Source organism: Sebastes fasciatus, chromosome 17 (assembly GCF_043250625.1).
Source record: "Sebastes fasciatus isolate fSebFas1 chromosome 17, fSebFas1.pri, whole genome shotgun sequence".
Taxonomy (NCBI): domain Eukaryota; kingdom Metazoa; phylum Chordata; class Actinopteri; order Perciformes; family Sebastidae; genus Sebastes; species Sebastes fasciatus.
Window position 1 is genome coordinate 28,300,523 of NC_133811.1, and position 72,089 is coordinate 28,372,611.

The 72,089-nt window shown below is 43.0% G+C and overlaps 2 protein-coding genes and 1 long non-coding RNA gene across 3 annotated transcripts in view; 1 reads left to right on the forward strand and 2 right to left on the reverse strand.

The window, feature by feature from the left end:
- The window catches only part of LOC141753821 (uncharacterized), a 443,535-nt gene extending 433,879 nt beyond the window's left edge, over positions 1-9,656 (forward strand). The window contains exon 2 of the transcript XR_012590506.1: positions 9,646-9,656. The gene's annotated coding sequence lies outside the window, so the exon portion shown is untranslated. The remainder of the gene's footprint in view (positions 1-9,645) is intronic.
- Positions 9,657-43,514: 33,858 nt separating this feature from the next.
- LOC141754796 (uncharacterized) lies at positions 43,515-44,992 on the reverse strand. Its single transcript, XR_012590723.1, has 3 exons — positions 44,928-44,992; positions 43,860-43,932; positions 43,515-43,759 (listed from the first exon to the last, which is right to left on the reverse strand). It is a non-coding gene; the product is annotated as an uncharacterized LOC141754796 (long non-coding RNA).
- A 5,837-nt stretch (positions 44,993-50,829) lies between these two features.
- Positions 50,830-53,998, reverse strand: LOC141754925 (uncharacterized). The gene is made up of 4 exons (XM_074614355.1): positions 53,982-53,998; positions 52,892-52,948; positions 51,527-52,797; positions 50,830-50,855 (listed from the first exon to the last, which is right to left on the reverse strand). Exons 1-4 carry the CDS (start codon positions 53,996-53,998, stop codon positions 50,830-50,832), a joined length of 1,371 nt encoding a protein of 456 aa, XP_074470456.1.
- Between the last annotated feature and the right edge of the window lie 18,091 nt (positions 53,999-72,089).

Here is a 72,089-nt window from a genome sequence, read left to right on the forward strand (position 1 = left end):
CAACTACAGTAAACAGCGGTCAACACCGGTGTCGAACACCAGTCTCCTGGTTGAAAGTCCTGTGTTTGTTGGACCCATCCTCCCATCATAACTGGTCTTTCTCACTTTTGATATTGTCACTAACTCTTACCGTAGCGTACAAATGATACATGGAAATCAAGAAAGGCGTACTTATTGTACGCTAAACGCCTTGCGCATTATCGTGACATTTATACGCCTTTTCTTGCAAACAGGCTGTATTACCAGGGAGAGTTGTCACAATACTGGAATTTCAAACTGCGATATAATACCTTGAAAATATCGACGTCTGATTCCGTTTTTGGTACCACGAGGATAAATCGACACAACATTGAGGCCTTCAAATTATAGGTTTTTATTAAAAGATAAAGAGCAGAGTGTATCAGTATGTCTCTTTATATACTTTGATATTTTTGACAACACTAATTACCAGTACTAGTTTTATTTCCATGTATGAAATAAATCATCATCCAATCCAAATGTATTTATAGAGCACATTTAAAAACAACAAAAGTTGACCAAAGTGCTGTACAATTAAACATTAAAAAACAACACAATAAAACACTACGGCCATTTTAAAACCAACAGGACATTAAATTAATAAAAGCGTTAAGACCAATAGGAAAGGAATGAGGATTATAAAAGGAAAACTGTCATGCCGAGCCAAAAGCCAAGGGGATAAAAGTGCGTTTTGAGGTTTGGTTTAAAAACAGGCAATGTGGGGGACAGCCGAGAAATATAAATTTCACACCAGTTTTTGATAAATACGGGCATAATATACGTTCACAGGTGAATTTAGTGGTTTAGAGAAGCGTGCTGTAGTCAAGGATTCCAGCAGTCTCACGTCCAGAGGACGTTGCTACGGCAGGTTTCTCAGGCAGCTGCAGAGAACGAGAACAGAGCTGCAGCCGCTGGACATCACCAGAAAATAAAAGGTCAACTCTGTATCAACGTCTATATTTACCAGCTGTGATAGAGACGCTGGGATTGTTTTCACCTTGTGAGTCACGACGGCTAAATGTGGTCCTGGAGGCGCCGACTGTGGCAGGAACTACCAGAGGAGGTTTGAGTACTTTGCCAGGTGTTATACTGTCGGTCTGTCTGTAGTATAATTTGACATTCACAAAGAATGATTTGCGACCGCTGATGGCACCGTGATTTGTACATCATTTGCAACCGCTATCTGCCCCGTCTCAAGGTCCCATTCACAAAAGATATTGCACTAATGATGTAATGCCCATAAAGTTTTGCAGCTGAGTGCAATTTGCCTTTTTTTTGCCGGAGGGAGAAGGAAGAGATGATTTGTTTTTTTATTTTTTATATAAAACCTTATTTTTCATTAATTTCTTTCAATTTTTTCTGTCATGTATTTTCATAAATGACCTGTACGGGAGATTTATTCATCTATTATTCATGACAAAACTGTCACCGCATCCCAAAATACTGTTAAATGAGTTTGAGTGGAGTGGAGTTGTGTTGTGACGAGTTGTTGTTTTTGTCATATTTATTTTGCAACCAGTGAGCTGCTGCCTCGGTGATGTATTTCTTTGGTTTTGATTTAACTGTTAGTTCTGTCCACCCCGTGCCGTTGTGGTCCGGCACGTTGTCTGCAACAGTAAGCGCCCCGGCGCAACACTCATATTTTGTTTCTGGTCGGGATGCTCGGAGTAAAAGATCCACTGTCTGCTAGCTAAGGCTGTATTTGAAACCGCCTACTACATACTACTGACGAACGCAGTATACAATACATACTGTATACTGCGTTCCTCAGTAGTATGGAACGGTTAAAGCGATGTATTTTGTAGTACGCTAGACCAGGCTTTAGTCTTAAACCAGCTCTTAAAGCACTGGACAAAAAAAACAAACTTGCAATATTATGGAAAAATACAAATTAGATTTTTTTGTTTATGTTATGTTTGTTTACTTTATAAGATACTGCAGCAAATGGACATTTGTGTTGTGATATTTAAACAAACTATCCGTCAACAAGGATATAAAAGCCCCTCGTCTACGAGACCGGTCTCTAGAGAGAGCTACAGCCAGCTCATAGCAGTTTGTGGAGCTTCTAAACTCCAAAAACGTTGTTCGATTCGTCATCTACATCGTAAAAAACGAGCCGTTTTTGGCTGTTGTTGTTGTTGTTGTTGTTGTTGTAACCGTAGCCTGTAGGGGTCCAGCGCTTTGCATTGTGGGATACAGTAGGCGAGGTGGACTGGTCCGATGGATACTGGAGATTTTGCTTTTGTTCGCATACTGCGTATTACATGCTACATTTTTACCAAATCAGTACATTCTACTAGTATAGTATGAGGTTTCGGATACAGCCCAGCCGTCACTGACGTGAGGACGCGCTAATTCAACGGAAATTTGCTATTTAGCCAAGATTTTGTGGAATGCCTGAAAACGGTACAAGGCGATGCATGCGAGGCTCGGCGTATTTTCGAACTTGGCACGGTTATTGGAAAATTTGGTCTTCTAATTAATTCCGAGTGGCATTAAAAATATCTTAAATCTAACTTGATTTAAGCTGGAGGAACCTTGCACCTAATTTAAATATGTGCAAATATATATATATATATATATAAGGAGCACCGAGATGCTACTGGGGTGCATTTCACTCTTTTCTTGTCTTGTAAGCCGCGCAATCCTGTTGTCCTCTTTTTTTCCAGTGGATCGCCATGGCAACATTAATTGGAGCTGCAACCTTCAAGCCTCTACACAGCGCTGGCAGCGACTCAAGAATCACCATGTGAATATAAGATTTCTGTAATTTGTAGTCTAAATTGAGTAAATTGACCCCAATTGAGACGAAACCCTTCAAAGTCAAAGTTAACATGCGCCGCTCTGCCGAGATCTCTCACAGTGGCAGAGGTCAACGGCACCGCCGGCTCGTACATGCTTAAACAAGTCCTCCACTCCCTCCTATCTGATCTTCTACCTCTTATCTGCTAATGGAGGCTTGTCGAGGAGCGCGAAGTGAATACCTCATTAACACAATTATGCCAAAATAACGAACTGCTGACTGTGTGTGTATGTGTGTGTGTGTGTGTGTGTGTGTGTGTGGGCAGCAGCAGCAGAGCGGAGGGCAGACCGCGGACGCAAGCTGGCACCGAACATATGGCCCGCAGTAGACGGCCGTATGGATACATATGCATGGAAATAGGCAAACTGCCAACAGATGCAATAAAGAGTCGAGCAGACAGCAGCCGGCCGCACACGCACACACACACTCATAAACACACATCATGCAGCACATCCATGATGCATCCAGATGCTTCGAACGAGAAAACACACTTAAACATGATTACTGGATGGAGATCCATCCGTACACGTGACCGTGACCACACCACAAGAAGGTCGATTGTGTTTACATTATCATCCTCCGTTTAATTAATGTGTTTCTTTCCAATTAACCACGAAACAGCCACAGAAAAACAACTTATCATTTCCCTGTACGTTTTTTTTTTTTTTTTTTGCATTGAATACACAAGGATTTAAAGGTCGGTTTAATTTGACTTTTATTTATTTATGTATTTATTTTTATCCATTTTATAATTTTTATTTAATTTTTATTTATTTATACATTTATTTTTTTATTTTTAACTGTATGTATTTAAAAAAAATATATTTCTCTATTTATTTATATATGCACAATTTTGCCTTCGCATTTCACCCCTTATTTATTTCCCCAAACTTGTTGATTCCTGTACTTCTTTTCTTTACACATTTCTTTATGCATATCTGCCTCATCAAATTACATATTTATTTATTTATTTTAATCATTTTTTAAATGTATTAATCTTTGCATTTGCTATTTATTCAGTTATTGTTGCATTTATTTTAAAATGTATATATTTTTGTACTTATTTTTAATACATTTTATATTTATTTTCAAATATATTTATTTATTTATGCACAATTTTGCTTTTGCATTTCACCCCTTATTTATTTCCCCAAACGTATTTATTTCTGTATTCTTTTCTTTTACATTTCTTTATGCATTTCTGCCTCATTTAATGACATATTTATTTATTATTTTCTTAATAATTTTTTTTAATTCGGCAGGTTTCATGACAGCCACGGATACCAGATTTTTTTTCTTTTTTTTTGTCATAACATTTGATTGATTGCCATCTTAATGAGAATTTCAACTAATATTAAAAAACATGTATTTGAACGGCACTACCAACCCTTACCTTTAACTACCTGGTGGTGGGTAAAAAGAAAAACATCTGCAGGTTCCATTAATCATACAGCTGGTTCAAACCTTGCGTACCTGTCCTGCTGAAGTGCCCTTTAGCAACACAACGGCTCTGTAGCCGGCCCTGACCTCTATATGTACCTTCTAAGAGGGAGATTTTAAAGGCAATGACAAACATGTTGCAGCTTCAATAAACCACAGGAGCGAGTTGCATTAACAGCGACGCCGGGTCGGGACCTGCAGTAAAAACTGGAATCGACCTGCACTATAAAACTCTGACAGCACACACACATAAACACACACACACACACACACACGCTAGCAGGTTGATGGGCATCGAAGACACAAATGGCTCACAGGTTTTTATGATCTGAGAAATAAACTTGCTCTCTCGGATTTTGACACGACCTCACAGAAAGTATAAAACACGATAAACATGATGTTTACTGTCTCTGACAGGATGGAGGATGACGTCAGGCTAATCAACACGGACTGAAGGGAGGTTATATCGGAACAGAAACAACAGGAGACATGTGTTTGTGTATGTAGGCTACATAGGATGTGAGGTAACAAAGTAGTTCTTTTAACCCAAACCGCGATCTTGGCTGCGGTCGAATAGGTCAAAAAATGACGTCCTCGTGTCTTTCCCTAACCACTTGTCCTTGACCTCGATGGAAAACGCCATGAGGTCAAATCCGACTGCTCTTACACTAGGCTCCGTAATGATGATGCGACGGCGGCGGATGTTACTGACAATAAGGGGGTTTCTGAGCAGTTTACACAACAGAAGTGTTCGCCATCCAATCGCCGAAAAATGCAATTCTTGCAGAAAATCTCCAAAATATCAAAAGTTTTTTAATCCCAAATCACAGCATGTCTTTTTCTATGGTGTTCCTCAAGGTCTCGGTGTCTTTATGTGGTATTTTGGAGGGATTATTGATCATTTTTATCAATGCTCGAGTGGTAAAATTTTTTTAAATTTAGCACCAAATCTGTGTAACAAATGGTATCAACACAAAATTGCTGCAACAACTTGGGAGTCATAAATGAGCATGGGGATGACCATCATATACTGCTATCATAATGTTCTAACCTCTTACACACTTTTACAATCTGCATCTCAAATTAATCTTCAGGTTTCCTGTTTTCAGATGATGTTCACCACTTCTATGTGACATCTACTGTTGACCTGCTATCTCCCCCTAAAGACCCCCTGTAGCCCCTAAAAAAGACCAAAATGGGTCTAATGTGGGTCTCACAGGGTTAAAAAAATCCATCCCAGCCACGGGGACAACAGTTTGTTTTATGTATGTTTGTGTTTCCTAATTTGCAGATTGGTTGTTAGTGCGAATGTGTGTGGAAGGAGGACGGGACTAATAACAGTGATTCGACTCATTACCTTTCATTGGGGGGGACCTCTCATTGTATTACCCTCTGAGTGCATCAGCTCGTTAATACACACACACACACACACACACACACACACACACAGCTGCTCATTGTGCTCGGGCAGTCTCACGGACAGCCGTGTGTTATCAGCGTTGGTGATGAGGACCGTTGGTGATGAGGACCTCATCACCACCACCACCACCACCGTGCTGATGGAGCAGCTGGGTGGGGAACCATCACACTGATGCACGAGCCGCAAAGACCAAACAGGAAGTGGATGATAAAACAACACAACCCGTCTGTTAAACAGTGTTGGCCGCGGTCGGTGGACACGGAGGAGACCGTAACTTTGGTCTCCAGGACTGGAGTCTCTGCTGTACTCTGCTCCTCTGCCTGCTTGCCTTCACCCACAGCTCGCTCCTCTCTCACGTGCATGCTGCTCACTCCACACTGCAGAAGAGTTAGTTTAGCTCTGAGAATATCTAGTGAATGTACAGTGGACGTTTGTGCAGAAATAACTGCTGCAGCTCCTCCAGACCAACAGAGGTTTCCCGTGTCTTGTGAAGTGACGGGGCTCCGCAGAGAGAAATGTTATCATCTCCGACCAAAACTCTGTTGTGTCTTTCAACTTTCAAAACAAAACACTAACACGTCACTAACTCTTACTGTAGCATTTATACGCGGATGCGTTTACGTCGCAGTCAGTACAGGATACACGTCGTACAAATGACACGTCGTACAAATGACACGCAGAAATCAAGAAAGGCGTACTTATTGCACGCTAAACGCCTTGCACATTATCGTGGCATTCGTACGCCTTTTCCTGCAAATGGGCTGCACACATACGTGGCATTAGTTAAGTTGTCTAACAACAATTCTATTTGTGTTATATTCTCTTTGTTTACTTCCTGCTGAATTGTGTTACGTTTGCTGACAGAGATCTTATTCCCCTGCTGGTATTGATGATGTTCTTATTTTAGATGAAAACTCATCTCTGGATAGTGTTAAAGTTATGAAAATGAGATTTAATTACATATTTTAAACTAAAATATATTACACACTGTCTTTCTTTTTCTTCAGAAGTGGCCTTTCAGCTGTTATTGGAAAATAAATCACAGATTGGCTGAATTTCAGCAGGTGTGACTCGTGCGGGTTGATTTCACTTCTCGTTTCATATCTGTGACACATTGTAAGTCGCTCTGCCTCAGGAGTTTTTTTTTATCATAAAAACATTGGTTCTGTCCATAAATCTGCCGGCTGTATTTTCATGTGGAACGAATGCAACAAGATTAAACTGGTCACACAACTTTTATCAGCGGTTGTGTAATGGCCGTCACCTCTGCACCTCCTGATTCTAATAGAAAGATGAGCTTCAAAGGGAGGATTACTGAGCAGCTGGATCCGCGGAGAGTCACCACCTTCTAAACGGAAAAAAACCCTTCTATACTGGTGAAGCTAAAAAATATATATCTGAGAAACAAAATGTGTCCTTTCTTTTCTTCTTTCTCTTCTCCTCATTCAAACATGAAAGCTGTGAAACTAAATGGAAGCAGGAGTCAGAATCTGTGCCGATGTGCAACCTCACGTCTTAATGACTTCATCACCTGTTGCTGCAGAGAGCCGACGGTCTCAAGGAGTTACTTCACAGATTGAGAATGAAATTGTTCTTTTGTTAATACTCTTTCATACAATACTCAGCTTTAAGGTTAACGTCCGCAGTTAGGTTCAGGCAAGAAAACCACTTAGTTAGGGTAAGGGAAAACATCATGGTTGGGCTTAAAATAAGTAAGTAAACTAAGTAAAATATGTACGGAAACAACTACGGAAAACACGTCACAAACGTCGATAAAAAATACGTCAGATGACAAACGACACTAACATAACTTAAAAAACAAAACAAGTACTAAGTCACCAAATCTTACTGTGGTATTTATACGCAGATATGTTTACATTTTATATCTAGACAGGATGTTCATTACAGATATCTGCAACGTCATTTCGACTAGTCAAAACTCTACTTATGACTTGTCGTAATTCCAGTTTCAGATATCTACAATTTAATTCTGGCTAGTCATAATTCCAGTTCAAGATATCTGTAATTCCCCTCAATTGTAGATATCTACATTGTCCTTTTTAGAGATCTTAAATTAAATGTTGACTAGTGAGAATGACGTTGTAGATATCTCTAACTGGAGTTAGGGATAGTCTAATGTAATAACAGATATCTAGAAATAGAGTTGTGACTAGGTTAAAATGACGTTGCAGGTGAAGCTATTCAACCGTACTATGGCCGTGTGGGTTTATAAAGTGTGTCTAAGAGACAATAAATCTACAATACGCTGTTAAATTCTACCACAACTCTCTAGAGAACAAAGCTCTCGTTGGCCACAGATTCCTCGATGATGAGCTCTTTTTGTATTTCATGTAATTTTCTAACTATCTGACCCACAGCGGTCCCTGAACTACTCGTCGTCTCACAGCCGGCTGCACACAGAGACCGATGTTATGTGTCCGGCTCGGAGGACTAAAGGCTCGTAGTGATTAAAATGAGCTCGTAGCTCGTTGTCTATACCTCACTACGGTTAGAAAGAGCCCTCGTTGGTGTTTTAACAATGTTTGAATCTGTGAATATCTTTCAATGAACTATCCAAGTTAGCAGAAGCTTCTGCTGACACTGTTCAGATGCTTTGTTGGGCCGATATCCAATGGGAAACCTTGATGAGCAACGTCATGAAAACGACTCTGACTAGTCATAATGAGGTTTGAGATATCTGTAACTGTTATTTAGGATAGTCAGGACTGAATTACAGATATCTCTAACTGTCGTTTTGACTTGTCACAATGACCTTATAGATACCTGGAATAAGAATTCTGACCAATCACAATGTAATTGTGGAGATCTGTAATGTTAATTCTGGATAGTCAAGCTTAGATATTAAATGTTAAAACTACTTGCCATAAAGGCGTACTTATTGCACGCTAAACATAGTTTCTGCACTCTTTCCATCCAACACGGTCTCACGGGAAGGCGTATAAATACCAAAATGCATACGTATAACATTACACGTATGCATTTTAGTCTTTTCACGTGTCATTTATATGCCATGCAAACGTCCGCAGTTAGAAATCACTTAGTTAGGGTAAGGGAAAACATCATGGTTTTGGCTTAAAATAAGTAAGTAAACTAAGTAAAACACGTACGAAAACAACTACAGAAAACATGTCACTAACAGCTCTAAGTGTAGCATATTCACGCAGATGCATTTACATTGCAGTCAGTACAGGATGCATGGCGTACAAATGACATGCGGAAATAAAGAAAGGCGTACTTATTGCACGCTAAACGCCTTGCGCATCATCGTGGCATTTAAACGTCTTTTCATGCGAACGGGCCGGGAGCAGCAGATCCTCCTGCTACAATCACTTTTTATAGCAACCCCCTGAGTGAATTTATCTTTCCAACAAGGACTTAAAGCTCACCCTGAACTGAGCAAACTGAAATGATATCATCATGCTCAATCATCTGTAGAGGATGAATATTCAATAGACAAACAATTCCTAATAATCTAATTAACACGTTGCTTCGACCGCTGCTGGCAGCAGCTTCACCGCGTCTCCTACATCTGATGATGAACTTTATTTACACTAATGTTAACTGTTGCTGCATCCTGGCAACGGCTGCGAGGAAGCTCCACCTGGCGTGCCCTCCAGCTCGGGCCGGTTCTGGTCGACTGCCAGCTCCTCTGCAGGGTTGAAGCTGCTGGACCTCCGCCTGTTTTATTTTAACCCTCTTCCTGTTAGCTATTTTACAGAATACACTGTCACAAAAATGTCAGTAATGAGGTAGAACATACAGGAGCTTTATGTTACTGAACTCCAGAATAAAGATCAAAACTAAACGCTATAATGAGCAGACTAACCTACACAGTCTATTAGACTTAGACACAGAGCTGAGAGCTAATAAATAAAATCCAATCAACCTTTAAAAACTGGGCCTCCGGCTCTGGAGCAGCTTTAAATAATGCTTCAGTGTACAGGATGATTGATGGCCGCGTTAGGCCGAAGGATTTATTAAATCTATAATAGAGTTGATGTTGCGTCCATAATGAGCTTTCCCTGCTTTTAAAATAACAACATCACAATGGGAGGGGGGGGGGCACTCTGATTCATCTTTGCCATCTGACCTTCTACAGTTCTCTACCCACTCTAATCTTTTCATTTAACCTTTATTAGCTGCAGCTGAAGCCGGCGTGGATGAAAGCTTGTTGCCCTGCTGCTCAGCAGAATTACAATCTGCTAAATTAATGCAGCAGAAACAACAGAAACAAACACTTTCAGTCAAGCTTCCCTTCCCACTGGACAAAAAAAACACGAACACCCACTAACATCTGGCTTTTGTCTTCAGTGTGAAAGGTTACAATCTGCATTCATTCCCAGGACAAATGTCTCTGCAGTAGTCACGGGTATTTATCAGCAACACGACACCCCAAACAAAAATAAGTTTATTCAAATGTGCTATTAGTATACTTCTTTTAAACAAACTTAAAATAAGAGTATGCTTTCAGTTTACTTTTTATGTACTTATCAGAGATATACTTAACAAAATGATACTAAAGTATATTTGGCTTATGCTTACTTGTTGATAGAGTAGCCTATTAAAGTGTGTGAAAGTTTGTAAAATGTGTGTTTTGATATGAATGTACTTCAATTCATCAAGAATTTTTTACGTTTTTGCATTCTCCATTCACCGTGGAGGCATGAGGGAAAAAAAATATTTTACCTTATTTTTTACTTTATTTAAAAAAAAAAAATGTATTTACTTTTTCAAAATCTCATCACAAAACATCAAGTGAAATAGCAAAAGTCTCTTTATGTAATGCATAAATCATTGGCTTAGTACTATAAGTTAAAGGGACTGTTGTAACTTCTTACACGTATAAATCATTGCGGGTCGGTGTCCCAATGCGCACTCACGCATGGCTAAGCTGTTCAGACGAGACTCCAACACAAACTATATGGAAGCACCAAAACCGCAGTTCTATCTAGTGAAGCCCGTCTGTTAAACAGTGTTGGTCGCGGTCGGAGGATGCAGGGGAGACCGTAGCTTTGGTCTCCAGGGCCGGAGTATCTGCTCCTCTGCTCCTCTGCCTGCCTTCACTCACACACCGCGCTCGTTCTCGCTCTTTTGCTCCACTCTCACGTGCATGCTGCTCACTCCACACTGCAGAAGAGTTAGTTTAGCTCTGAGAATATCTAGTGAATGTTCAGTGGACGTTTGTGCAGAAATAAATGCTGCAGCTCCTCCAGACCAACAGAGGTTTCCCGTGTCTTGTGAAGTGACGGGGCTCCACAGAGAGAAACGTTATCGTCTCCGACCAAAACTCCGGCGTCTCCCCTGTTTCCTCCGGCCGCGGTCGGGAGGCTGAGGCAGGAAAAGCCAACTCTAGGATCAGCACTGATTCATCGAGAGACCTTCATCTGGTCAGCTAACATTACTGCCAAGCAGCTGAAATATCGAGTGATATTGTGCTTTAGCTGACGTGTGTCTCCTCACTGTGTTGAGCGATGCTCGTTCATGTCTATGTAGAGCCAGCACAAGCGCGAGCAACAGGACGCTGACTTTCGTTGACTTAACGGCCACAGGGGTCGCTGTTAACAAGCATTTCTGATTCTTACAAACAGTCTCTTTAAAGTAAACTTACAAGTATATTTGCAGTAAAAAACGATTAAACTAGTAGTTTACTTAGAGTATACTTCAAAGTGTACTTTCATAATCTAAAAAGTGGGCTACAAGTATTACAACTAGTAAACTCAAGTTTCAAGTTTATTCGGCACATACACTATTATACAAGTATAATGCACAGTGAAATGCTTATGTACCTCTCTGGCTGTACACAAAGACCACAGGCTGTGCTGATAGATTAAATATAACAGTTAACAGTAGACAAGCGACCGGAGCAGGTACGACAGCAGCCATCCTTACTGGCACCATCTAACAGTATACCTATAAGTTCACCTCATAGTATAGTTGCAGTACAAAATACAACTTAGATGTAAACTAGTTATGTACTCAAAGTTTGCTACTCTTACATTTAAAGTTTACTTTTATAAATTAAAAAGTGGGCCAATTTAGTCCCAAGAAGTGTTGAAGTAGTACCTTTACAAGTATACTGCTAGTACATTGATATTAGTATTCTTATTACATAAAGTATACTTGGGAAATAAACTAAGCTTAATCAAGTCAATCTATTCCTAAACCTAACCTTAAGTAGTTTTATTTTGAAAAGACCGGGGTGGAAATTGACACGTGCATCACGTGTTGCTGGACATTCGTAGGAAAAAGCACGAAAAATACGTCGTTGAATGTCGTGGTGAGCGTCACGAAAAAATAAGGGAAATTTGTTTCTGATGTACACGAATCAGATAGATTACATTTACCCTGAACAACAACATCCATCACTTTACTTTTCAGCCTACCATCCATCTATTCATGCTTTCATATTGTATTTATTAATCCATCTATCCATCTTTCCATACATCTCTTCATCTTTCCATTCTTCAACTTGTCCATGGAGCTGGCTTTTAATCTCTCCATCCATCTATTTATCCGTTCATCTGTTCATTCATGCAATCATCCATTTATTCATCCATGCAGTAATGTGACCATCCAATCATCTATCCTTCAGTCGTCCATACTCTCTCTCTCTCTCTCGCTCTCTCTCTCGCTCTCTCTCTCTCTCTCTCTCTCTCCCTCTCTCTCTCAGTGTGAGTCTGAGGTTCCCATCGATGAAGCAGATGGCCGTTCACTGTTTGGCGAACCTTCCTTTATAACACTCACGCACAGTGACGTGTAGACAACAATCTGTGCTGTGTGTTAATAGGTCACACAGACACATGCTGCACCATTTGTGTTTGTATACGTGGATCTGTATATATTCTGTATGTGTTGTGTTGAGCTGGAAGTCTGACCTCCATCAGTGGATCTCCTCCTGCAGCGTTCAGTAACCTTGATGTGACCGGACTCGTCCTGCAGCTACTCTGCAAAATCCTGAGCAGCTAAACATCCGACAGAATCACAGACACACGACCACAACAACCAGAAAAACGAGTACAAGCTCAGTGTTTGTTCACCTCAAAAAACGGTCTCAAGCACACACAGGTCTCCTGGTTAAAAGTCCCGTGATTGTTGGGTTTGATGGGTTTACATTGCAGTCAGTACAGGATACATGGCGTACAAATGTACAACGCTAAATGCCTTGCGAATTATCGTGGCATTTATACGCCTCTTTGTGCGAACAAGCTGCAACAAACACAGGATTTTCACCCGGGAGGTCGCTGTTCGTGTTCGTGCACTTCAAAAAAAAAAAAAGCCACTTCAAAATGAGTTAAAAAAACAATGAATACAAGATTTGCTTGTAATAAAGTGATAAATCTGCTTGGTAAGATTTCTTGAAATAAGTAATATGTATGTATGTAATATTAAGGCCTTTCAAGATGAAATCAGATCTTGAAAGTAACCGTGAAAACTAATTTTGAGCTGTATTTCACTAGTATTAGAAAGTGTTGTGTGTCATAATAAGCCTGTAATGCTCACTAAACAACATATTCAAGATGCATTGTCTGAAAACAAGTCCCTATATCTCACTGAAACGTTATTGTTAAGTGACTGTGTTTTAATTTAAATCCGTAACTTAAATGACGTAACAAACATACTTATTTTAAGACGAACCATGATGTTTTACTAAAAAGCCGTCGGTAACACATTTATAGGTGGTAATTAGCAAGTAACTTATTTGAAATTTCTTTGGAATTACTGCCAAATTAACCCAATATTTACTTCAAAATGACTGTATTATAAACATGATTTAATCATTTCAATGCTGAAATAGCATATAATTGTTAAAATGGGGCCCTTAGGCTTGAGAAGTGGCTGCTCTACCGAAACCAAAGCTAATAGAAGACACTTCTGATCAGACACAAATCTCACCATTATTGTCTACACATATGTAACCTGGTAGCTGATGTCATGATTCAGGGAGTTTTTTAAAGACATTTCAAAGAAGTTATTTGCAAATTATTATCTATTTACCAGCAGACATGGAAATAAAGCAAACGTATTAACGTTGTATTCTTTTCCTGGAAATATATTAAATAAATTACCAATTATTGGGGAAATAGCAGAATATAATTAATAAATAATGTTTATAATAAAGTAATTTTCGATCCATTTTTAGGTAAACATTGAGGTAATTCCAAAGAAATTTCAAATAGATTACTTGCTAATTATCACCTAATTACCATGAAATTTGCAGACCTGTAAAATGAAGTGTTACCAAGTAGTTTTGTTGCATTTTTGTTTTGAATTGTTAAAATTGACAACGTTAATCACAGGTTTAAAACTGCCACCGTAATCTGGGAGAAAACATGTTTCCCTCGGAACATATTTGAGAGTTTAGTTGTACGGGAACATCATTTTGTAGGATACTCTCTCCTCCTCCTCATCCGTCCCATCTCTACTCCAGACTGTCGAGGAAACTGGAATATAAACGCAGATACAATGATGATGAAGCTTCAACCGAAACCCTCCTCCTCGTCTTGAACTTTGAGTTCATTATACTGCTGATAAACTGGCCGTGGACTGAATGTTGTGACCGCTGGCAGTCCTCATGTACAAAAATGTCACTTTTCATTATGTAAAACTGTTTATCATCCATCTGATACTGCCTCTGGTCACCCTGAGGTCCAGTTGCTGTTCTCTTACTGTAACTTCAACCTTCAACTCATCTCAGAAAAAACAAAGGAAATCAAGAAAAAAAAACACATTTGTTGTTTTCTAACAGTAGATCAGTGTTTTCCAGCCTCTTGTAAACGCTGCGTGTAATTTCCTGTCCAGTCAGCGGCAGAGCGGCGGCGGCAGGTGAAGCAGAGTGACCCTCTAAGGAGATAACGGAGAGAGAGATCAGATCTGAGTGTGTTTGGACGCTTCACTGCTGCCGGCTCTTGTTTCTGCGTTGTCAGACATGTTGGTCTCTGTTGTTCCTGCTGCTGCAACCGACAACACAACTCATTAGAAATAACCTTGGAAGGAGATACACTCTGTGTGTATGTGTGTGCGTGTGCGTGTGCGTGTGCGTGCGTGTGCGTGTGTGTTCTTGTATTTGCTACATAGTGAGGATCGAAACAAATTTCTAACCAACAAAGTGAGGACATGTTTCTTCAAAGGCCTGTGTTTAGGTTCAGGCTTGGTTTTAAAGCCCCCCCTCCAGCCAGTTTTACTTCCTGTTTCTTGATTAATGTTCTTTCTCAAACACAGAACGGGGGTGTGGTTAATAGCCAGGTGTAATTCACTACCATGGCAAGCACATTGCATCGTTTTTCAACCCAGTTTAGATGAATTTACTGTTTATTAGACCACACATGAGACCAGAATTATCTCAACAAACCGAGTCTCTCTCTCTTCTTCACCGTCTGCCGGCAAGGCGGCCGTCTGGCTGCTGCTGCACCGAGGAGCCGCACCGCCGCACGCCGGCCACAGCGCACCGGAGGACGGATAGACATGTTGCCGAGGTCCGCCGTTTGAAATGCAGTTTTGGGACGTTTTGGAGGTGCACCGTCCACCAGCACCGCTCGCTTTCGCCTCAGCTCCAGCACCGACACCGCACCGGGCTGCATTATGATTCGTTTATTTCTCAAAAGGGACTTGTTTTCTTGTTTTCTTTTGGGTTGAAAGTTGTGCTCCCCGTCGTCCAGACCTGTTAGAGGCCTGCAAACCTCCGCTATTGGCTGCTTTCTGTTAATTAATCTCCAGCAGGAGGAGACGGTGAAGAAGAGAGCGAGTGAGAGAGACAGTCAGTGTGTTGTGTTAATTTAATAAACACACTAAAGTACTGCAAGGTGGAGAAAACTAAAAATAACCCTCAGTTTGCTAATGCAACAAGTTGGGCTAGCTAACTACACCTAACTAGCTAACTAACTAGAAAGACAAACTGACAGATAAACAGATTTATCGGTTTTATCATGAGTGTGCCTGCAGCTTGGAGGATGACCTTTGACCTGCAGCTTCTATTATAGTCATACGTCATATTCACATTTTAACAACAACCTTCTTTTTTTGACTTTGAGCACAAAATTAAGTTGTCAAAAACATTTTGGCAAATGGTGTGGCTAATAAACATCATCAAAGATGAAATATCATAGAAATGACAAAATACACTGGGGGGGGGGGGGCTTTAAGGTTCGGGTTAGAATTAGGTTTAGGTAGGGGTAAGGGGCTCGGGAATACATTCTGTCAACGAGGGTCCCCACAGAGATAGAAGTACAGGGATGTGTGTGTACAGTATTTCTGCCTTTTCCACACCACAGAATCAAACCTCCCTCACTGATTTGAATACATTATGATGTTAACTGCCTCCCGCCTCCCCGCCGGCTCTGCCCACATCTTCCTTAAAACCACAACTCTCCTCTCTTCGGTGACAGGAAACATCAAAGCAGCCGGTTTGATGATTTTTGCCTTTTCTCTCAACTCGGCAGCGACTGAAGCAAAGACCGGAGACCTCAAAAGAAAACAGGCCTGAAGCTGTTGGCACGGCAACCGACGGGCAAAGCAAACGTACGAGAAGGCGGTGAGATGAAGACCTCGTACTTCCAAGAGAGAAAAACACTTTAAAAAGCTGCAGGTTTAACTGATTTCCACACTCAAACAAAAATAAAAAAAGGAAGCAGAGAAAAAAAAGGAATGTGCAAGTGGAGATAAAGAAGGTTTTATCAAAGAGCACAAAAGATGGAAACATCAAGGTGAAGCCAAAGTGGCTTTTCTAGGAATAGAGACAAACAGAGCTCCACAGAGGTCAAAGTGGAGTAATAAAAATACACCCTGTAGGATGGATCTACAGGTTTCATGTTCAGGTGGAAAGAAATGCGAAGAAGCAGAGACGTCTCAGCTGCTGAATAATGCTGCATTCACATAGAATCAAGGCAGACGGTAGACAGACCAAATATCATTTTAGGATAACTTCAGACTACACGACTTCCAAAGTCGTCAGATCACAGTACTTACTGTAATCGGAAGTCTTTAAGTCGTCGTGGTTTTCACACTACATGACTGACCGGTGACAGGAAGTCACAATACAAGATCTTTCACCGGAGAATCCCCGATGAGGTCAACAAACTACTTTTAGTCACGAAAACACACACAAGAAATACACGATAAATGACGTGATACCATTCATGAGACACATTGCTGATGTTGTTGGCATGTGTTCACAAAATAGCCACCGGTGTCCATCAGCTTCCACACTCTTTTTACTCTTTATTCCTCTAGGTGCAACAACAGCTTTGGTCCGTGTTGCAAATGCAAAACATACATTAAGACGTACTATACTATGACTTGTTTGTGACTTTTTTCGAAGTCATACCTAGTCCTACCAATGTTACTGTCCTGACAGGTAAAACAATACATTCATTAAAAAGCAGCTATTTAAATTACAAAACAGCAGCTGGAAGATTTTTTTAGTTTTTAATTGAATTTATTCATTAAATCTAACAATTTCTGCTGAGAGTAAAAAATGCTAATGACAAGAGCTGCACCAGATTACATTTGTTTTACGAATTTCCATGTGCAAAATGTTTCGGATAGATGTTACGATAGTACTTTTTGTCAGAATGTACTGATTTATAAAGTTGTTTCGTAAAGTTGTTTTAGAAAATTGTTAAGTTGTTTTAGACGATTGTTAAGTTGTTTTAGACGATTGTTAAGTTGTTTTAGAAAACTGTTAAGTAAAGTTGTCTTAGAAAATTGTTAAGTAAAGTTGTCTTAGAAAATTGTTAAGTAAAGTTGTTTTGGAGTCAAACTATGCTATGACTTTTTAGACATACTATACCATGACTTTAATATGACTAGTAGGTCGCGGCCGGAGTCCCCGACAGGTCCAGATATTAAGCACGCTAGATATCTGGAATGTGTCGCCAAATTTGCCTCCAATCCGGGAAAAGATTGCGGTTTGGGTTAAAATAACACCGGAAGTGGCGTAACCTTGACTTCTGACTTCACACGGGACATGAACAGCGGTCTCCTGGGTGAAAGTCCTCTGTTTTTTGACCTTCCCATCCACCCCAACGTCCGAAATTTGTGTCTATGTACACGAATCAATACATTCAATTTTGTGATTATTTCACGAACTGCTGTGCGACTCGTCTGTAATGCAGCATAAGGGGTCAAGGTGCTAGGTAAAATAGTCCATGGGACAGATTGTAGCCTGAGGTAGTCCTACACAAAATGATGAACTTCTCTTCCACATATTTACCGTAGTCTGATATTTTCATAAGAAATAAAAGATACCCACCGGCTGTGATTGGTTGTTCCTCGTCACATGACGTGCGGTGAACGTTGCTGCGTTCCACAAGTCTACACTGAAAAAAACGCAGCATGTGAGCGGTCCCTAAAGCAGCATCTGATGGAGGAGGCGGTGCAGTCTGACACTGAACAGCCTCTAATGTACAAAACGTGAAAGGATGATTTTCCTTTTTGATCTTAATCCTCTAAAAGCTTCTGGAAGAGCAGCCAAGTTGGCTTCTCCTACTCTCTCTATCTTCACATTAACATTTTGATCAAAGGATATGTTGCCAAAACCCATACTGTACATAAACAGAGCCAAGTAAATATGCAGAATATATATGTAAATGTTTGCTGGTCAGTACGTTGAACCGGAACCAGATGCTCCAGTGGTTCTAAATTCATTCAGCAATAGTTACACAGGAGAATCTGGTTTATCTTAGCCAAATATACTGAGACTTTTCTGTAAACTTTTCAGTAAAAGCCAAGTAGACTTGGACTTTTTTGTATACTTGCCAAATACACTTGGACTTTTCTGTATACTTGCCAAGTATACTTAGACTGTATACTTGCCAAGTACACTTAGACATTTCTATATACTTGTCGGTATAAGCCAAGTACACTTATACATTTCTTTATACTTGCCAAGTACACTTAGACTTTTCTGTATACTTGTCGTATAAGCCAAGTACACTTAGACTTTTCTGTATACTTGCCAAGTACACTTAGACATTTCTATATACTTGTCGGTATAAGCCAAGTACACTTAGACATTTCTGTATACTTGCCAAGTACACTTAGACTTTTCTGTATACTTGTCGTATAAGCCAAGTACACTTAGACTTTTCTGTATACTTGCCAAGTACACTTAGACATTTCTATATACTTGTCGGTATAAGCCAAGTACACTTAGACATTTCTGTATACTTGCCAAGTACACTTAGACTTTTCTGTATACTTGTCGTATAAGCCAAGTACACTTAGACTTTTTTGGAAACTTGCCTAGTGCACTTTGACCTTTCTGTATACTTGTCAGTATAAGCCAAGTATACTTAAGTATATCTCTGATAAGGACATACAAAGTAAACTGAAAGCATACTATCTTATTTTAAGTTTAAAAGAAGTATACAAATAGCACATTTGAATAAACTTCTGTTATGTAAGGGTTTCTTCTTCTTCTTCCTACCTTTGTTTCACCTGCTGCAATATTAACACTGTGAAGTCTCTCTGAGTTTTATTGTTTGTCATGATCAAAGAATTTATCTGCAGATTATATATTTTTTAAAAGTTTAAAATACTGCATGTGCTTCCTTTTGTACTAACAGGAGATAATACATGTAGCAAAGGACGTCCGTCAAACAGTTTTTCAGCCGTGTGTAGATCATTCATGTCATATTTGCATTGCATTGTGGGACAACAGTGTTCACAAAACTCAAAAATCAAGCAGATTTATCCTGACATGTTTGAGTAAATGTTATTTTGTCACTTCTCCTGCTCCTCAGAGTGTCGTCTCATTGTGATTTGAAGTGAATCGTGTGAAGCCCATCCTGGCAGCGTCTCTCACAACTCCCCCCTTTGTTTTTTCTTCAGTCCTGACAAGTTGACATTTTGGAGATTTCCATTCAGCTGCAGCTATAAATTATTTCTTTGTTCCATCACTTGTTCGTAAAAGAATGATGAAGCATGTAAAACACACAGAGCAGCGTGAACGAGGCTTTGAAGTGAATGACGTCACTGCTCTACATGAGCTTGAGATAACAAAGTCTACAGCTACTTCTCCGTAGGACTCAAACGTTCTGCAGCTACTTTACAACTTATTCATCAAACAAAAACAAACTTTTCATTACAGACTTTTTTGAGGGCCCTCCTCCTCCTATTTCAGGTGTCAGAGCAGAGATCAGTCATTTGTGTTGTTCTGGAGCGCTATAATAACTAATGTATTTTATTGTTTGATTCGGACTTGCAGTCTGACTATGCTTTGGGCGTGAAGGGAAGTATACGCAGCTTGTTTTTACATTTTATTGGGTTCATTAATGAGCTCACTGTAGACAGTTGTTGTTCGTTTTTTACTCTTGGAAGAAAGTTCCTGATGAAAACGAGCAACCCGTTCTCACTCCCAATTCGCCAAATACCGCCGATTGGGCAGCGTCCCTATGCATCGGGAAAAACATCTTAACATACCTAACACCGTAGGAATATCTGAAAAGATAATCTTTAGAACCATCACAAAGTCGGGGCTTTGCTGACAATCGTCGGAAGGAATCATGCCCAAAATCGGTTTGATTCTCGTGTAGTGTGTACTCGGCTTTAGTCATTTCTGCTTGTTGTTGTGTTTTTCCATTCATTAACCTCTCCTGTCATTTCAGATATTCCCCTATCATATTTGCTAACCCTCCTGATTTTCCCGGGAGACTCACGTTTTTCATCGCCCTCTCCCGGTTTCCTCCCGGGGTCACGATTATCTCAACCTGTTTCTGGAACTGAACAGTGTGTATAATCTCTACTGTTTCCACCCGGACGACAATAGAGCTACACCAACTGTTGTTTCCCAGCAGAGGAAGAGAGCAGTCTATGCTCGCGACACAGCGTGGTTTGAGCTCATGTTTAAGCTGTTCTCGCCACAGCGTGCAGCGTCCCAAGTTGGGGCTTTGCTCGATGCAGCAAAAAGCCGTTGGAAAAAAACGGGTTTCAGAGGTCAGTGGTGGTATAATAAATAAAAACAGATGAATATTAGTTTATGCCAGAGATTCATACGCCAAGCTCACACCAGAGGGACGAATTATTCAGTTTTCTTTCCTGGGAGTTAAAGGTCAAATAAAAAGTTTAACATAAAAATGCTGTTGTAGTGTTCTTATTATTTTGTTATTTTCACTCTTTTAAAGCCACCAGAATGCAGGAAAGGTTTTGAAATCCTCCCTATTTGTAGGGTCTCAAAGTGGACAACTATGTCCCCAGCTGCCCTGTAGTCTTCCTCAGTGTTTTCCCATCATTCCCAGTCACCTGATCCCCTCACTCACCATCACACCTGTTCCCCATTCCCTCATTAGTCTTCCTACCTGTTTCTTTGCACCTCACTGATTGATCACCTGTTGCTGAACTTCTCACCAAGTAAACGACTGATTGCTTTCAGCGGCTCCGCCTCGGAGTCCTGCTTCTACATTTTGAGAGCGACAAGCCAGACGTCATCAGCTTCCAGTGTGTTGAGATGAAGTCTCAGATAAATTAGCAGTTACATGTTGATTTCCCTTACTGAAAAAAAAGAATGTAAAATATTATTTTGCACATGTGAAATGTCTGAAAACCACATGTGTTTAAATGAGTGAGTGAAGTCTCATGTAGAATCTGTATCACGTGAACACTTTTTCTCCATTTTTCTCGTGCAAAATGACACAAACATTACCTGGAACATGTTCTGTATAACACTTCTTTTGAAGAAAATGATCCGAGAGCTAAACCTGTAAAATAAAGTCACAATATCAGCTCAAACACTGATTAATAATTAGACTATAATGGTCCTTTTAATAATAAAAGATACACCAGACTGCTCACTGTTCACACAGAATGTGAAACTGCCGCAGCAGAGTTCAAACATGCAGGGAACTCTGGGTAATGCTGCCCTCTGTTGCGCTTCACATCAAACTACAGCCCATCAGTCATGTGACTCATCTGGCTGCATTGTGTTTGTGATGCGTGAGAGCAATGTGTGCTATGTAAACTGTGGATCGCCTGCAGACGACATCGTTTAACGCTCGGGTGGCTCACCTGAACCGTATCAGTCATCTCTCCGGCTCAGTTCTTCTTTTCATAATAATAAACAAGCCTGTAAGCTGATCGTCGAGGCTCACGGCTCCTGTTATCGACACTAAACCACAGAGAATGACAAAGACTCTAAGAAGGTGAAAGTTGTTTGTTTTTGACTCATCCTCCTTTAGTAACGTTTAGACAGGTTACAGCGTTCACAGGAGAAACAAAGAGACACTTCACCGTCCCTGAGATAAAGCCCCTTTTACACAGACATCTTTAAAAATGGATGTTTTATCAGTGGAGGCTGGTCCATCGAGGCAGAGGAGGTTGCTCCTCCTCTATTTTGGAGAGGCAAGAAGGAGATGAAAATATGAAAATATGAAAAAAGAGTAACGAACTATGACCAAATCTCAGTAACATTTATAAAATACATTTTCTATACATTTTTCTCTCGTCTCTGGAAAAAGTCCATGCTTATTTTTTCGTTTTACATAAGAAAGTAGAGATAAGTAGCCGAGGCAAATAGTGTATTAACGATAATAATAATAATAATAATAATAATAATAATAATAATAATAATAATAATAATTTGTACAGCACTTGTCGTCAAGCTTAAACGCAAAGTGCTTTCCAGGTTAAAAAGATTTACAGAATAAAAATGTTAATATCAAATTCTCATGTTTATATATATTCATATATATATATATATATATATATATATGTGTATGTGTGTGTATTTATTTATTTAATTTTTTTTTTTTATCTGTACACACAACCTTCGTTTTACAAAATATCTCCGTCCACACTCGAACGCAAAAAGGACTCCAAACGCTCGCTGTAATATTTACATGTCACCACAAGTGAGATCACAAGTTAAACCTGCAGTTGACAGTATTTTTTTGGGCAACTATTCCATAATAATCTTTCAGCATATTATTATCAACCAGTTCTTTTAATTTTTTTTAATAAAGTTTGACAAAAACAAGTAGATTTTTTTGACAGTAACTTCTTTTTCTCGTAAGGCAGGAGCCTGGAAGACGTTCATATCGGCAGTAAAATACATAAAATAAAAACGATAATGTGACATGTCGCTGCAAAGGGCTGTCCCATTCATATTTATACCATTTCGAGCCCTCGCAGCCTCTCCCACTCAACCATTTACCAGGTGACGTCAGCCACTGGGATTGGGCCTTTATCTTCGTCCTTCCCCATCTCTCTCTCTCTCTCCCACCTCATTTCCTGTATGATGAAGGCAGAAAATGACAGAAAAAAGCACCTATTTGTGATTTAATTTTGGGGTTTAATTTGGGTTGATCTGCTCTTTCATAAACACAGAGTAACTAATTAAATATCAGGTGATACATATAAGCAGAGTCTCTCAATACAATCAGACCCAGTTAACTGTTCCAGCTCAGATGTTGGAGGTTTTGTTATAATACTGCTGTTCCTGTTATTGTGTCCACCCCTCTGCGCTGCTTTTAAACGTCAGCAACTCCAGACCAGCGCGTCATCAGATACAGACGCCCCTTCAAGCGGGGAAGCCCTGCTGCAAATGCAAATCTGAGAGTGAAATCGAGTGAAGTGGAGCCAGCCAGAGCTCCATGGAGGCTGTGAAAGCCCTGAAAACAAAGCCAGGGGGCAGCACAGGACTACGGCTTACAGCAGCTTCATCTTAAACTGTTATCTTGAACAATGATGTTGGTAAAATCCCGTCCACTGTTCAGTTTGTTTCCACATTCATCTGCTGAAGGAAGAAAGTTTCTCTGAGCTCACCTTAAAAACTAGAGCCCTCTTTTCCCAAACTCTACACTCAACAACTAAAAGCATATACTGTATATCTAAAACACAAAATATCTCACTTTTGTTTTTGCAAAAGCAAACTATATTATCTATAAACTAAAAAAAAGGTATTTTTGCATTACAACTTTACACACAAACACCAAATAAATATCCTTTTCTAAGTGCCAACTGTGCACAAGTGTTTAAAACACTATTATCATTTGCATGCAATGTTATGTAACGTGTTCACTCTCAATACTCATAATTAGTCACAATTAATTCCTCTAACTGTCCCTCCCATAATTGGCCTCCATTGTGCATTTTTATAGTCTTCAAGCTCTGATTTTCTAAGTAATTGGGTCCAGGTGCTTTTACAGATGAATTCCCAGTGCAGGTGATTGATGGTAATTCAGTGTCAGTGTTTTAACAAACAACACACAGGCTTTTTACATTTGAATGAATGTGTCTAAGGTAGATAACCGTGTGTAGTTATTTGCAAAAAGAGTTTAAAACTTCGTGTAAAGCAGACGGTGGTTCAGCACGATCGTCTACATGAGTTACTGGATTCAAGAATTGTGCTGCGAGAACCAGTTTTTTGTGTAAATCTCAGTTTAACATGTGCACGTAACGGATGATTTAGTGACATCCAGTCGTGCACAAACACTGAGACCTCTTGGGGTCCAGCTGTTTAACAGGATTCTGGATTTTTAAATCAGTCTCTTAAGCCCTATAGGATGCTGGGAGGTGTGGTTTGCCAAGACAGACCAAAATAAATCAAGAATACAGGACTTTCTCCCAGGAGACCGCTGTTGGTGCTCCGTGTGAAACCAGAAGTCAAAGTTTCAGCACTTCCATCTTTTCCTAAACCTAACCAAGTAGTTTCTAAGCCTAACCAAGTTGACCTTTTCCTGGACCTAACTGAATAGCTTTATTTTGAAAAGACTGGTATGGAAATTGACACATTCGTAGGAAAACACTCGAAAAATACGTCGTTGAAAGTCGTGCTGAGCGTCACGAAAAAAAAGGTAAATCCGTTGTGTCTATGTTCACGTATCAAATAGATGACATTTCGTGACTATTTCACGAAATGTGCGAAACTTAAGGTTGAAGAGTAAACACCTCTCTGTTTCATGGTAGACTCTAAACACTACACAAGAAACAACATGAACTTTCTTTACCCCAGTATCAGGGCAAAATCTCTGAAACTTGTTTTCATATTATTTTAGGAACCATTGTCACATGAGTTTCGAGTTGTGATAAACCTGATTACCATCCCTGTTTTTCTGACGTCTATAGCAAAACCACAGCGTCTCACACCCTGTTGTTCTTTTCAGGCTGTAACAACCAGCAGGACAGCCAAGGACAACACGGTCACGAGGACTGCTGCAGACAGGGCTCCACCCAAAGTCACATTCTGGAGACACAGCTTCCTAATTTCTTTAACGCACTAACTTGCGATTTTTAGGTTGTAGCGGACTCAGTTTTCAATTTAGAGTGAAGATACTGATCTTCACAAGATCAGTATCAAGGTCATATGAAACTAGAAAAACCTGATGAATCCATCGGTACCAATCATGTCATACTAGCTTGTCATGAAGGAGGTTAAATAACGCTCCAAACTTACACTAAATTTTGGCGAGGAAAACTGTCATGTCCATTTTCAAAGGGGCGCCTTGACCTCTGACCTCCAGATATGTGAATGTAAATGGGTTCTATGGGTACCCACGAGTCTCCCCTTTACAGACATGCCCACTTTATGATAATCATATGCAGTTTGGGGCAAGTCATAGTCAAGTCAGCACACTGACACACTGACAGCTGTTGTTGCCTGTTGGGCTGCAGTTTGCCATGTTATGATTTGAGCATATTGTTATATGCTAAATGCAGTACCTGTGAGGGTTTCTGGACATTATCTGTCATTGTTTTGTGTTGTTAATTGATTTACAATCATAAATATATACATACATTTACATAAAGCAGCATGTTTGCCCACTTCCATGTTGATAAGAGTATTAAATACTTGACAAATCTCCCTTTAAGGTCCTGAAAGTCTAGTTTTTTGAGGTGTGTCCTGCTCCGTCGGCTCTAGTTTGTCCATGTCGGAGTGTTTTTCTAATATCATCCCCCTGCAGAGCCAGAGAGCCCACAGTTTTAGACGTACGCAGTACCAAAACCAACAAAGATTGCTAAACTCTTATCAAGGCTGCCAACATTAAAATAATAGTCCACGTTTTTACCCTTTTCTAAATTAAAAGTTCTGTATATGGTAAGATTTTTAAGATTTTTTAAATCAATATAAACGTTAATCTAAAACAGCTGTATGCCTACATACCATAGACTGTACAGTCTGTTACACACACAGATACAACATACATATATATATCTATATATATATTACCATCCCTGTTTTTCTGACGTCTATAGCAAAACCACAGCGTCTCACACCCTGTTGTTCTTTTCAGGCTGTAACAACCAGCAGGACAGCCAAGGACAACACGGTCACGAGGACTGCTGCAGACAGGACTCCACCCAAAGTCACATTCTGGAGACACAGCTTCCCTCGGACATAGGATCTATATGTGCCTCCATTTGTTTTCATAGGGCTGTCAACGCCAACAATATAATAACGCAAATTTGTTTATTTGTTTATATACAGTAAATATATATATATATATACTACAGATCAGCCATAACATTAACAACATTAAGACCACTGCCAGGTGAAGTGAATAACATTGATTATTTGGTTACAATGGCACCTGGCAGTGGGGGGGGATCTATGAGACAGCAAGTGAACATTTTGAACTTTGTGTTGGAAGCAGAAAAAATGGGCCAGCGTAAGGATGTGAGTGACTTTGACGAGGGCCAAATAGTGCTGGCTAAACGACTGGGTCAGAGCATCTCAAAAACTGCAGCTCTTGTGGGATGTTCCCGGTCTGCAGTGGTCAGGAACTACCAAAAGTGGTTCAAGGAATGAAAAGCGGTGAACCGGCGACAGGGTCCGACCCGAGGCTCATTGATGCACGTGGGGAGCGAAGACTGGCCCGTGTTGTCCGATCCAATAGAAGAGCTACAGGAGCTCAGATTGCTGAAAAAGTTAATGCTGGTCCCGATAGAAAGGTGTCAGAACACACAGTGCATCGCAGTTTGTTGCGTACGGGGCTGCGTAGCCGCAGACCGGTCAGGGTGCCCATGCTGACCGAATGTGATTGCTGATCGGTGTATATAAACTCGGAAAAAAAATGTTTGGGAATTTGTGTTTGGTGGATTATTTCTCTGTTGTTACAATGCTAATGGTCATTGTATTTTACATCGTTGGAAAGCCTGTTTATTTACCTTTGCAATGATGTCCAACTTGTAAGGATCATGCATTTATGGGATGAGCAGCACAGCTGATTATGTGGGTAGCGCCCAAGAAAAATTTGGCAAAATGCTCTACCAATGGTGTGATGGAATTTTCCATCAGTTCCTCTCTTATTGGTAAAAAGGTCAGAGTGTTTGTCAGAGTGTCCCTCTGTTGACATTCTTGGGTTGGAGTCCTGTCTAGAGGAGCCACCGTTATCTGTACAGCTGTGCCTGTAGTGGAGACCGTAGAGCCAGTCGCTAGGGCAACCAGGGTCAGAGATGCCAGAGGAACGAAGTAAGTCATAACATGATAAGGGGTAAGACACTGAGCACCGGGGAGGAAGGGGAGAGTTGTGAGGCCTTCACGCAAAGAGCATCTATTGTGGAGACCTGTCAATTCTCCTTGGCCAAGCTTCAATAAACCTTCTTTTGTAAGACATCATCAGCTCCGGACCTCTTCCTTCCAAAGATAACTTGTATATCAATTATTCCATCACAATTTGGCGTCACGAACAGGATCTCAACATAACAACAGAAGTGGTAAGTGCAAATTATCTGCTTTTGCCTTACCATGTCTGTGTTTGACGAGATCTAAAAGAATCTGAAATTTTAAAAAATTTAGCTATAGAGTAACACTCCATCTCAAGGGAGTAAAGTAATAATTCGGCTGAGTAATTTCTGAAATTTGAAATAGAAAATGTAATGGATAAAAGTGGAAATTGAAGTTAACCAGTTCATGGTAAAGAGGTAATATTAAAAAGGGTAATATTACACTTCCAGAAGGGTGGGTGGTGTTCAAGATAAAGTCTGTGGGTTTTAGGTACCACAGTACCACCAACAGGGGTGGTTGAGTTTCCGGGTTAGCTTCGGGCTAGACCCGACCAGGGGGGACTCCCATGAGCTCTGATCCAAGAGGGAAAGACGTTTCCGGGGAGTTTGAAATAGAACTACCTCGGCCAGACCAAGATTGACGACTATCCCAACTCTGTGTCCAGTGGGAAACTAGAGGTTCTGGGGGAGACCCCAGGGGCCGAGGGATATCCGTTTTATTGTTTGTGTACACGAGGCGTCGGGCTTTCGGGGCTCCGTCTTGAAAAAATAAATTGAAGCCTCACCCTGCTGGAAGGGGAAGGAAAAAAAAAAAAAAAGAGGAGAAGCTGTTGATGCAGAGAGGTGTTATTGATGTGCATATGCCCGTTTTGTGTGCCCGTTTTGTGTGTGTATGCTGTTGAACTGTGATTGCTGCTTGTTTACTGATGTGCTGGTGCTTTGCGCGCTTACGCTGCTGAATTTTGCTGAATAACTGTGTGAAATTAAGTGCTGAATAAAATGGGTGCCCAAAATTCCAAAGCAGCAAAGAAACCAGAGAAATTTACACATATGACTGTTTCCAAAACAGCCAAGGTTAAAAAATCTTATCAGTCAAAGAACCGACAGAGTAAAAGAGAAGAGTCAACCTGTCATTGATAAACACCATGCAAACACACGCTTTGAGACGATGTATATGCCCTCTGATCCCGCTGGAATAGTGGGCAGACAGGCCGGATGGAAATATGTAGTACCGTTCACAGTATTGATGTGTGATTGGACGGATGGTGAATTGCCGCATGGAGGCTCGCTTGAGACGGAGAAACTGCGGCTAACTGAGATAAATGGGCATGGAGACAATGGAAATCCAGACTGGGATTTTGCATTTATGAGAAAGTGTGCACTTTGACGGAAGAAAGTCACCGCTCTTCAAATCTGCAGTGAGAGAGTGAGTGAGAATGGCTGTGAATGGGGTTCAGATGAATTAAGAAAAAAATGGTGGATGAATGCGTACCATTTATTGCAACATGTCACAGGCCATTGTTAAAGATCACATTGCAGACCAAAGCGGCTGAGATAGTGAGAATCAGACAAAGGCGATGATTAATGATAGGATTAAACGCCAAGGTAAAACTCCGTCCCCTCAGTGTTTGTTGAGTGTGTTGACTGAAGCTAAAATCCCACTTTTAGAGCAATTGAATTGAATTGAACAAATTCACTGTTTCTCTTTACCCCAAGATAACGATAAAGCAAAAGCTTCAGAGGCAGAGTTAGGAAAAATGCAGACACAAGAGTTGATATTTTTTGATCACTGCTGCAGTTGAAAGGGAGAGACGGAGAGGAGCAGACGTGGCTGCCCTGCAAGGAGGCAGCAGAGCAACTGGCTCAGAATTCATTGATGATCCACCAGAGGGGCGGAGCCAAGAAACACACAGAGACACTGACACAAACACACACACCTACAGGGTGCAGGTTTTGTGTCCAGAGTAAGGGGGAGAGGCTGAAGGAATTCAGCTAACTCATTTATTAATTTTGGTATGCCAATAGATTATTAGGCGAAGGTGAATTATAACATTATCATGAGGTGTTCAATATAATTTTGTAAAATGTATTTTTGGTGAAGAAACTTGAATAAATCTAGTTGTTTGAAGGAGATGTGTTCACAGCGATATTAAATAGATAATAGAGAGGGCTGGTTAACAGTAGCTCTAAGCAGCTTATAATACATACTTAAAAAATACGAAAGCCAAGATTCTGTAGAAAGCAACTAGTGATAGATATTGTTGCAAGACATTGCAAGAAAGTTTTGACGAATTTTAAATGTTTTCTGTCAGTTTGAAAAAGTGCGTTTATAATGATCAGTGGGTAAAATGACTGTTTCTGTCAACAGTTTGGTGGCTTTGAGGAGAGCATAGTAATTGTATGTTTTGTATATTTATAAATTATAACAATTGTGCAACTCCCTGTCGATTTTATTTAGTTTTTACCGTAACCTGATGTCAAGTCATAGGCCTATTTAATAATATATGTAGCTACGGGTTGATTTATATAACCTTAACTTGATATAGGCTACAACAAAATTTTACAACAATTTGCAAATTGGCTAGATTTGTCACAAGATCCCACGTTAGCAATTGAAGTAAATGGTAACAGTTGAAATTTTGAACCAACCACACATTATATCACCACTATGGGTGTTTCCGGTGTTCCTATGGTAGAACCACTATCAACAAAATCTAAAACAACAGTTGATCAATTGTACTGCTGGACTTTGCTAAATTTTCAGAGGATGGACACATTTACTGTCTCCAATATCCAGAAAATCGAAAAGATATAACCAAAACTGCGCTATATTGATGTCTGCTATGAGGCCTTTTTTACGTTGTGAATGCACTGCGGCTTTTTACCCTTCACAGGAATTAACTCGTTTGGCTGGTACACATGTAAACAAAAAGGAGAAATTAGAATGCGAGCAAATTTTGTTTGTGGCTCCAGAGGGGAGCGCTCTTCCAATGCTGTTGACAGAGAGACAAAGTGAATTATTTGATGCTAACACAACACACACATTTTGCCAATTCCTAAGCCTGGTAGTCCAGACGAATGGCGTTTCGTGCAAGATTTGCAAGCAATTAACAACATTGTGGTTCAAATGACTCCATTAGTCCCGGACACCAATTCCATCTTAGCCTCATTACCGGCAAACTCAACGTACTACACAGTCATTGATTTATGTTCAGCTTTCTTTTCCATTCCACTGCATCCAGACAGCCAGTATCTGTTTGCGTTTACTTTTAAAGGTCGGCAGCTGACCTGGCGAAGGCTAGTCCAGGGATATTCCCAGTCCCCGAGCGTGTACGCGGCAGCGGTAAAACGTGATCTGGACGATCTCGATCTGCCAGGAGGATCAAGCCTTCTTCAATATGCAGACGACCTCTTGGTGGCGTCCCCAACATTAGACGCGTGTCGCTCTGACTCCATTTTGCTGCTCAAAAGACTGGCGGAGTGTGGCCACAGGGCATCACTCACCAAACTGCAATTCTGCCTGCCTGAGGTCACGTATCTGGGTCATGTGTTGAAGAACGGCCAGCGGCTGTTGTCGCCAGAAAGAGTGAGACTGTTGGTGGATATGCATCCCCTGAGGACTAAGAAAGAAATGCATTCGTTCCTGGGGATGGCTAATTATTGCAGGCACTGGATTTTTTGAGTATGCAGCTTTGGACTCTGTGTTGCGAGCCGTTACATTGCAAACGGCTCCATCTATTGTGGAATGGACTGAAGTTATGTTAAAAGCTTTCCAAGACCTGAAACATGCGTTATTACAGGCCCCAGCACTGGGCCTGCCGGACTACAACTTGCCGTTCCATTTACACATGCACGAAAAGGAGGGTTTTGCTACAGGTATCCTGGTACAGAAACATGGTTCGCGTTACCGTCCTGTCGCGTACTATTCGGCTCGATTGGGACCCGTGGTGTTGGGCATGCCAGGTTGTTTGAGAGCTGTGGCCTCAGTTGCGATGATGATTGAAAAATCAGCCCCCATAGTACTGGCTCATGACTGTGTAGTCCACGTTCCGCATGCCGTTTTACACATTTTGAACACCGCACCAACACAACACATGACAGCAGCATGTCGCTCAGGTTATGAGGCTATCATTCTGTCCAGTCCACATATTACGGTGAAAACGCTCCGCACCGCTAAATCCAGCCACTCTCCTCCCACTGATCGAGACCGACGATGATCATGATTGCGATTACGTGATTGCAACATGTTCATCCCCAAGGCCAGACCTCCAGCAGACACCAATCCCAAATTCAGATGTAAATTTCTACACTGATGGCTCTGTTAGCAGACCATCTGACGTTAAATGGTTGGTTGGCTATGCCATACTTAAATATTGATTTACTAAAATATAATGATTATATAATGCAACAACAGAATTTGTTAATATTATGTTTAGCTTGAGTTTCTATCCGTTAATTGTAAAGCCAAGTAGAATAACGAGGGATAGTTTAACATTGATTGCTAATATTTTCATTAATGTAATTGATTGGGAAGTGGAATTGGACTGTTAGTGACTGATGTAAGTGATCATTTGCCTGTTTACAGTGTTGGAGATTAACAATAAATCAAGATTAAGAACAAAGAAACAGAACAATTTGATTAGAATAAAATCACCGGAGGCAATTATAGTTTTTAAGACAGAACTCTTGAATTATGACTGGCAAGAAGTTTATGTAGATGATATTAATGAATCATAAAGCTTGTAGAAAGAAAAATAGGCTTTACAGGGAATTTATTAAATATCGAACAAAGGAAAAGGAGTAAAAAAAAAATATATATAAAAATAGACTGACATGAATTATGAGATTACAAAAAATATTATTATGATCAAATGTTGCAGAAACATAAAAATAATATTAAAGCTACTTTGAGTGTACTTGAGTATATCAAATAAAATTCCTGGGACTGATTATAGATCAGAAACTTTGTTGGAAGCCACATATAGAATTCATCAAACGGAAATTATCCAAATCCATTGCTATTCTTCACAAAACAAAGGATCTGTTGAATAAGAAGTGTTTGTATATATTGTATTGCTCACTTATAATGCCATATATGTCATATTGTGTTGAGGTTTGGAGAAAGGTATATAAAACAAATATAGACCCGATAATTAAAATCCAGAAAAGAGCTTTTAGAATAATACATAAAGTTTCTTAGCGTGAAACTACATATCCATTATTCATAAAGTCAGGTATCTTAAAATCTTGGGATATTGTGCGTGTAAAGACATTAGAAATACTATTTTGAGTTAGGAATAAAAGCCTTCCGGTTAGTATTCAAAAAACATTTAAATTAAGAGAAAGACATTTTTATTTAAGAGGGTTGTGTGTTTTTTTTTTGTTTTTGTTTTTTGTTTTTTTTAAAACAGGTTAAGTGAGAACCGATGTAAAATACAGATGTGTCTCAGTTTTGGGAGTCAAATTATGGAACAGGCTTAGTGATGAGTTGAAATTTTGTAGCTCTCTGTTGAGCTTCAAAAAAGCCTTAAAATGTGAAATAAGTAAGGATTACGATTAGAGTAAATTTTATTTTTTATTTCTTTTGTAATGCTGATATTCTGGGTTATTTTATGGATTGTATAGGATAGAGAGAAAAAATAAGCCTTGGGGCCATTGGTCATTGATTATATGAACGTTGTTGTGTGAAAGGGATACAGTGTTGGTTTATATTCACACAGATTGTAAAGTTTTGTTCTTTTTTGATGTATGACCGAAATAAAACTATTCATTCATTCATAGTGAATGACTGAGAAGTGATTAATAAAAACATATTGATATCTGTAAGAAACATGGTTTCTGAGCCACTTAGACACAAACATTACCATAAAGGCCATATCTGTCCTAGTTCTCTCCTACATGTGTTGGCACATGTAGTACATGGGCCTGCACATGTAGGAAAAGGAGGGTTGAATGAGGTAATTTGTTCACAATGGTTTGCGCCAGGCATCACACAGGTCTCACAAACACTTGTAGACGGATGCATGACATGTCAACAAACTAGGAGAAAGAACAGTTCGATAAAACATGACCATCTATCGCCACCATCGGGCCCCTTTATAAATATACAGATCGATTTTGTACATATGCCAAATTCACAAAGTTTCAAATACTTGTTGGTGATCACCGATCAGTTCTCAAAGTGGACTGAGGCGTTCGCAACAAGGAAAGAGGACGCTAGAACAGTCATAAAGTGTCTTCTAAAAGATGTCATCCCAAGATTTGGGGTGCCAAGGGGAATAAATAGTGACCGGGGTCCATGTTTTGTGTCAAAAGTAACACAGGGTCTTGCAGCAGTATTAGGGTTCACATGGCAGTTACATGTTCCCTACCATGCACAGAGCTCAGGTCAAGTTGAGAGAATGAATTCCACTATCAAGGAGAGGTTGACCAAAACAATGATGAAAACAGGTCTGAAGTGGCCTGACGAATTGGGTTGTACTCCATCTGCAGTACACAAAGTGCTACGACAGGGCTAAGCCCACACGAGGTCCTCATAGGAAGAGCAATGTCAACAGGGTCAAGTCCCCCGTTGACACCACATTAAACTTTGGTTGATTATGTTAAAGCACTAACCAAAGTTTTAAAAAGGTATCACTTACAGGTGGGAGAACGGCTCCCAAAACCCCCGGTGGAGCCAATTCACCCGTTTCAAAGTTGGTGATCAAAATACTAATTAAGTCCTTGGACAAGGTGTGCTCTCTGTTTGTCTCCCAGGTGAAAGGCCCATAATAGGTGCTGTTGGTGACCAAAACAGCGTTGAAGGTCGAGGGCAAAGCAGAATGGGTTCATGCTACAAGGTGCAGAGCAGCACCTCGTGCTACGGGAGAGGGCACGCAGGGATGTGGCAAGTGACAGAATGGTCACTCCTTCTCCTCGCACTGCTGAGTGGGTTCGGTCAGGGGACCGAGCAACCTGATTCAAGGAAATCGGAGCATAAGGGCTCTCATGTTCCAGGTGCCGAGCTGAGCCTTGAGCTCGGTAGAACAACGAGCAACCCAGTGCTTGCAACCATGAAAAAAGCCAGAGTAACAGCTCAAGCTCCACCCAGTTTGTTACGACTGGGACGTGAGCTATCAAGATGTCAAAGGTCACGTAGAGGGCTGTGACAACACTGTCCGGATTGAAGAGATGCAAGAATATAACTATCTCCTCCCACCAACAACATATTTTGAATCTATTTATACCATACGTGCAAAACTAAATGAAGGAAAAACGCCACTTAAAGACCAGAGACCACTCAAACACGGCCATTCTTCTTCTCCTTCTCCTCTTCACATGTTTAGGGGCAATAATCAGAGCTCTGATCCAGAAAACTGCTAGCACCGTGTTACAGGCTCCCCAGGTCCGTGTAAGTGTGGGAGGCCTGGCACTCCATCAGGTAGAGACCGGGCCTTTTGGTAATGCGGAGTTTCAAGATTGGGTTCAGAGGTTGGGGTTAGAAGACCTTAGTCTGGAGGAGGAGGAGGAAGAAGAGGAGGGAGAAGAGGAGAGGGAAACATGTGATATGTAATCCCACATTTCTCCAGATGTGATCATTTTTATTTTTCATGTTTGTGTTTGATTGAGGTTTGATTTTGCCAGCAAGGAAACATCCATATCACTGTGCATCGTATGTCTTGAGACCTCTCGACAGTGATGGCTCTGTGGTGCGCAAAGCACCTGAGTTGAAGAAGAAGACTTAATCAGTTATAGATAATCATTTTGAAGATGTGTATTACTCTAATATAATCAACGTTATTCATTATTGATCCCTATGATTCTGTGGGTTAAAATCAAAGCAATATTACATGTAATCACACACACATACTTATATTTCATTACATACACATCACATTAAGCCACACACCTCAGTACATACACTCACATTTTCAATAAAGATATGGCATACACATTAAAACACGGAGAATGAGTTGAATCGGTTACTCTCTCAAGGTTTAATTGTTTAAGGTTTTCTATTTTAGTTGGTGAATTTTATAAGAATCAATGTATCCTGATATTAAAGGCTGTAGGGATTAATAGTAAAAGTGTATTCTCTGTAAAATGAACTGATATTCTGCATGATTGATTTAGGAAAAATTGAGGAAAAGACTGAAGGATTTGAGGAGGAGGTGTCTGAACTGCATTGATGGTGTCCGAAAGGAGGGTGAAATTGCATCCTGCTTCCGGGTACCTCTGTGGGTAAAGATACCTTTATCTAAAAAAGAGAAACAATGATTTATGATTTATGATTTGTAAATGACTTCTTTACTTACATTTTGTGCCATGTATTTCTAATTCTATTATCTATCCTGTTTCCTTGTATAAGAAGGAAGATTGATTTTATATTAAGTTTAAAATGTAACATGTGATGTCATTTAATCAAGTGTGTTGGTTATATTTGAAACATAATCAGGTAAATCACCCTAGCTCACCCTGAAGATGATCGGTTTGTACGGATGTGACAATATGGATTTTCCCTCTTTTGTGATCTGAGGTTTTACCTTTGTCCCTTCCAGATAGAGTAGATAGCGCATCTGGTCTTTTTGCTCCATCTCCTGTGAAACCGAGGCAGAGTTTTTGGCCAGTTGTCAGTAGATGCATGTGACCTGCGACCTCCGTCAAAAGAGCTCTCTAGACCTTTATGGGGTTTGGGAGGTCTGCAGGTAATTTTCCTTAGGAGGCCTTAATTGGCTTGAAGACGGAACTCGTAGGTCATTGCTAGAGGTTAAGGGTGAGTTTTTTAATAATCATGATATGTAACTGTTTTGGGATTTTGACTGTTTAAATTAGTCACTACTGCGTGGGGTGGATCAGCCCTGACTTCTCCCTGGTGCTCAATTGTTAAATTGATATGTCACACTGGGAGGGGTAATTAGTGTTGATCTGTCGATCAAAAAGGAGGGGTTGTGATGGAATTTTCCATCAGTTCCTCTCTTATTGGTAGAAAAGTCAGAGTGTTTGTCAGAGTGTCCCTCTGTTGACATTCTTGGGTTGGAGTCCTGTCTAGAGGAGCCACCGTTATCTGTACAGCTGTGCCTGTAGTGGAGACCGTAGAGCCAGTCGCTAGGGCAACCAGGGTCAGAGATGCCAGAGGAATGGAGTAAGTCACAACATGATAAGGGGTAAGACACTGAGCACCGGGGAGGAAGGGGAGAGTTGTGAGGCCTTCACGCAGAGAGCATCTATTGTGGAGACCTGTCAATTCTCCTTGGCCAAGCTTCAATAAACCTTCTTTTGTAAGACATCATCAGCTCCGGACCTCTTCCTTCCAAAGATAACTTGTATATCAATTATTCCATCACAATTGGTAAACAGTGTATTCTCATGTTGGTATTGACTCTTGTTTTGAGTTGTTTGGTGGATTGGATGATTGAACTCTCTATCAGTAACAAGGAACAAACAAGACATATTGGCAATTTCACACTTTATTCATGTAATCCACCGTCAGGAGCCTCAGTAGCGGTGGAAGATCAGCCACAACAGCCTGGCACCTCCTCCTCATGCTGGTCACCAACATGGTCACACGTTGCTGTGGGATGGATTTCTATTCCTCAACCAGGATTCAACTTGGTTTTGCGGAACAGCTTCAACTTGCCTTATCGCACAGGCCTTATCCAGATTAGACAAACATGGCATGCCGATGCTTGGAGCAGAACCCAAATGATCACTGTAGTAAGGCGCAGCACCCAGCAGGCCCCATGCACATCAGGCACCTGGAGCTCAAAACAAGAGTCAATACTAACAGGAGAAAACACTGTTTAGCATTGGCAGAGAATTTTGGCAAATGTCACTTGGGCACTACCCACATCATCAACTATCATTGTGAAGGTCAATAAACAGGCTTTCCAACAATGTAAAAACAATGGCAATTAGCATTGTAACAACAGAGAAATAAACAACCAAACACAAATTTCCAAACTTTTTTTTCTGAGTTTACATACTCTATATAAGGCAACAGCATCTAACACATGCGTATGTTTGAAACTGTGGGTCTGCGGGGAGAGAAATCACTCTAATTGGCTGTTCAGCTTCAACGAATCAGTGCACGAGAAGAGAAATGGAAGTGAGTAAAATCAAGAGATAAAACACAGAAGGCTCTTCTTATTTTTCATCTTCTCAGATTAATCGTGATTAACTATAGACAATCATGCTATTAATCAATATTTTAATCGATTGACAGCCCTCGTTTTTATTTATTTATTTTATTTAACTACTGATTTACTTTAAAGCGAAGCTGCAGTGATTTGCAGAAGAAACCGAGATCAATATTGGCCCTTTTCCCAGCAGCCCTTTTGTTATGTAATTGCAGGGTAGACACAGGTTGATGATCTTAATTATGCTTCCGTTCTACTTACTGTGTCTCAGTTAAACCAGAGAACTGGCCCACCTAAATGAATCAGGGCCATAATTCATGTTATTAATTACACCTGTGTTCACCCTGCAATGACTGCTGGGAAAAAGGACCTATTACATTTAATGGCCGACAATTGAGCAAATATTTTCTGAAGCTGAACAAAACAGAAAAATCAACCTGTGACCTCCATCCATCCATTATCTATGTCATCTTCACGCCCGGCGCCTACGTTATGTAAGTAGCACAATATATAATTTAGTTGTTTTTTATTGATTGTATACTGTGCACAATGGTAGAATATGATGATGCACGGGGTAAAGGTCTTGGCCAAAGGCTCCATTGTGTGCACAGAGCCTCCTGTAGTGGATATCAGGAGTATTTTAGAGCCAGATTCCCTTTCAAGAGGTAGAAAACCCATCTGGCACACTTTGGGTATCCAAGTGACCAAATGGAGAGTCCTCCTGGTCCTATCCTGACTAAAACCTTTGTAGAATCTATGTGCTTTGTGTTATTTATATCTGCTTTGGCACAGTTGTAGTCAAGGAGTTGCTGAATGAATTCAGTGGCATCTCTGTGCATTGCATCATTGCTATAATGGTGTTATCCACTGTCTGATCTAGAAAACATTTTAGGCCAGGATAAAAATGTAAATGTGTCCTTTGGTTCATCCCAGTTTACTCAGGCATAGTAACAGTCACAATGTTACTGACACTTGGGATGAATTCTCTGAGGTCTTACCTATCCATAGAGACCAAGATCATGCATATAGATCTGGTAGATGTGGAGCTATTATTGATTTATTTTGGGTACGTCTGTCTAGGTGAACCTCACCTTCCAGCCCCCTATAGGGCTTAAGAGGTTAAATCGGTTATCGGTGCTCAGATGGAGTCTGATGGAGTTGTTGATGGGACAGAGGATTGGGAGACGGTGGAGGCAGAGGGTCCACTGGCCAACGACCACATACATCTGCTCGCGCACTTTGACTTCACGAACAATCAGATCTGTTTCCTCAGCAGAAAAACGTGTCGCTTCTCCAATTTGCTGAATTCCCCCTTTTTAAATAGCAGTTTGCGAATGTGCAGACGCACCAGGCTTTTAAAGGGAACGGGAGACGACACACTGATTGGTTTAATTCCCTGTTACGCCCAAAACACACCTATGATTAATTAAAAGACTAAATACAACCACTTTGTCCCTTGCGCCCAGATTATGCACCGCTTAAGTGGAGTTGGACACGCCCTTAATGCACTGTAGACCATACGCTATTGATCGTTAAAATATAGGACCCAATGTGTCTTATGTTTTAAACCCTGGTGTGAAGAGAAACTGGTTTCATTTAGCTGTGTTTTATATTGTTAAAATAAATCTGAACTTCATTCTGTAGGTTACAGAATTTGCTTTTTGACTCCTGTGAAAGAAGTTCTCCTAAAGTAATCAGAATAACAGTAGTGTTGCCATTATACAATAAAAGATTGGACAATGAAATATTGTTATGGCAAATATACTGTATATATAATTATACTAGAATAAAACAAGTAGAATCAGTTATAAACAGAAGATAGAATGAGAAACACTCAATTAATAAGTAAACACATGAATAAGTAGACACACTTTAATATTTGTCCAATTTATTTTACACTTCATAGCTCTACATACAAAAATGCATTTATTATGAGAACAGCAAAGCGACGCCAGATGCTCAGATAAGTCCTGTGATGTGAGGTAAGGTGAGGTGGAGGAAGAGGCATAACATCTCAAGTTGAGTGGTCACATTTCTGTGTGACAGCCGAAAAAAAAACAAGCTCTGGAACAAATCCAAGCTGATACTCGGCAAAGCCTCACCGGAAACCAACGCACGGAGGCGCCCTTTAGCAACAGTATGTGACGAACCAATTTCAACTAACTCCAATGTTAACCCACCCACGGCGTTATTCGACGGTCAAAGCAAGTAAGTATTAATAGCGCGAGAGTCCGTTCAGAGCGGGACTGAGGGGAGGTGGACGGGTCAAACAAACACAAGACTTTCAACCAGGAGACGTATCAGGCTCGTTTCAAGATGAGCCAGGCTTGGGCAGAATCGATCGCCGGGTAATGCACGCCGGTTAGATTTGATCCTGACTTGCTCTGACTTCATGCACACGTGGGCAACGATAACCCCACGAGATTGAGGCGGCCACAGTTGCTCTCCACCGATTGCAAGACCCAGAGCATTATGGGAATTGCTGATTGGCTCTTTGACAACAACCCACATCTTGTAGAAAGTCCTAACTGTCCATATCTTCCGCCGGGAAACGACAGTTGGTGTAGCTTTATTAAACAGTAAGGATTATACACACACTGTTCAGCTCCAGAAACAGGCTGAGATAACGAAAAGGAATGAAAGTGTGAAAAGTCGTTAAAGGGACTGTTCAGAAATTTCTTGTTAACAGCGACACCCGTGGCCCCCGCGTCTTCCGACCACAGCCAACACTGTTTTGCAAGACGGGCTTCACTAGATAGAACTTTGCGGTTTTGGTGCTTCCGTGTAGTTTGTGTTGGAGTCTGAACAGCGTAGCCACACGCGAGCGCCATAGGACACCGACCCGGATTGATTTACACGTGTAAGAAGTTACAAACAGTCCCTTTAATCGGGAGAAATACGGGGGAGAATTGTGACCCCGGGAGCAAACCAGGAGAGGGCGATGAAAAAAGTCTCCCTGGAAAATCGGGAGGGTTGTCAAGTATGGTCCCAAGCCCCCCTTGAAACTAGCCACTGGCAGTGTGCATTTGTTAATAACTCATCTCCCGGATGCCTGAAGTACCTGCTGACTCTGCGTTTTAGCTGCGTGCTTTCCATCCTCCCAGACCTACTGAACAACATACTCCAACCTTAAGCAACACACCAGCTCTGTGTATTTTACCAGCAATGTTTCACATTCCCATAGCTCCTGACTAAGCTTACTGGCACTAAGAGGTAGTACCAGCACTAGCAACACACCCTGAACTAGTATTTGCCCCATCAATGTATTCACTGAGATCATTCATCTCTTCCTGACACCCTGAACTACTTCTCCCGCACGTGACGCCTCAGGCTGTGGGCACTGTGACCTGTCATGTCAGTTATCTCATCAGGGCTGCTATCGATGCTGGTAGGCTCAGTTTTCAAAGCTAGAGTGAAGATACTGGTATCATATGAAAGTATAAAACCTAAAGAATCTAGCTTGTCGAGAAGGAAGCTAAATAACGCTCCAAAGTTGGGCTACATTTTGTCGAGGAAAAACTGGCACGGCTATTTTCAAAGGGGTCCCGTGATCCCTGACATGAAGAGATGTGAATGAAAATGGGTTCTATGGGTACCCACGAGTCTCCCCTTTACAGACATGCCCACTTTATGATAATCACATGTAGTATAAATGTGTTAAGTCTCCTATGCTAAAATGGTGTGTTTGAATATTTCTGCATACTGGGTTCCCTAAACAGGCTTGAATAACATGAATTGGGTATCACTGTAAAGCTGAGACTCTTGTGGATCCAATGAGCCCAACTGTATTCATGTGTGATGATGTTAGTCCCCATAGGAGACATTTCATTGTCCTCGCTGTATAAAATGACCTGTGGTGACCTCTAGGATAATCATAGCCTCATGAAACTTTACAACCACAAACTAGAGACCTAGAGCATTCAGAGGATGGATGGCTTTCCTAGCTAGATTGACAATAAGGGGGTTTCTGAGCAGTTTACACAACACAAGTGCTCGCCATCTATCGCTGAAAAATGCAATTCTTGCAGAAAATCTCCAAAATGTCAAAAGTTTTTAACACCAAATCCCAGCATGGCTTTTCTTATGTTGTTCCTCAAGGTCTTGGTGTCTTAATGTGGTATTTTGGAGGAATTATTGATCATGTTTTATCAATCCTCCAGATGTAAAAAATGGTTAAATTTAGCACCAAATCTGTGTAACAAATGGTATCAACCCAAAAATTGCTGCAACAAACTCTAGAGACATAAATGCATGGGAATGACCATCATATACTTCTATCACAATGTTCCTACAGATTTATGTCTAGATCAACTTGCCACACAGAGCTGAGCAGCATCTCAGATGATCTTTCAGATGATGTACACCACCTCTATGTGACATCTACTGTTGACCTGCTATCTCCCCTAAAGACCCCCTGGACCCCCCTAAAAAAGACTAAAATGTGTCTATTGTGGGTCTCAGAGCATTAAAAAAACTCAGCAGCATCATATGTTTCCATAAACACAGTCCCCGTTACATGATTTAATCCACACAAATTAACAGAATTTGTATTTATTATTTAAATAATAAATCGTACACCAGCAAGTTGGTAAAGAAATCTTCAAAATTAACAGGAATTACAAATCAGGTGTAAACCTTATTAATGCAACAACATATAGCCCACTCCTATGTTGATAAGAGTATTAAATCATATTGAACAGATTAAAAATGTGTGATTAATCAAGAACGAATATTAGAATCGATTGACAGCTCTAAAGTCCCAATGCATCCTCAAAATATCATCATTGTTAAAGCTTTCCAGACAAAGAAAAGTTCTACAAAATGCCAAGATTGCCCAAAAACGTACGGAAAACATCCTGAACATTTGTGTGAAATTCAGATACATATATGTAACACTGAACCCATCCTCCCCGCCCCCGAGTGTCACAAGACACATAACAGACCTTTTTTGTCTGATGTCTCTGCAGCAACCAGCAGCTGAATCAAGGAACCGTAACCACTATATGAATCATATATGTTATAGATATATATGTATCTACAACATATATTTATTATTGTTTTACCCCTATCAGCATCTATAACCCCATAACTTATTATAACTGTGCATTAATGACTTAATAGTACATTCATTTAGTGCAATAATAATGCGCATTGTGCAATAATCTAGTTTGCTCCGGCATTAACTCTGCAGTTATTTATACAGTACATTTAAACTAATATTCATATTTATTTATACTATTTGTGCATTTTTACACACTTAATGTTCCTATTTTTCAGCATTATTATTTGCACTGTTGTTATATTTCTTATTTATATTTTCTCATAATATCTCTAGGCTATGTTTATACCAGCAAAATGTATTTCTGATTCTGATATTTATTACCTTGCCAGAGAGATGGAAGTTGGGCCTGGATTGGAAAAGGTTTTATTTACCATTATCCCATAAATATGACCTAAAGTTTTACTAAAATATCATTTTAATAGCTTATTTACTCATGAATATTTCAAGTTATCGAGAAATAGGCTACTCAAGATTTGAAACTGAATTTTCTAACATTCTAAAGTAATAAGTGACAACTTCATAACTTTGCAAAGCCTTTATTGATAATCATCTTTTTTTTTTAAATGATGTGATTACAAGCAAAATGTTAACATCCACTCAGATTCACTTGTACTTTCTACAGTGACCTGAGTCAGAGTTACAGTCCTCCCATCACAGACGTCTGGATTAATTACAGACACCTCCAGGAGGGCAAGTGTGATCTCTGACCAACAATCCAAACACACACCAACATACATCCACACAAAAACAACAAAATAAATTAGCATATTAGCTTAATTACAGCATCTAAAATCTTCATACATATCCTCAGATTTTATCACTTAATTTACAGGATGAGAGCTGCACTTAACACCTTCAACAACATGAGCGAAGTGCATGTGTCATCACCGCCAAAACGAATGAAAAGACACTGATTTTGTTGATGAGGGCGGAGGAGGTCGTGGTTGTAGGTGCAGCTGTGGTTGTTGTTGTAGGTGCAGCTGTGGTCGTTGTTGTAGGTGCAGCTGTGGTTGTTGTTGTAGGCGCAGCCGTGGTCGTGGTTGTAGGTGCAGCAGTGGTCGTGGTTGTAGGTGCAGCTGTGGTCGTGGTTGTAGGTGCAGCTGTGGTTGTTGTTGTAGGTGCAGCTGTGGTCGTTGTTGTAGGTGCAGCAGCGGTCGTGGTTGTAGGTGCAGCTGTGGTCGTGGTTGTAGGTGCAGCTGTGGTTGTTGTTGTAGGCGCAGCCGTGGTCGTGGTTGTAGGTGCAGCAGTGGTCGTGGTTGTAGGTGCAGCTGTGGTCGTGGTTGTAGGTGCAGCAGTGGTCGTGGTTGTAGGCGCAGCCGTGGTCGTGGTTGTAGGCGCAGCCGTGGTCGTGGTTGTAGGTGCAGCTGTGGTCGTGGTTGTTCCTGCAGCCGTAGTCGTGGTTGTTCCTGCAGCCGTAGTGGTGGTTATCTGTCCGTTGCCAGAGGCTATTTTGAGTATAAATTGTTGGATCAGTGTCACATTTAGTACAACATTTCAAACTAACATAACATGGAATGTTGAATGTGGAATGAAAATTTCTCTTACCAACAAACAGAAGGAGGATGACACAGATCTTTGCAATCATGGTGATGCAGTTGTAGTTTCTTTTCTTTGCTCTCTGAAAAATAAAATTGGTCATTTTCATCACATAAATTAAATCTGAAAATATTACATTTTTAACAGAAGAGTATAAGAGTCTTAAATTAAATCGCTTGCTGATATTTTCAGTACACCAACTCAAAGCTGCTGATTCAGTAATTAAAAGAAACACAACTAATAAGACGCGTCCAGCTACTGCTGGTTCCACCCTGCTAGATAACAGGTTAGGAGTGACTGACCCATTAACTCTAATTTTCTTCTTTGGCAGATTCTTAATTGAAATGATTACTAAATGTTCGTACACGAGGTACCTACAGCAGCTTTAAGACAACTTCACAATGCTTTGCTGATCCTCAATTCAAACTGATAATTAAGTGTGTACAAGTTAAACTTATTTTATGACGATGTGTGTTGAAACAAGTTCCAGGTTTACATTTCACAATATTATGTATATTTTATTTTAATTTAAGATAAAATAAAAATGAGAATAGCAACGTTTCTCAACCTTGGTGTTCAGATTTATTTACATTTTTTCTTAAATTTGTAATTAAAAAGTAATATTTTTTTTAAATAATAACAGTATTATGTTAAACTTTATTTGTACAGCACTTTTTTAATACATACAGTGCGGCTCAAAATGCTTCACATTAAATTGTATGAAACATCATTTCAACAAATAAATCAATTAAAAAGTGGCAACAAAACACTGAAATATAATAAAACAATGAAGAATAATATGATATAATTACATTTCATAAGTATACTGTATAAAATACATACTTTATTCCCAGTTGAAAACTCTATTGACACCATATGTTGTTGGAACACAAAAAGTTGAGAAATTCTGCTTTTAATATACCCACAAAATAAAATGAAAATAAATTAATAAAAAAACATTTTAATAAACCATAAACATAATTTAAAAAAAAAAAATCTTAACATATCTAAATTGTTAGAATCTCCTCGAAAACAAAATGCATTGATTCATATCGGAGTCATAATCAAACTACTTACAAGGTTGTATTCTGGCTTGAATGTCGTCCACTGCGGTGAATGAAGTTGTGATGATTTCTGATTCCAGCTCCTCTTTTATAAGCGAAGAAGACGAGATGACATCAGTCGGTATGAGTAATGACAGCTCTCGTCATGGTTAAAGGTGTGAGAGTGAATCATTTAATCATAACAAACCATGACATGTAGATTAGCTCAACCTGTCATACAAGTACAGTGACATTTTTTTCTGGCATCACCGTATACGGTCTGTGACTTTGGGTTTGGCAGCTTTCATCACCGTTCATTGTGACTATTGTATATAATTTGGGTCAATGCAATATTTCTGATCTACGTCCTTACAGGAATATGCATGTACAAGTCAGAAGTAAAAAATGTGGAAATGAAAAAGGGGATGACCGTTTCAACTTCCCCTCATCAACAAAAAAAACAGTTTGTTCACCTGGCATCAAAACTGGCTTTGTTAGTGTCAAGATTCAGAATAGTGAGTGATCACATTTGTGAGGTTAATTTCAATTATTGACTTTGGAAAAAAAAAACGTTAGCTTGAGGTCCATTTCATAGACATATATACATAGACGCCGCATTGGACGCTGCAGCAATACGTCAACGTGGGCGCCATATTGGACAGGGCAAGTCTGGCCTGTAACCCTATACAAGTGAACGGGGGAGTTGCCGTTTTTCTGGATAAAAAGCACAATAACGTCTAGATTTCTCAGCCGATTTCAATGAGTTGTTATTATATTAAAGGGTTTATGATCTAAACGTGGAGTAGAAAAATAAAGTTTTGTCTGCGGTTACTTAGAATCTGGATAGTTGAGCTATAATCGCTGCTAGACGCTCAGCAGACGAGTGTGTACCGTAGGCTGACATGAACTGAATTACTGATGTGATAGAAAATAATTCATTCATCAGAAGGAATTGTTAAAACTCACGTTTGACAAGTATGGCTTTGGCTTATTATACCCCCAACGTATAATAACAACGTAGTAGGGGGTATATAGCTATCCGCGTGTCCCTCCGTCCGTTCACGTGTCATACTTTCGTTTTTTGGAGCAGAACTCGGAAACTATTTAACTTAGGAACTCGGTCTGATGGTTGACAGTGTGGTCTAGTTGTGCCTTTTCGGAGGTTAGAAGTCCAGGGTGCCCCAAATTTCTGAAATTTTGGCCAAAAACTGTGATTTTTTTTCGACTTAAATTTCATTTCCGGAGCAGAACTCGGACACTATTTAACTTAGGACCTTCAAATTTAGTATGATGGTTGACAGTGTGGTCTAGTTGTGCCTTTTGGGGTTAGCAGTCCAGGGTGCCAGGGTGAGGTTTTGGGCACCCTGGACTTGAGAAAGGTGAGTTAATAACATGCTACATTGTGCTCAATAGACTAATTCCATTAGTTCCTAAAAGGGTAAAACCTTTGATCCTACTTTAGAAGGGGTCAAGCGGTGAGTGGGGGTATATGAGCCATGCCCACTTTTGCCTTGTTTTCCTTGTTTAAGTTTAATACTTGTAGAGAGGTCCCTGTATAATATAATATAATATTATATAATATAACTTAAAATTAAATGTCGGCTAATTTTTTAAGGCACAAAACTTAAAATAAACCAAACTACTTTATTTTGTCACTGAAGTTTTAGGACTTGTTGCAACATTTGCTTTTTTTTACAATTGGTAAGACACATTTAGTGTTGTCTTTATCCAGCTGAGCACAACAGTCACATCCAAAATGCAACCAAAACACTTCATACACAACTCATGATCAACTCTTTTGCCAGAACGTTGGTGACTCATGACTTTAAAAACACTAACAACTGGTAGCACGCTAATAAAGGTCATATTACAAAAAGCTTATTGTCTTTTTTGTCCTGTGATGAATGTAGTTCCCTAAACTTTAATGCTCGTGTGACTATTGGAACAGACAATATGGTACATTGACAAACTACCTATTTTGTCATTTATGTATGAGGGTTTGTTGGTATACATATATGATTTTAGTACCATGCAGTCAGTGATTTGTTGGAAGGATATTCAGGGAGAGATGCTGACTCATCAGAGTATGTAGGTCACACCTAACAGAATAATGGGAAACTGAATATGAGACGCTGTTTATAGAACATCCATCCTTCTTTCCATTATTTATACCAGTTTATCCTGTTGATCAGACTGGAGCCCGTCCCAGCATGCACTGGCCTAGCCACAATTTGTCCCACCCCATTTCCCAGTTATTGTATTAGTCAGAGATCTTGTTTTTCTAACACATAAATGAAAAACCAGAAAGTTTGTTTTTGTTTAACAACAAAACAAACAAAAGTTTTTAGACCGAAAATAATCCACACACTAGATAATTTTCCCATGAATATGTTTTTAATTACCACCAAGTGACGTTTTGAGCGTCATGCTCTTCTTCAGACCAGGAATTAGACACACCCTCATATACGTACAACTTGGCAGGTCACTTGGACCTAATAGGCTCCATACATATAAACAATATAATGTGTAGTTAAAATGAAAAATCTCTAGAAAATGCACCAAATATACACGAGATCTTGCGCAAAACTACCTCAAAGAGACACACCTGTCTGTCAGTTAAAGAACCGTGTCAGTGCCTTGAGCTAATCATAACAACTTGAATATCGCATGACTAGAGCATCATATGAACCATCATAGTTTATTACACCGCTTTGTTGAATACTCAATTATCTCCTCTCCTTTGGTAAAGGATGGTCCAGTGTATCCTCTGCTAAGAGGAGATAAGAAAGGAAGCATTGAAGCACCTTTCCTTGGCATTTAGAGGATTCAAACAGCTCTTATCATCGCTGCCGATGTGTCCAAAGTGCAGATCCAAAACACATCTCTTTTGAGTAACAATGAGTTTTTGTCACCTCCAGTATGGGGACGTTTTAAACAGCTTATTATCAAAGTATCTGAGAGAAGTAACGCAGCTTCTCATATCACAATTTTGAATTGTGGATCTGTACTCAGAAGCTCTTGTTTAACTTGGCCCGGTAGTTTTTCCAAGCCAAATGGGCATTTGATGGAGAAATCTCCAAATGTCAAAAGTTTTTGATCCCAAATCACAGCATGGCTTCTTCCATGGTGTTACTCAAGGTCTTGGTGTCTTAATGTGGTATTTTGGAGGGATTATTGATAATTTTTAGCAATTCTCCAGCGGTAAAAAAATATTAAATTTAGCACCAATTCTGATATAAACCCCAAAATTGCCGCAACAACTTATGAGACACAAAAAGACAAAAGCAGGTCTATTGTGGGTCTCAGATAATTTTACAAGTGAGCTGCATCTTCATGTAAATAATTATTTTTTTTCCCCTCCGTCAACCAGTTAAGCTCTTTAAAACATGCAGGATTGAGACGTGTACGTGGGTGAACTTTTAATATAGCCCTTATCAATTTATTTTGAGCCTTTTGGAATTTGCTTTTGAGAAGTTGTTGAAGTTTTTGTGTTGTACCAGGAGATGGCAGCATAGTCAAAAGGACTTTGAACTAGAGCTCCAGTTAGTGTGTGAAGAATCCAGAAAAAAAGCTTTTCTGGCTAGAAAATTGAATTCTTTGATTTATCTTGGTGAGGCCATATTTTCACAAATCAAACCAGTGAGTGACGTCACGGTGACTACGTCCACGTCTTACTGTATATACAGTCTTTACAGTTTACTAATAACAGAATGAACATGAACATAGTGAAAATAAGATGGAATATAAAAGGAGATTAAAATACAATGCATAACATAAGATATAAAGTAAAATCTACTGAATAATAATAATATTATTAATTGATATTATTAAAATCAGTACCCATATTTGCAGCATGCACATACTATATACATCAATAAACACTGCTGCAGCATCAGAAGGCCTCCATTTTCTTCTACTCTGTTGTGTTCTTTTCTTTTATACAGAAAAGTCTATGTATTCTTAGCTTTTACTGACAAGTATACAGAAAGGTTTAAGTATACTTGGCTTATACTGACAAATATACAGAAAATTCTAAGTATACTTAGCTTATATTGACAAGTATGCAGAAAAGTCTAAGTATATTTGGCTTATACTGACAAGTATACAGAAAAGTCTAAGTATACTTGGCTTGTACTGACAAGTATACAGGAAATTCTAATTATACTTGGCTTATACTGACAAGTATACAGAAAAGTCGAAGTATACTTAGCTTATATTGACAAGTATGCAGAAAAGTTTAAGTATACTTGGCTTGTACTGACAAATATACAGAAAAGTCTAAGTATACTTGGCTTGTACTGACAAGTATAGAGGAAATTCTAAGTATACTTGGCTTATACTGACAAGTATACAGAAAAGTCTAAGTATACTTAGCTTATATTGACAAGTATGCAGAAAAGTCTAAGTATATTTGGCTTATACTGACAAGTATAGAGAACATTCTAAGTATACTTGGCTTATAGGCCTACTTGTACTTAATCTTTTGATCAAGATATACTTAAGAAAAGTATAATGAAGTATTCTTTCCTTATAGGCCTACAGAAAAGTATATACTTGACTTGTAGTTGTGCTTAATTGTTGATACAGTAGCCTATTAAAGTGTGTGAGAGTTTGTAAACAAAGGTTTTGATATGAATTTACTCCAATTCATCAAGAATTTTCCAAGTTTCTGGATTCTCCGTTCACCGTGGAGGCATGCGAGAATTACAACTATCCGTAATGAGAAACGCCATACACATGAATGGCAAAAATAGTTTGAATCGTACTAGTCAAAATGCAATTACGAATATCTAAAACTAGAGATATCTTGAATTAGAGTCTTGACTAGTCAAAATGACGTCGCAGATATCTCTAATGAACATCCTGTCTAGCTATTAAATGTTAAAACATACATGTGTGCATACTTCCCTTTGCCACTGACTGTCTACACAGTGTTGTGATTGCATTTGCAGGATTGTATGTGGTACACATTTGGCTCTATAATAATAAGGTTTATTTTCATGCCACACAAAAGATGCCAAGTCAACAAGACACGAGCAGTCACAAACCACTGCATTATAAATGCAAACAAAAGTACAATCGGGGTATTTGCGTTTGATGCATTAATGCTTTAGTGATGGAAGTTACGATTGTCTCTGACTCCACCTGCTCTGTGTCCTTTGCTCTTTGCTTAGTGGTGTCCTCTTATGAAAAGTGCAGCAGCTTTTATTACAGCACAAAGCAGGTAAGACAACATCAGAGTCTTTACAAAGACATGAACGAAATATATGAATGTTTTTCAATTTCAACTGAAGGAGTGGCCAACCACGTACTTATTCATGCACCTTTTATTTGGGTTACTCAATAAAGAATCGTGACTACGACATGTTAATGTATGTTAAGCATGAAAGCCTGTATGTCCTGTACTGTATCTATAGGAGAGAATGGATTTACCAGAGTTTTAAGGGTGTGATCACCTCTACAATCTTTTTTTCTTTGGTCTGAATTACACCAGAACAAAATGAATTGCACTTACATTGCTTTATTGTAAGCGACTAATAGCCATAAAAATACATCCAAGTCATTCTAATTATTATTAATCGTGATAAACTTTACCAAATAACGCATTACAAGGTCTTTTTCTTGCCATCTTGGCATCTGGACTCTCAGATTGACCACATTCAGTCCCTGTTTTCATGAAGAGACACAAAACTATTTTAAATGATTACCTCATATCCATTTAATAGGACTTATTATTATTCTCTGGAGAACATGAATGTGTGTACCAAATTTCACGTCAATTTATTCCATAGTTTTATAGGAGATATTTCAGTAAAACAAACTAAAATGTCAACCTGCTAAAATACTAATACATCATCTGTGAGAAAATATAATATATATAATATATTGTTACCTATTTTTTTTGTACTTATGAACTAAAATCATTCAAATTTGCTTCATGAGATGACGAAACCAACGTGGACTTACAACACAATACCAGAAGAAACAAATATGAGTGTGATGCTCCATCATACAAAACAACAACAACTCATGTTCTTTGCATTTTACATTTTAATACTTTGAATACTTTACATGGCATATTAACATGCATATCCAGATGCAGACGACAGAGCAATCACCACAGTATGCAGCACAGTGTTTTCATCCAGTAAATTCCTAGCAAAAAAAAAATTGAAATATGGATATCAAATATCTCTTTGATTATATTGGACGTAAGAGCTTTTCATGCTGTTTTATCCGCCTACAGTATCTGGCTCATATGGTTCTGTGTCAGTGTTAACAGCAGTTAGTAAAACCTGCATGTATATTATGTCAAAAGAAGTTTGTCAGTATGATTAAGTATGTGATGAGATCTGTTATCATTAAATTAGGTTTGTGTTTGCAAAGAACACAAGTCACAGTTAAAGCATGTTCGAATTTAAGATATATAGTATCAAATCAAAGGTATAAACATGAAAAATAATGACAATGAATTAAGTTGACTCATACAGCCTCTTCATAAACAATACATGGTGTATATAGTGTCTAAATGTTGGTGATATTAAGACCATTGTTCAAGTCCAGTTCTTAATTCAAAATAAATGCTGTAACAACTGCTATAACTAAGAAGAGACTTGTTTTGTTGAGGACTACAGAAGAGGCAGCAGCAGTTGTAGGTGCAGCTGTCGGTGCAGCCATGGCAGGGGTGGTGGTGGTCGTGCTTGTAGGTGCTGCAGTGGTGGTCGTGGTCGTGCCTGTGGGTACTGCAGTGGTGGCGGTGGTGGTGGTTGTGCCTGTAGGTACTGCAGTGGAGGCGGTGGTGGTGGTTGTGCCTGTAGGTACTGCAGTGGTGGCGGTGGTGGTGGTCGTGCCTGTAGGTACTGCAGTGGTGGCGGTGGTCATGCCTGTGGGTGCTGCAGTGGCGGTGGTGGTGGTCGTGCCTGTAGGTACTGCAGTGGTGGTGGTTGTGCCTGTAGGTACTGCAGTGGTGGCGGTGGTGGTGGTCGTGCCTGTAGGTGCTGCAGTGGTGGCGGTGGTCGTGCCTGTAGGTGCTACAGTGGTGGTGGTTGTGCCTGTAGGTACTGCAGTGGTGGCGGTGGTGGTGGTCGTGCCTGTAGGTGCTGCAGTGGTGGCGGTGGTCGTGCCTGTAGGTGCAGCCGTGGTGGTGGTTGTAGGTGCAGGCGTAGTGGTGGTTGTCGGTGCAGGCGTAGTGGTGGTTGTAGGTGCAGGCGTAGTGGTGGTTGTCGGTGCACCTGTCGTCGTGGTTGTCGCTGCAGTCGGGGTGGTGGTTGTAAGTGCAGCCGTGGTGGTGGTTGTTGGTGCAGGCGTAGTGGTTGTTGTAGGTGCAGGCGTAGTTGTGGTTGTCGGTGCACCTGTCGTCGTGGTTGTCGCTGCAGTCGGGGTGGTGGTTGTAGGTGCAGCCGTGGTGGTGGTTGTTGGTGCAGGCGTAGTGGTTGTTGTAGGTGCAGGCGTAGTGGTGGTTGTCGGTGCACCCGTCGTCGTGGTTGTTGCTGCAGTCGGGGTGGTGGTTGTCGGTGCAGGCGTGGTGGTGGTTGTAGGTGCAGCTGTGGTGGTGGTTGTAGGTGCAGGCGTGGTGGTGGTTGTTGCTGCAGCCGTAGTGGTAGTTGTAGGTGCAGGCGTGGTGGTGGTTGTTGCTGCAGCCGTAGTGGTGGTTGTAGGTGCAAGCGTGGTGGTGGTTGTTGCTGCAGCCGTAGTGGTGGTTGTAGGTGCAAGCGTGGTGGTGGTTGTTGCTGCAGCCGTAGTGGTGGTTGTAGGTGCAGGGGTGGTGGTGGTTGTAGGTGCAAGCGTGGTGGTGGTTGTTGCTGCAGCCGTAGTGGCGGTTGTAGGTGCAGCCGTGGTGGTGGTTGTAGGTGCAGCCGTCGTCGTGGTTGTCCCTCCAGTCGAGGCCTGTCCGTTGCCAGAGGCTGTTTTGAGTATAAATTGTTGGATCAGTGTCACATTTAGTCCAACATTTCAAACAAATTGAAGAACTTTATGTGAAATGAAAGTTTCTCTTACCAACAAACAGAAGGAGGATGACACAGATCTTCATCATCATTATAGGAACGTGCTTTTCTGTTTTAAGAATATAAAAATTGATTTTGTTAGATTAATTTTAGTAATGAAAACTGAATAGTGTCACAACCTACTAAAAGCATTTAGTAGGTTGTTTAAAATATCTATTTGATCTCATAGCATTTGTTTAAATTAGTTGTATTACTTTCATTACATTATCCACTGCACCTTTGAGACAATAATTCTTTGGTATCTAAAAATGCAAACTACTTTAATTCATTTAGAGGAAAAATAAATGACAACATAAGCATCTACACTCCTTCTGGAAGGCTTTTTCGTTCCTTCATTAAACTTTTAAGTTAAAAACATATCCCACCATAAAACATAGTTCTAGATGTACACACACAATAAAGCATTTATTACACAAGAATCACAGATGTGGAGTGTAACACAAATATATAATAATATGTATAATATCATAACATTGTAATTGAAGAAAGACAGGAAACACAACTGGCCTTAATTGAAATTGGACAAATATTCACTAATAAAATACTTACAGATTTCGTCTTCACTGCAGTGACTGAAGTTGTGATGCTCTCTGATTCCACCTGTTTAGTATCCTTTGCTGTTTGCTGGTTGATGTCCTCAACTGATCAGCATTTATATTCCCACAAAGCAGGTAAGATGAGGCTCTGAACAAAGACGTTAATCATCTGTCGGTTTCTTTAAGGTGTGGCCACCCCTTTAATAGCTTAGTCATACATCTTTTTTTCCGAGCCTTTTTTTACTGGGTAATTAACCGGTTCAGTGACATCCTTTTTAGATATGACGTTGGATTTGATTTATTTGCCCACACTTATGAGGAACACCAGCTATTTGACATGTTTAATTCTTCTTCCCTAAAACAAATAATTCATACAATAATAAAATTCAATTTTTTTCTCCCACAGTCCAAAAGACATACAGGTTAGGTTGATTGTTGACTCTAAATGTCCCGTAGGTGGGAATGTGAGCGTGAATGGTTGTCTGTCTCTCTGTGTCATAGACAAACTGTATATACATAGACGCCGTATTGACTCCTGGATTGTACGTCAACGTGGGCGCCATATTGGACAGGGCAAGACTGGCCTGTAACCCACAAGTGAACAGGGAGCTGGATGTTTTTATATGTTTACATTCTGAAAGCTATTTATAATGCCCCATCTAGTCGACTATAGTACTTTTAAGTATTAGAATAACTTAATAAATCTGTTAATTTACGCATTCACACATCGGCAATTTTTTCTTTTGCCAGCTGTCCTTCCTGCATTTGGCAGCTTAAACTGTGTTACTGTTAGTCTGTATTATTTGTTTAACTTCTTCGTATTTGTCTGATATATAGTTTGCTCTTGGCTCTGCTGACAGTAGACTTGTCCTTGTTTGTGATTGGTCATATACTGAGAACCCGCCCCTTTTATGTGAACGCGCTCACAGCCAGATTGAGAAACCCTGGGTTGATTTACCGAGTTGATAACCACAAACATAGCACCGCTTAGCATGATCTCGTTTGTTAGGGTTAGTTAAACCAGATAACGAGAAGTTACCCTAGGTATGTTGACTCGTCTCGTGGTAGATGCCTCTGGTTTGAACATGTTGAGACGGCTTGGTAGTATCTCTGGGACTCGTCTCTTACCTTCACACTTTCTTGGCCATCTTTTTTTTCGATGGGGTCTTCACAGGAATTTCTCAAAAGTAGAGATTTAGAAAACAAAACAAAAAAAACAACACCAAAACCTCCTCTCCACCTAATCTCGCCTCGCTTGTGAACAGCTGTTTAAACCAGGTGTTACACTTGTAAAATTAATCTGCACTGTACAGATTCTTTTCTCCATTGTATTCGGATGAACAAAACAAAGTAAGAACAGCACTTGTCAATTATCTGATGTCTATCCCAACAAAATGTCTGTTGATGAATGATGTCAGAAATGCCTCAGAAGGGCTGGTACAAACAAGAAGATGAAAATAGATTACAACATTGGAGTGAGTAGGTGAACACACTATGTCCTTCAACGTTCGAGTTAATTCAGGTGGTATATATCAGATATATTTTGGTCGATCAGCGTTGACCTACTATTTTAAATGATTACCTCAAATCCATTTAATGGGACTTATTATTATTCTCTAGAGAACATGAATGTGTGTACCAAATCTCACGGCAATTTGTTCCATAGTTTTATAGGAGATATTTCAATACAAAAAACTAAAATGACGATCTGAAAATATAATCACAGAAAACAATGAGCTCATTGTCTTTAATGATATGAATTAGTGTTTGTATGTCATCTTTTTTCTTTTCCCCTAAAAGCACTTTGCTACGTTAAGAAAAGTTATGAAGAAATAAAGTTTATTCAGGTTTATTTAAGGCCAGCTCTTCGTGAAAACTTTCCAAACTGTTCACATTACACTGTGATGTCAATAAATAAACCTCTTCGTTACCTATGTTGTGTAATTATCAACTAAAATCATTCAAATTTGCTTCATGAGATGACGAGACCAACGTGGACTTACTACACATTACCAGAAGAAACAAACATGAGTGTGATGCTCCATCATACAAAACAACAACAAAGTACACTCTGGTTCTTTTCATTTTACATTTTAATACTTTGAATACTTTACATGGCATATTAACATGCATATCCAGATGCAGACGACAGAACAATCACCACAGTATGCAGCACAGTGTTTTCATCCAGTAAATTCCTTAAAATAAAAACCTGGATTATGGATATCAAATATCTCTTTGATTATATTGGATGTAAGAGCTTTTAATGCTGTTTTATCCGCCTACAGTATATGGCTCATATGGTTCTGTGTCAGTGTTAACAGCAGTTAGTAAAACCTGCATGTATATTATGTCAAAAGAAGTTTGTCAGTATGATTAAGTATGTGATGAGATCTGTTATCATTAAATTAGGTTTGTGTTTGCAAAGAACACAAGTCACAGTTAAAGCATGTTCGAATTTAAGATATATAGTATCAAATCAAAGGTATAAACATGATAAATAATGACAATAAATTAAGTTGAATCATACAGCCTCTTCATAAATAATACATGGTGTATATAGTGTCTAAATGTTGGTGGTATTAAGACCATTGTTCAAGTCCAGTTCTTAATTCAAAATAAAAAATGTAACAACTGCTACGACTAAAAGGAAACTTGTTTTGTTGATGACACCAGAAGAGGCAGCAGCAGTTGTCGGTGCAGCCGTGGTCGTGGTCGTGGTTGTAGGTGCAGCCGTGGTCGTGGTTGTAGGTGCAGCCGTGGTCGTGGTTGTAGGTGCAGCCGTGGTGGTGGTTGTAGGTGCAGCCGTGGTTGTCGTTGTAGGCGCAGCTGTGGTTGTGGTTGTAGGTGTAGCTGTAATGGTGGGTGTAGGTGCAGCCGTGGTCGTGGTTGTAGGTGCAGCCGTGGTCGTGGTCGTGGTTGTAGGTGCAGCCGTGGTCGTGGTCGTGGTTGTAGGTGCAGCCGTGGTCGTGGTTGTAGGTGCAGCCGTGGTGGTGGTTGTAGGTGCAGCCGTGGTGGTGGTTGTAGGTGCAGCCGTGGTTGTCGTTGTAGGCGCAGCCGTGGTCGTGGTTGTAGGTGTAGCTGTGGTGGTGGGAGTAAGTGCAGCCGTGGTCGTGGTTGTAGGGGCAGCCGTGGTGGTGGGTGTAGGTGCAGCCGTGGTCGTGGTTGTAGGTGCAGCCGTGGTCGTGGTCGTGGTTGTAGGTGCAGCCGTGGTCGTGGTCGTGGTCGTGGTTGTAGGTGCAGCCGTGGTCGTGGTTGTAGGTGCAGCCGTGGTGGTGGTTGTAGGTGCAGCCGTGGTGGTGGTTGTAGGTGCAGCCGTGGTTGTCGTTGTAGGCGCAGCCGTGGTCGTGGTTGTAGGTGTAGCTGTGGTGGTGGGTGTAAGTGCAGCCGTGGTCGTGGTTGTAGGGGCAGCCGTGGTCGTCATTGTAGGCGCAGCTGTGGTGGTGGTTGTCGGAGCAGCTGTGGTAATGGTTGTAGGTGCAGTCATGGTCGTGGTTGTAGGTGCAGCTGTGGTGGTGGTTGTCGGAGCAGCCGTGGTCGTGGTTGTAGGCGCAGCTGTGGTGGTGGTTGTCTGAGCAGCTGTGGTGGTGGTTGTCGGAGCAGCTGTGGTCGTGGTTGTAGGTGCAGCTGTGGTGGTGGTTGTCGGAGCAGCCGTGGTCGTGGTTGTAGGTGCAGCTGTGGTGGTGGTTGTAGGTGCAGCTGTGGTGGTGGTTGCAGGTGCAGCCGTGGTCGTGGTTGTAGGTGCAGCTGTGGTGGTGGTTGTAGGTGCAGCCGTGGTCGTGGTTGTAGGTGCAGCTGTGGTGGTGGTTGTAGGTGCAGCCGTGGTCGTGGTTGTAGGTGCAGCTGTGGTGGTGGTTGTAGGTGCAGCCGTGGTCGTGGTTGTAGGTGCAGCCGTTGTCGTGGTTGTAGGCGCAGCTGTGGTGGTGGTTGTCGGAGCAGCTGTGGTGGTGGTTGTAGGTGCAGCCGTGGTCGTGGTTGTAGGTGCAGCTGTGGTGGTGGTTGTCGGAGCAGCCGTGGTCGTGGTTGTAGGTGCAGCTGTGGTGGTGGTTGTAGGTGCAGCTGTGGTTGTCGTTGTAGGCGCAGCCGTGGTCGTGGTTGTAGGTGCAGCTGTGGTGGTGGTTGTCGGAGCAGCCGTGGTCGTGGTTGTAGGTGCAGCTGTGGTTGTCGTTGTAGGCGCAGCCGTGGTCGTGGTTGTGGGTGCAGCTGTGGTGGTGGTTGTAGGTGCAGCCGTGGTCGTGGTTGTAGGTGCAGCTGTGGTCGTCGTTGTAGGCGCAGCTGTGGTGGTGGTTGTCGGAGCAGCTGTGGTGGTGGTTGTCGGCGCAGCTGTGGTGGTGGTTGTAGGTGCAGCCGTGGTCGTGGTTGTAGGTGCAGCTGTGGTGGTGGTTGTCGGAGCAGCCGTGGTCGTGGTTGTAGGTGCAGCTGTGGTCGTCGTTGTAGGCGCAGCTGTGGTGGTGGTTGTCAGAGCAGCTGTGGTGGTGGTTGTCGGCGCAGCTGTGGTGGTGGTTGTAGGTGCAGCCGTGGTCGTGGTTGTAGGTGCAGCTGTGGTGGTGGTTGTCGGAGCAGCCGTGGTCGTGGTTGTAGGTGCAGCCGTGGTCGTGGTTGTAGGTGCAGCCGTGGTCGTGGTTGTAGGTGCAGCTGTGGTGGTGGTTGTCGGAGCAGCCGTGGTCGTGGTTGTAGGTGCAGCCGTGGTCGTCGTTGTAGGCGCAGCTGTGGTGGTGGTTGTCGGAGCAGCTGTGGTGGTGGTTGTAGGTGCAGCCGTGGTCGTGGTTGTAGGTGCAGCTGTGATAGTGGTTGTCGGAGCAGCCGTGGTCGTGGTTGTAGGTGCAGCTGTAGTTGTCGTTGTAGGCGCAGCCGTGGTCGTGGTTGTAGGTGCAGCTGTGGTGGTGGTTGTAGGTGCCGCCGTGGTCGTGGTTGTAGGTGCAGCCGTTGTCGTGGTTGTAGGCGCAGCTGTGGTGGTGGTTGTCGGAGCAGCTGTGGTGGTGGTTGTCGGAGCAGCCGTGGTCGTGGTTGTAGGTGCAGCTGTGGTGGTGGTTGTAGGTGCAGCTGTGGTTGTCGTTGTAGGCGCAGCCGTGGTCGTGGTTGTAGGTGCAGCTGTGGTGGTGGTTGTCGGAGCAGCCGTGGTCGTGGTTGTAGGTGCAGCTGTGGTGGTGGTGGTTGTAGGTGCAGCTGTGGTTGTCGTTGTAGGCGCAGCCGTGGTCGTGGTTGTAGGTGCAGCTGTGGTGGTTGTAGGTGCAGCCGTGGTCGTGGTTGTAGGTGCAGCTGTGGTGGTGGTTGTAGGTGCAGCCGTGGTCGTGGTTGTAGGTGCAGCTGTGGTGGTGGTTGTAGGTGCAGCCGTGGTCGTGGTTGTAGGTGCAGCCGTTGTCGTGGTTGTAGGCGCAGCTGTGGTGGTGGTTGTCGGAGCAGCTGTGGTGGTGGTTGTAGGTGCAGCCGTGGTCGTGGTTGTAGGTGCAGCTGTGGTGGTGGTTGTCGGAGCAGCCGTGGTCGTGGTTGTAGGTGCAGCTGTGGTGGTGGTTGTAGGTGCAGCTGTGGTTGTCGTTGTAGGCGCAGCCGTGGTCGTGGTTGTAGGTGCAGCTGTGGTGGTGGTTGTCGGAGCAGCCGTGGTCGTGGTTGTAGGTGCAGCTGTGGTTGTCGTTGTAGGCGCAGCCGTGGTCGTGGTTGTAGGTGCAGCTATGGTGGTGGTTGTAGGTGCAGCTGTGGTGGTGGTTGTAGGTGCAGCTGTGGTCGTCGTTGTAGGCGCAGCCGTGGTCGTGGTTGTAGGTGCAGCTGTGGTGGTCGTTGTCGGAGCAGCCGTGGTCGTGGTTGTAGGTGCAGCTGTGGTGGTGGTGGTTGTAGGTGCAGCTGTGGTTGTCGTTGTAGGCGCAGCCGTGGTCGTGGTTGTAGGTGCAGCTGTGGTGGTGGTTGTAGGTGCAGCCGTGGTCGTGGTTGTAGGTGCAGCTGTGGTCGTCATTGTAGGCGCAGCTGTGGTGGTGGTTGTCTGAGCAGCTGTGGTGGTGGTTGTCGGCGCAGCTGTGGTGGTGGTTGTAGGTGCAGCCGTGGTCGTGGTTGTAGGTGCAGCCGTGGTGGTGGTTGTCGGAGCAGCCGTGGTCGTGGTTGTAGGTGCAGCTGTGGTGGTGGTTGTAGGTGCAGCTGTGGTTGTCGTTGTAGGCGCAGCCGTGGTCGTGGTTGTAGGTGCAGCTGTGGTTGTGGTTGTAGGTGCAGCCGTGGTCGTGGTTGTAGGTGCAGCTGTGGTCGTGGTTGTAGGCGCAGCTGTGGTGGTGGTTGTCGGAGCAGCTGTGGTGGTGGTTGTAGGTGCAGCCGTGGTCGTGGTTGTAGGCGCAGCTGTGGTGGTGGTTGTCGGAGCAGCCGTGGTCGTGGTTGTAGGTGCAGCCGTGGTCGTGGTTGTAGGTGCAGCTGTGGTAGTGGTTGTCGGAGCAGCCGTGGTCGTGGTTGTAGGTGCAGCTGTAGTTGTCGTTGTAGGCGCAGCCGTGGTCGTGGTTGTAGGTGCAGTTGTGGTGGTGGTTGTAGGTGCAGCCGTGGTCGTGGTTGTAGGTGCAGCCGTTGTCGTGGTTGTAGGCGCAGCTGTGGTGGTGGTTGTCGGAGCAGCTGTGGTGGTGGTTGTAGGTGCAGCCGTGGTCGTGGTTGTAGGTGCAGCTGTGGTGGTGGTTGTAGGTGCAGCTGTGGTTGTCGTTGTAGGCGCAGCCGTGGTCGTGGTTGTAGGTGCAGCTGTGGTGGTGGTTGTAGGTGCAGCCGTGGTGGTGGTTGTAGGTGCAGCCGTGGTCGTGGTTGTAGGTGCAGCTGTGGTGGTGGTTGTAGGTGCAGCCGTGGTCGTGGTTGTAGGTGCAGCTGTGGTGGTGGTTGTAGGTGCAGCCGTGGTCGTGGTTGTAGGTGCAGCCGTTGTCGTGGTTGTAGGCGCAGCTGTGGTGGTGGTTGTCGGAGCAGCTGTGGTGGTGGTTGTAGGTGCAGCCGTGGTCGTGGTTGTAGGTGCAGCTGTGGTGGTGGTTGTCGGAGCAGCCGTGGTCGTGGTTGTAGGTGCAGCTGTGGTGGTGGTTGTAGGTGCAGCTGTGGTTGTCGTTGTAGGCGCAGCCGTGGTCGTGGTTGTAGGTGCATCTGTGGTGGTGGTTGTCGGAGCAGCCGTGGTCGTGGTTGTAGGTGCAGCTGTGGTTGTCGTTGTAGGCGCAGCCGTGGTCGTGGTTGTAGGTGCAGCTGTGGTGATGGTTGTAGGTGCAGCCGTGGTCGTGGTTGTAGGTGCAGCTGTGGTCGTCGTTGTAGGCGCAGCTGTGGTGGTGGTTGTCGGAGCAGCTGTGGTGGTGGTTGTCGGCGCAGCTGTGGTGGTGGTTGTAGGTGCAGCCGTGGTCGTGGTTGTAGGTGCAGCTGTGGTGGTGGTTGTCGGAGCAGCCGTGGTCGTGGTTGTAGGTGCAGCTGTGGTCGTCGTTGTAGGCGCAGCTGTGGTGGTGGTTGTCAGAGCAGCTGTGGTGGTGGTTGTCGGCGCAGCTGTGGTGGTGGTTGTAGGTGCAGCCGTGGTCGTGGTTGTAGGTGCAGCTGTGGTGGTGGTTGTCGGAGCAGCAGCCGTGGTCGTGGTTGTAGGTGCAGCCGTGGTCGTGGTTGTAGGTGCAGCTGTGGTAGTGGTTGTCTGAGCAGCTGTGGTGGTGGTTGTAGGTGCAGCCGTGGTCGTGGTTGTAGGTGCAGCTGTGGTAGTGGTTGTCGGAGCAGCCGTGGTCGTGGTTGTAGGTGCAGCTGTGGTCGTCGTTGTAGGCGCAGCCGTGGTCGTGGTTGTAGGTGCAGCTGTGGTGGTGGTTGTCGGAGCAGCCGTGGTCGTGGTTGTAGGTGCAGCTGTGGTGGTGGTGGTTGTAGGTGCAGCTGTGGTTGTCGTTGTAGGCGCAGCCGTGGTCGTGGTTGTAGGTGCAGCTGTGGTGGTGGTTGTAGGTGCAGCTGTGGTTGTCGTTGTAGGCGCAGCCGTGGTCGTGGTTGTAGGTGCAGCTGTGGTGGTGGTTGTCGGCGCAGCTGTGGTGGTGGTTGTAGGTGCAGCCGTGGTCGTGGTTGTAGGTGCAGCTGTGGTGGTGGTTGTCGGAGCAGCCGTGGTCGTGGTTGTAGGTGCAGCTGTGGTCGTCGTTGTAGGCGCAGCTGTGGTGGTGGTTGTCAGAGCAGCTGTGGTGGTGGTTGTCGGCGCAGCTGTGGTGGTGGTTGTAGGTGCAGCCGTGGTCGTGGTTGTAGGTGCAGCTGTGGTGGTGGTTGTCGGAGCAGCCGTGGTCGTGGTTGTAGGTGCAGCCGTGGTCGTGGTTGTAGGTGCAGCTGTGGTAGTGGTTGTCGGAGCAGCCGTGGTCGTGGTTGTAGGTGCAACTGTGGTCGTCGTTGTAGGCGCAGCTGTGGTGGTGGTTGTCGGAGCAGCTGTGGTGGTGGTTGTAGGTGCAGCCGTGGTCGTGGTTGTAGGTGCAGCTGTGGTAGTGGTTGTCGGAGCAGCCGTGGTCGTGGTTGTAGATGCAGCTGTAGTTGTCGTTGTAGGCGCAGCCGTGGTCGTGGTTGTAGGTGCAGCTGTGGTGGTGGTTGTAGGTGCCGCCGTGGTCGTGGTTGTAGGTGCAGCCGTTGTCGTGGTTGTAGGCGCAGCTGTGGTGGTGGTTGTCGGAGCAGCTGTGGTGGTGGTTGTCGGAGCAGCCGTGGTCGTGGTTGTAGGTGCAGCTGTGGTGGTGGTTGTAGGTGCAGCTGTGGTTGTCGTTGTAGGCGCAGCCGTGGTCGTGGTTGTAGGTGCAGCTGTGGTGGTGGTTGTCGGAGCAGCCGTGGTCGTGGTTGTAGGTGCAGCTGTGGTGGTGGTGGTTGTAGGTGCAGCTGTGGTTGTCGTTGTAGGCGCAGCCGTGGTCGTGGTTGTAGGTGCAGCTGTGGTGGTGGTTGTAGGTGCAGCCGTGGTCGTGGATGTAGGTGCAGCTGTGGTGGTGGTTGTAGGTGCAGCCGTGGTCGTGGCTGTAGGTGCAGCTGTGGTGGTGGTTGTAGGTGCAGCCGTGGTCGTGGTTGTAGGTGCAGCCGTTGTCGTGGTTGTAGGCGCAGCTGTGGTGGTGGTTGTCGGAGCAGCTGTGGTGGTGGTTGTAGGTGCAGCCGTGGTCGTGGTTGTAGGTGCAGCTGTGGTGGTGGTTGTCGGAGCAGCCGTGGTCGTGGTTGTAGGTGCAGCTGTGGTGGTGGTTGTAGGTGCAGCTGTGGTTGTCGTTGTAGGCGCAGCCGTGGTCGTGGTTGTAGGTGCAGCTGTGGTGGTGGTTGTCGGAGCAGCCGTTGTCGTGGTTGTAGGTGCAGCCGTGGTCGTGGTTGTAGGTGCAGCTGTGGTAGTGGTTGTCGGAGCAGCCGTGGTCGTGGTTGTAGGTGCAACTGTGGTCGTCGTTGTAGGCGCAGCTGTGGTGGTGGTTGTCGGAGCAGCTGTGGTGGTGGTTGTAGGTGCAGCCGTGGTCGTGGTTGTAGGTGCAGCTGTGGTAGTGGTTGTCGGAGCAGCCGTGGTCGTGGTTGTAGGTGCAGCTGTAGTTGTCGTTGTAGGCGCAGCCGTGGTCGTGGTTGTAGGTGCAGTTGTGGTGGTGGTTGTAGGTGCAGCCGTGGTCGTGGTTGTAGGTGCAGCTGTGGTGGTGGTTGTCGGAGCAGCCGTGGTCGTGGTTGTTGGTGCAGCTGTGGTGGTGGTTGTCGGAGCAGCCGTGGTCGTGGTTGTAGGTGCAGCTGTGGTGGTGGTTGTAGGTGCAGCTGTGGTTGTCGTTGTAGGCGCAGCCGTGGTCGTGGTTGTAGGTGCAGCTGTGGTGGTGGTTGTAGGTGCAGCCGTGGTCGTGGTTGTAGGTGCAGCTGTGGTCGTCGTTGTAGGCGCAGCTGTGGTGGTGGTTGTCGGAGCAGCTGTGGTGGTGGTTGTCGGCGCAGCTGTGGTGGTGGTTGTAGGTGCAGCCGTGGTCGTGGTTGTAGGTGCAGCCGTGGTGGTGGTTGTCGGAGCAGCCGTGGTCGTGGTTGTAGGTGCAGCTGTGGTGGTGGTTGTAGGTGCAGCTGTGGTTGTCGTTGTAGGCGCAGCCGTGGTCGTGGTTGTAGGTGCAGCTGTGTTGGTGGTTGTAGGTGCAGCCGTGGTCGTGGTTGTAGGTGCAGCTGTGGTCGTGGTTGTAGGCGCAGCTGTGGTGGTGGTTGTCGGAGCAGCTGTGGTGGTGGTTGTAGGTGCAGCCGTGGTCGTGGTTGTAGGTGCAGCTGTGGTGGTGGTTGTCGGAGCAGCCGTGGTCGTGGTTGTAGGTGCAGCCGTGGTCGTGGTTGTAGGTGCAGCTGTGGTAGTGGTTGTCGGAGCAGCCGTGGTCGTGGTTGTCGGAGCAGCTGTAGTTGTCGTTGTAGACGCAGCCGTGGTCGTGGTTGTAGGTGCAGCTGTGGTGGTGGTTGTAGGTGCAGCTGTGGTGGTGGTTGTAGGTGCAGCCGTGGTCGTGGTTGTAGGTGCAGCTGTGGTGGTGGTTGTCGGAGCAGCCGTGGTCGTGGTTGTAGGTGCAGCTGTGGTGGTGGTTGTAGGTGCAGCCGTGGTCGTGGTTGTAGGTGCAGCCGTGGTCGTCGTTGTAGGTGCAGCTGTGGTGGTTGTCGGAGCAGCTGTGGTCGTGGTTGTCGGAGCAACCGTGGTCGTCGTTGTAGGCGCAGCTGTGGTCGTGGTTGTAGGTGCAGCCGTGGTCGTCGTTGTAGGCGCAGCTGTAGTCGTCGTTGTAGGTGCAGCCGTGGTCGTGGTTGTAGGTGCAGCTGTGGTTGTGGTTGTAGGTGCAGCCGTGGTCGTCGTTGTAGGTGCAGCCGTGGTCGTGGTTGTAGGTGCAGCCGTGGTCGTCGTTGTAGGTGCAGCTGTGGTGGTTGTCGGAGCAGCCGTGGTCGTGGTTGTCGGAGCAGCTGTTGTTGTCGTTGTAGGCGCAGCCGTGGTCGTGGTTGTAGGTGCAGCCGTGGTCGTGGTTGTAGGTGCAGCTGTGGTTGTCGTTGTAGGCGCAGCTGTGGTGGTGGTTGTCGGAGCAGCTGTGGTGGTGGTTGTCGGCGCAGCTGTGGTGGTGGTTGTAGGTGCAGCCGTGGTCGTGGTTGTAGGTGCAGCTGTGGTGGTGGTTGTCGGAGCAGCCGTGGTCGTGGTTGTAGGTCCAGCTGTGGTAGTGGTTGTCGGAGCAGCCGTGGTCGTGGTTGTAGGTGCAACTGTGGTCGTCGTTGTAGGCGCAGCTGTGGTGGTGGTTGTCGGAGCAGCTGTGGTGGTGGTTGTTGGTGCAGCCGTGGTCATGGTTGTAGGTGCAGCTGTAGTTGTCGTTGTAGACGCAGCCGTGGTCGTGGTTGTAGGTGCAGCTGTGGTGGTGGTTGTAGGTGCAGCTGTGGTGGTGGTTGTAGGTGCAGCCGTGGTCGTGGATGTAGGTGCAGCTGTGGTGGTGGTTGTCGGAGCAGCCGTGGTCGTGGTTGTAGGTGCAGCTGTGGTGGTGGTTGTAGGTGCAGCTGTGGTTGTCGTTGTAGGCGCAGCCGTGGTCGTGGTTGTAGGTGCAGCTGTGGTGGTGGTTGTCGGAGCAGCCGTGGTCGTGGTTGTAGGTGCAGCTGTGGTGGTGGTTGTAGGTGCAGCCGTGGTCGTGGTTGTAGGTGCAGCCGTTGTCGTGGTTGTAGGCGCAGCTGTGGTGGTGGTTGTCGGAGCAGCTGTGGTGGTGGTTGTAGGTGCAGCCGTGGTCGTGGTCGTGGTTGTAGGTGCAGCTGTGGTGGTGGTTGTCGGAGCAGCCGTGGTCGTGGTTGTAGGTGCAGCTGTGGTGGTGGTTGTAGGTGCAGCTGTGGTTGTCGTTGTAGGCGCAGCCGTGGTCGTGGTTGTAGGTGCAGCTGTGGTGGTGGTTGTAGGTGCAGCCGTGGTCGTCGTTGTAGGCGCAGCTGTGGTCGTGGTTGTAGGTGCAGCCGTGGTCGTCGTTGTAGGCGCAGCTGTGGTCGTCGTTGTAGGTGCAGCCGTGGTCGTCGTTGTAGGTGCAGCTGTGGTTGTGGTTGTAGGTGCAGCCGTGGTCGTCGTTGTAGGTGCAGCCGTGGTCGTGGTTGTAGGTGCAGCCGTGGTCGTCGTTGTAGGTGCAGCTGTGGTGGTTTTCAGAGCAGCTGTGGTCGTGGTTGTCGGAGCAGCTGTTGTTGTCGTTGTAGGCGCAGCCGTGGTCGTGGTTGTAGGTGCAGCCGTGGTCGTGGTTGTAGGTGCAGCTGTGGTGGTGGTTGTCGGAGAAGCCGTGGTCGTGGTTGTAGGTGCAGCTGTGGTGGTGGTTGTAGGTGCAGCTGTGGTGGTGGTTGTAGGTGCAGCTGTGGTGGTGGTTGTCGGAGCAGCCGTGGTCGTGGTTGTAGGTGCAGCTGTGGTCGTCGTTGTAGGCGCAGCTGTGGTGGTGGTTGTCGGAGCAGCTGTGGTGGTGGTTGTAGGTGCAGCCGTGGTCATGGTTGTAGGTGCAGCTGTGGTGGTGGTTGTAGGTGCAGCTGTGGTGGTGGTTGTAGGTGCAGCCGAGGTCGTGGTTGTAGGTGCAGCTGTGGTCGTCGTTGTAGGCGCAGCTGTGGTGGTGGTTGTCGGAGCAGCTGTGGTGGTGGTTGTCGGCGCAGCTGTGGTGGTGGTTGTAGGTGCAGCCGTGGTCGTGGTTGTAGGTGCAGCTGTGGTAGTGGTTGTCGGGGCAGCCGTGGTCGTGGTTGTAGGTGCAGCTGTAGTTGTCGTTGTAGACGCAGACGTGGTCGTGGTTGTAGGTGCAGCTGTGGTGGTGGTTGTAGGTGCAGCCGTGGTCGTGGTTGTAGTTGCAGCCGTTGTCGTGGTTGTAGGCGCAGCTGTGGTGGTGGTTGTCGGAGCAGCTGTGGTGGTGGTTGTAGGTGCAGCCGTGGTCGTGGTTGTAGGTGCAGCTGTGGTGGTGGTTGTCGGAGCAGCCGTGGTCGTGGTTGTAGGTGCAGCTGTGGTGGTGGTTGTAGGTGCAGCTGTGGTTGTCGTTGTAGGCGCAGCCGTGGTCGTGGTTGTAGGTGCAGCTGTGGTGGTGGTTGTAGGTGCAGCCGTGGTCGTGGTTGTAGGTGCAGCTGTGGTCGTCGTTGTAGGCGCAGCTGTGGTGGTGGTTGTCGGAGCAGCTGTGGTGGTGGTTGTAGGTGCAGCCGTGGTCGTGGATGTAGGTGCAGCTGTGGTGGTGGTTGTAGGTGCAGCCGTGGTCGTGGTTGTAGGTGCAGCTGTGGTCGTCGTTGTAGGCGCAGCTGTGGTGGTGGTTGTAGGTGCAGCCGTGGTCGTGGTTGTAGGTACAGCTGTGGTGGTGGTTGTAGGTGCAGCTGTGGTTGTCGTTGTAGGCGCAGCCGTGGTCGTGGTTGTAGGTGCAGCTGTGGTGGTGGTTGTAGGTGCAGCCGTGGTCGTGGTTGTAGGTGCAGCTGTGGTCGTCGTTGTAGGCGCAGGTGTGCTGGTGGTTGTTGGAGCAGCTGTGGTGGTGGTTGTCGGCGCAGCTGTGGTGGTGGTTGTAGGTGCAGCCGTGGTCGTTGTTGTAGGTGCAGCTGTGGTGGTGGTTGTCGGCGCAGCTGTGGTGGTGGTTGTAGGTGCAGCCGTGGTCGTGGTTGTAGGTGCAGCCGTGGTTGTCGTTGTAGGCGCAGCCGTGGTCGTGGTTGTAGGTGTAGCTGTGGTGGTGGTTGTCGGAGCAGCTGTGGTGGTGGTTGTAGGTGCAGCCGTGGTCGTGGTTGTAGGTGCAGCCGTGGTCGTCGTTGTAGGTGCAGCTGTGGTTGTCGTTGTAGGCGCAGCCGTGGTCGTGGTTGTGGTTGTAGGTGCAGCCGTGGTCGTGGTTGTAGGTGCAGCCGTGGTTGTCGTTGTAGGCGCAGCCGTGGTCGTGGTTGTAGGTGTAGCTGTGGTGGTGGTTGTAGGCGCAGCCGTGGTCGTGGTTGTAGCCGCAGCCGTGGTGGTGGTTGTAGGTGCAGCTGTGGTTGTCGTTGTAGGCGCAGCCGTGGTCGTGGTTGTAGGTGCAGCCGCGGTCGTGGTTGTTGGAACAGCCGTGGTCGTGGTTGTAGGTGCAGCCGTGGTCGTGGTTGTTTGAACAGCCGTGGTCGTGGTTGTAGGTGTAGCTGTGGTTGTTGTTGTAGGCGCAGCCGTGGTCGTGGTTGTAGGTGCAGCTGTGGTGGTGGTTGTAGGTGCAGCCGTGGTCGTGGTTGTAGGTGCAGCCGTGGTCGTCGTTGTAGGCCCAGCTGTGGTGGTGGTTGTCGGAGCAGCTGTGGTGGTGGTTGTAGGCCCAGCTGTGGTGGTGGTTGTCGGAGCAGCTGTGGTGGTGGTTGTAGGTGCAGCCGTGGTGGTGGTTGTAGGTGCAGCCGTGGTGGTGGTTGTAGGTGCAGTCGTGGTCGTGGTTGTAGGTGCAGCCGTGGTCGTTGCCTGTCCGTTGCCAGAGGCTGTTTTGAGTATAAATTGTTGGATCAGTGTCACATTTAGTCCAACATTTCAAACAAATATAAGAACTGTATGTGGAATGAAAGTTTCTCTTACCAACAAACAGAAGGAGGATGACACAGATCTTCATCATCATTATGGGAACGTGCTTTTTTGTTTTTAAGAATATAATAATTGATTTTTGTTAGATACATTTTAGTAATGAAAATTGAATAATGTCACAACCTACTAAAGACATTTAGTAGGTTGTGTTAAATATGGATTTAAACTACTACTTACTGGTATTTAAAGGCATTATTATAAATTTCTGAATTACCAAAATGTAGTGTCACTCATAGCATATGTTTCAATTAGTTGTATTACTTTCATTACATTATCCACTGCATCTATAAGACAATAATACTTTGGTATCTATAAATGTAAACTACTGCCATTTATTTAGAGGAAAAATACATGTCAACATAAGCATCTACACTCCTGCTGGAAGGCTTTTTTGTGCCTTAATTAAACTTTTAATTAAAAACAACTTCATATCCCAACATAAAACATAGTTCTAGATGTACACACACAATAAAGCATTAATTACACAAGAAGCACAGATGTGGAGTGTAACACAAATATATAATAATATGTATAATATCATAATATTATAATTGAAGAAATACAGGAATCACAACTTGCTTTAAATGAAATTGGACAAATATTCACTCATAAAATACTTACAGATTTCGTCTTCACTGCAGTGACTGAAGTTGTGATGCGCTCTGATTCCACCTGTTTAGTATCCTTTGCTGTTTGCTGGTTGATGTCCTCAACTGAACAGCTTTTATATTCCCACAAAGCAGGTAAGATGAGGCTCTGAACAAAGATGTAGGGGTATGTATGTTTTTTTTAAGGTGTGGCCAGCCCTGTAATAACTTAGTCATACATCCTATTTTAACCGGTTCAGTGACATTCATTTTAGATATGACGTTGGAATAGATGTATTGGTTGGGGATATTTGTGACGTTCACATTTCTTTATATTCATGACAAGAATGCACCGATTGTTTTCATCATTCCACAGCTTTTGTCTTGTGTATTTATTTTTTATGTGAGTATGTTAGTATGTACCACACCTTCAGGAGGGAATGTACTAACTCTAAAGAAAATAACCAGACTTTTTGAAGCGGTGTCCATTTTTCTTTGGTCTGAATAATTAAATTAACAAAATAAATCGTACTTTGTATCAAGCCCAGTATTTGTATTTTTATCTGTGTTTGAATAAAAGTGGAAGTAGGTGTAACAATCCTGATACACGGCCGATGCGGATCATTTTTTTTTGTTTAATTTTGTTAAAGTAGCTGGTATAGAAGGCTCCAGGCTATTTTTTTTTTTTCACCACCATCCCGTAAAATGATTCCAACCATCCAGAAGTCAGTGTAAATCGTAAAAAATGTAAATGTTATTCTTTACTTCATTGTTATTTGCATAAAAACACACAATTCAAATTCAAAAGCAGGCAGAGCATCCACCGTGCCCACAGTTATGAGGAACACCAGCTTTTTGACATGTTTAACTCTTTTTCCCTAAAGCAAATAATTCATCCAATAATAAAATTCTGTTTCCTCCCACAGTCCAAAGACATGCAGGTTAGGTTGATTGTTGACTAAATTGTCCGTAGGTGTGAATGTGAGTGTGAATGGTTGTCTGTCTCTATGTGTCAGCCCCATAGACATACTGTATATACATAGACGCCGTATTGACTCCTGGATCGTTCGTCAACGTGGCCGCCATATTGGACAGGGCAAGACTGGCCTGTAACCCACAAGTGAACAGGGAGCTGGATGTTTTTATATGTTTACATTCTGAAAGCTATTTATAATGCCCCATCTAGTCGACTATAGTACTTTTATGTATTATAATAACTGAATAAATCTGTTTATTTACGTATTCACACTCGCCTCGCTTGTGAACAGCTGTTTAAACCAGGTGTTACACTTGTAAAATTAATCTGCACTGTACAGATTCTTTTCTCCATTGTATTCGGATGAACAAAACAAAGTAAGAACAGCACTTGTCAATTATCTGATGTCTATCCCAACAAATGTCTGTTGATGAATGATGTCAGAAATGCCTCAGAAGGGCTGGTACGAACAAGGAGGTGAAAATAAATTACAACATGGTTGGAGTGAGCAGGCGAACACACTATGTCCAGTTCAACTTTGATTTAATTCAGGTGGTATATATCAGATATATCTTTTGGTCGGTCAGTGTTGACCTCTCCTCAGTTCGAAGTTACGATTGTTTCTGACTCCACCTGCTCTGTATCCTTTGCTTTTTGCTCAGTGGTGTCCTCTTGTGAAAATACAGCAGCTTTTATTACAGCACAAAGCAGGTAAAAGACATCAACGAAATATATGAATGTTTTTCAATTTCAACTGAAGGAGTGGCCAACCACGTACTGTGTTATTCATGCACATTTTACTCAATAAAGAATGGTGTCAAGTGCGTATTTTTATATGCATATATGATGTTAGATTTGTCTGGTATTGTTATATTACACTTGTACACCTACCCGAGCTTTATGACTAGGACATGTTAATGTATGTTAAGCATGAAAGCCTGTATGTCCTGTACTGTATCTATAGGAGAGAATGGATTTACCAGAGTTTTAAGGGTGTGATCACCTCTACAATCTTTTTTTTTTTGGTCTGAATTACACCAGAACAAAATTAATTGCACTTACATTGCTTTATTGTAAGCGACTTATAGCCATAAAAATACATCCAATTCATTCTAATTATTATTTATCGTGACAAACGTTACCAAGTAATGCATTATAAGGTCTTTTTCTTGCCATCTTGGCATCTGGACTCTCAAATTCACCTCCACGTGACATTCAGTCCCTGTTTCATGAAGAGACGTGTTGAAACACAAACCTATTTTAAATGATTACCTCAAATCTATTTAATGGGACTTATTATTATTCTCTGGAGAATATGAATGTGTGTATCAAATTTCACGTCAATTTATTCCATAGTTTTATTAGAGATATTTCAATAAAAGAAAAAAAGAAAAATATCGACCTGCTACAATACATCATCTGTGAGAAAATGTAATCACAGAAAACAATGAGCTCATTGTCTTTATTGATATGAATTTGTGTTTGTATGTCATCTTTTTTCATTTCCCCTAGAAGCACTTTGCTACGTTAAGAAAAGTTATGAAGAAATAAAGTTTATTCAGGTTTATTTAAGGCCAGCTCTTCGTGAAAACTTTCTAAACTGTTCCCAATACGCTGTTATGTCAATAAATAAACCTCTTCGTTACCTATGTTGTGTAATTATCAACTAAAATCATTCAAATTTGCTTCAAGAGATGACGAGACCAACGTGGACTTACTACACATTACCAGAAGAAACAAACATGAGTGTGATGCTCCATCATACAAAACAACAACAAAGTACACTCTGGTTCTTTTCATTTTACATTTTAATACTTTGAATACTTTACATGGCATATTAACATGCATATCCAGATGCAGACGACAGAACAATCACCACAGTATGCAGCACAGTGTTTTCATCCAGTAAATTCCTTAAAATAAAAACCTGAATTATGGATATCAAATATCTCTTTGATTATATTGGATGTAAGAGCTTTTCATGCTGTTTTATCCGCCTACAGTATATGGCTCATATGGTTCTGTGTCAGAGTTAACAGCAGTTAGTAAAACCTGCATGTATATTATGTCAAAAGAAGTTTGTCAGTATGATTAAGTATGTGATGAGATCTGTTATCATTAAATTAGGTTTGTGTTTGCAAAGAACACAAGTCACAGTTAAAGCATGTTAGAATTTAAGATATATAGTATCAAATCAAAGGTATAAACATGATAAATAATGACAATAAATTAAGTTGAATCATACAGCCTCTTCATAAATAATACATGGTGTATATAGTGTCTAAATGTTGGTGGTATTAAGACCATTGTTCAAGTCCAGTTCTTAATTCAAAATAAAAAATGTAACAACTGCTACGACTAAAAGGAAACTTGTTTTGTTGATGACACCAGAAGAGGCAGCAGCAGTTGTCGGTGCAGCCGTGGTCGTGGTCGTGGTTGTAGGTGCAGCCGTGGTCGTGGTTGTAGGTGCAGCCGTGGTCGTGGTTGTAGGTGCAGCCGTGGTGGTGGTTGTAGGTGCAGCCGTGGTCGTGGTTGTAGGTGCAGCCGTGGTCGTGGTTGTAGGTGCAGCCGTGGTTGTGGTTGTAGGTGCAGCCGTGGTCGTGGTTGTAGGTGCAGCCGTGGTCGTGGTTGTAGGTGCAGCCGTGGTTGTCGTTGTAGGCGCAGCTGTGGTCGTCGTTGTAGGCGCA

What these genes read in the sequence shown, in the direction of transcription:
- LOC141754925 (XM_074614355.1), bottom strand. An exon ending in CATCCTCCTTCTGTTTGTTG is followed by an intron (nt 52,798 to 52,891) that starts GTAAGAGAAACT and finishes TACTCAAAACAG; the next exon opens with CCTCTGGCAACGGACAGGCC. An exon ending in CAACTGCTGCTGCCTCTTCT is followed by an intron (nt 50,856 to 51,526) that starts GTAGTCCTCAAC and finishes TTGTGTTGTAAG; the next exon opens with TCCACGTTGGTTTCGTCATC.